The sequence below is a fragment of the Populus euphratica genome, unplaced genomic scaffold (genome assembly GCF_000495115.2).
Source record: "Populus euphratica unplaced genomic scaffold, PopEup_1.0 scaffold2.1, whole genome shotgun sequence".
Taxonomy (NCBI): Eukaryota; Viridiplantae; Streptophyta; class Magnoliopsida; order Malpighiales; family Salicaceae; genus Populus; species Populus euphratica.
This window is the reverse complement of record NW_011499846.1, coordinates 3,037,659-3,090,436: the sequence shown is the minus strand read 5'-3', so window position 1 is coordinate 3,090,436 and position 52,778 is coordinate 3,037,659. Positions and strand designations below refer to the sequence as shown.

The following is a 52,778-nucleotide window of genomic DNA, read 5'->3' as shown; positions in this document are numbered from 1 at the left end:
TGTAATTTTTTAAAATATTATTCTAGTTCTTATATTTTTATTTGTAAATAGGTCCTTTTATTTTAATTATTTACAACTCAGTATTTATAATGAAATTTTTTTTGCAATTAAATATCTATAATATAACTCTTCACCATGTGACTATTCATCGCATGTTTTTCTTTTTATGATGTTTGTAGTGTAACAAGTCAATGTAATTGTAATAATCCATTGCATTATAATTTTGAAAATTATACAACCAATCATAGAAATGCAATGAGCCGTTGCATCACATAATCCATCACACTCAATCAAACATGTCTTTATTAGGTTTTAATTATTTTAAAATTATGTCCTTATAGTTAAAATATTTCCCCCCTCTCTAAAACAATAAGAAACCTTTTTATTTATATTTTATTTAATTATTCATAACTATTATAATTATGAATCAATTGGCTGAATTATCAAGAGATAATATAATTTTTACAGTGCATTAAATGAATTTAGTTCACAGTTTGTAATGATCTGTTACCTACTGAATAATATTTATCATTCTTCATAAACAAAGTGTGCTTTCGAGCCGTAAATGTACAATAAATAACAGTATTTAGAAATCGTTGTTCCAGCCGGTTTAAAATATACAATAAATAAATGTATGTGCTAATCAAACCATATAAACTCTATAAAATTTAGTTATATTTGGCGTGTCATTACGAGATCTCTTGTATATGTAATCTAATCTTTGAACTTAATCCAAACTAGTCAAGATAATATTTATAATAAAAGTTAATTTTTAAAATTATTAAAATTATTTATTATTAAAAATTATTTTTGACATAAAAAAATTTAAAAATATATAAAAAATTAATTTTAAATAAAAAAATCAAATCTTAAAAAAATATATATATATGAACCGTGCTCCAAATATCCTCTAAAAAATAGAATCGTTAGATTTTAAATAAATATCATGCCAAATGCCAACACTTTGTTGTGTATTACTCGTCGTTGTGTATTTTTAACATTGAACCTTATTGAGTTTTCCAGATGATAATTTGATTGAAATGCATTATATTTTCATGTGTGTTTGGTAATATTGTATATGATATTTTTTTAATGAATTTTTTTTAATAATAATATATTAAAATCATAAAAAAATTAATTTATTAATTTTAAAGTAAAAAATAATTTAAAAAGCATTTGAAAAAAATTCAACTGCATTACTAACCACACCGTTCAATAAAATGTATTAAAATATATTTTTATATATTTCTTATTGAAATTATAAAATATAAATATTTTTTCAAACACATTATTAGCAAACACGTCATACGACACCACCCATCATGTCCAGGAGCTTCTCTCTCCCGATCCAACCAGGAAAGGATAAACTTATTTTTGAACATCATCTATCCTGTTTATTTGGAAAATCACAAACCTTCTGGGAAGGTTTGATCGTACTTCTTTATCCATCCACAACGTTGGACTGTTCTGTTCATCTTTATCCATCCATACTTTTTCCGCAACGTTTACTGTTGGTGATTTATTGCTGATGATGTTTAAAAATTTATTATTGTTTATTTTTTAAAATATTTTTAATTTAAAAATATATAAAAATAATATATTTTTATTTTTTAAAATTTTTGTATTATTAATATATTAAAATAATCTAAAAATATAAATAAATTTAAATTTAAAAAAATTAAACAGATTATTTTTAAATAAAAAAATATAAAAAAATTTAATTTAAAAAAATTAGACAGATTATTTTTAAATAATTTATGTATTGATATCAAAAATAATTTTTTATAAAAATTTATTTTTTATTTAAAATTAATAAAAATTTATTAAATAATTATCGCATATGTTGTCTAGTCTTGTGCAATTCAAATAACAATTAATAAAAACTTATTTTTTTATTTTAAAATATTTTAAAATAATTTATGTATTGATATAAAAATAAATTTTAAAAAAATAAAAATATTTTTAAAATAATTTTTAATAAAAAATACTTAAAAAAATAATTTCTAGAACATGCCAGAGCGTCACATAGATATTTATCACGCACTTTCCGCGTAAGACAGATTTTACATGCTCTCTCAATGATTATGGTACGAGAAACAATTCATGTCCTCAAAGTGTGTCAGTCTTCTGAACGAAGCCCTATTCCTTCATCTCCATCTATCCAATATCATTAACCCACGTCATCAAAGAGGCCCCACTAGCAAAATCATGACCCCATGAATGAGGAAAATCCACAACCCGTAAATATCCAACAAATCTCAACAAAATTAATGTTCTATTTAAAGAACCAAAGACCGACATGAAGGAAAGGCAAAATTCCCTCCAATTACAAAGAGAAAAGAAAAGATTTTTAACCCGAAAAAAGAAATGTCAATATCACAAGAGGAAGAAACAACAAATCCTAACCCTAATATCAATTCCAAGACACTACCAATACCAATACCAACACTGACATCCTTAAACAGAAAAACCAGAACCTCTAGCTTACCAGAACTGTTGTTCAAAGAGCGAGCACTAAAGCATGGGACTTCGATAATGAAATATCGGTCAAATAGCCCGTTTGCATCACCTCGACCTGTAGCATCGCCTCAATCTGTCCCACAAAGAACTTTAGGCTTCCATTCTCATGAACCGACGGGACTCGATTACACCTCCCTTCTCAATGATGAGATTCTCCTTCAAGTCTTCAGTAAAGTCCCAGTTTCACAACATGTTTCCAGCTCTCGTGTTTGCAAAAGATGGTTGTTCATTCACGGACGTTTGGTGCAATCAATAAAGGTAATAGATTTTCGTTTCGTTAATTCGGGTCGGGTTTTTACCCGGTTTCCAAATTTGGAAAATATTGATATTGCCCATGCTTGTATTAAAATGCCTAGGAATTCTGGGATTCTGATTACTAGGAATAATTCATCTGTTTATATTGGTACTAAGTTGTTGTCTGATGTGTTTATTGAAGAAAGTGATTTATTATCGTCGGATTTGATTGATAATGGGCTCGAATTGATTAGTAAATGGTATCCCAATTTGAGGAGAATTTCTGTATTTGGCAGCAGTGAAAATGGATTGTTGTGTGTTTCGAGTAAGTGCAAAATGTTGCAAGAATTGGAGTTGCATTGTTGTGGGGATATGTCTTTGAAGGGGATATCCGGGCGTAGGAATTTGCAAGTTTTGAAATTGATTGGGTGCGTTGATGGATTTTTTAATTCGATGGTGAGTGATATTGGGTTGACGATATTAGCTCAAGGGTGTAGGAGGTTAGTGAAGCTTGAACTATGTGGGTGTGAAGGGAGCTACGATGGGATTAAGGCGATAGGGCAGTGTTGTCAAATGCTTGAAGAATTGACTATTAGAGATCATAGAATGGATGGTGGCTGGCTGGCTGCATTATGTTTTTGTGAAAATTTGAAGACTTTGAGGTTGCAGTCATGTAAGAGTATTGATTCAAGTCCTGGTCTGCCTGAGCATTTGGGGTCTTGTCCTACACTTGAAGAGTTGCACTTGCAGCAATGTCAGATGAGGGATAAGCAAGCGGTGAAGGCTTTGTTTTTAATTTGCAAGACTGTTAGGGAAATTGTTTTGCAGAACTGTTGGGGATTGGAGGATGAAGTATTTGCAACTGCAACTGTTTGTAGGTATGAGTTTTGTCACTTGGTTTTTGCTATTGTCTCCTTGTTTGTTGATGCATTTTAAATTATAATCTTGATATTGATAAGAGCAAGAGGATGCAGGAAATTCAACCTCCAAAAGGTGAACTTAAACTGCGCAATTTCAACGTGTATGCTATACAAGATTTCCACATATAGCTTTATTTATTTCATTATGTAAAATAACGATTATCCTTTCCATTCTCTTTACTTGGTACCTTTCTTCATTTGGAAGCTTAAAGTCTATTTGAACATGCTAGAAAAAGGACTTTGACATGGATGGCAACTGATGGAATTTTGTGGTGGTTATCCTTTAGCTCGCCAAATTTAGCATTACAATGAGCAAGCATGTTGCTAGCATAATAATTATTCAAAGAATTTCAAGGAAACAATCTGAAATTTGGCATATTACTTAATGTAGCACTTTCCATCAGTCTTTTGATGGGCCTTTTTGTTTCCTTTCTTGATAGGAGGGCAAGGCTTTTGTCTTTGGAAGGATGCTCATTGCTGACGACAGGTTGTTTGGAGTCAGTTATTCTGAATTGGAAGGAACTTGAAAGACTAACAGTAATTTCCTGTAACAATGTAAAAGACAGTGAAATAACTCCTGATCTGGCAACTCTGTTTTCTGTTCTGAAAGAATTGAAATGGCGACCAGATTCCAAATCTCTCCTGTCAGCAGGTCTTGCAGGGACTGGAGTGGGAAATAAAGGTGGCAGATTTTTCAAGGGATTGAAAATCTGACTGGAACATTTGATGGCTAGTATATGGTTTCAATTTGAACATTTGATGATTTCTTGGCAGCTACAAACTAAGTTGACGATAAAGTGTACTCTGTAGATTATAGTAATTTTCATATCTAATTTAGACGATTTAGCACAGCGGTATCAGAGGAGGACCTGTCAGTGTATTTCTCAAAGAGCCCGCTAAAGCGGAGCTTATGAGAAGCATTCCAATACCCTAGAACCCCCTTTGATTTGTGGGGGTGAAATCCATGTCAAATTGAATTTCTTTTGTCAGTTTATGACTGGAGAAGTTTTCTCCAACGTTCAAATAGGCCAGATATTCTAACAGAGCTAGTTAGTTGCTAGGAATGAGAACAAAGTGCAAGATTGATGGGCCTGCTAATACAACAATTTTTTTTGCTGCTTTTATTTTTGTGGATCTCTATGCATGATTCATGAAGTTTTTAATCATTATACAGATTATTGGCGATGCTGCAGCTTCAATATAGGTCCAAGGAGCTTTTTATCATATCTTGTTATCGAAAACATTTTGGAAGGTAATATTTACTGTTTTAATACTAAATTGTCACTCAATACAGGATCCTTGCAGCCTGTGTTTTTTTTTTTTTGGGTCTCTTTGTTTTCTTTATCTTGCAGAAATGACCAACATCATTAAGCAATGACAAGAAGTATCTATTGGATGTCTTCCCTCTCAGAAAAACTTTTAGAAGTTACGGTTCTGCAGTGACAGGACCAGGGGTACAAATTGTTTGCTGCTTGTCTACAGATTTCATGTTGCTTATTTGTCAATCGGATCAAGGTATCAGTCTTAACCTAGTACTTGATTATTGTCTAATGCATGCTAGATATGAAGGACAACGATGGAGTGAAAACTAATGTACAGGCTGATGTTGTAGCGGGCTATTGGCAGCTAGATATGAGAAAAAGAAGGTCCAATAACTTATCGTCATAGCGTATGAACTCGAATGACGGACCATAGAAGAAACTGATTAAGCAGAGGGCAGAATTCGATTGTGAGAATTCCTTATGTATATTGCTGGTGATACCTTGATTTCAGAAGACTAGATAAATACAGTTTCAAAGACAACTCTTGATTGATATACACAGAAAGGTGCTTGGAGAGGACTGCCAAAGAAAATTGTAGCAAGACGGGTGAAGTGAAAGGTGCAAGATCTACTTACCAAAAAAAAGAAAGGTGCAAGATATTGTTTCACTGTAGAAGATATTAAATCAGAGAAAACTGTTGTAAGATGAATAATACTAGATCATTGTTTTATAGTAACAGGCAAAAGCCTGCTGTGCAATATGCAGTGGCTATAGACCATAGTTGAGAACCCTAATAATGGCTCGATGAATTGACTGTGGGGAGCGGCAAATATGGAGACACAAGCTGGAATTTTCAGACCAGTACAGGTTTTTTTTTTTTTGTGGGATGGGATTATAACTTTGGCAAGGATACATCATGTTCACAGGCTAGGATTTCTTCTCAAATAAAATACTGTTATTAACTCAAATTATTTAATCATCTACTAACTAACATCTTAATGAGTTGATTTCAGATCGAGTGGTTGAATTGGCCTAAAACGATAATGTCGTCGCGCTCTACAAATATGAAAATAATTAAATTCGGTGTTATTAACGGCTGTTAATGATGGTTAGTCTTTTGTGTTTTGGGCCTACTGGACGAAAGAAAAAAAAAGAGAGGCCCAATTTCGAAGAAGTTGACCAAACTAATTGGGCAAACCTCGGATTAGTCTGCAACTACTTAGTAATTCTCAAATTAGTCTCAAACTATCGATTTTCTCAATTTGGTTCTAAAGTATCATAAGCTTCTCAATTGTGTCCTCCTGTTCATATCCTTAATATTACCGTCTATTTATTATTATATCCTAGATGGAAACGACGTGTTTTGAGAAAATGTCAACATTTTCCGTTCAAAAAGGGGAAGATTCTAAAAAAGGAACCCAATTGAGAAACATATGATAGATTGGGGATCATATTAAGAATTCATTTATGATTAGGGGACTAATGCGAGGTTCTCCCAAACTTATTTCCGAGGCATCCAAGTAGTAAACGAACGACGATTTTGACATCTAAATTGTCTGAAATCTGATGTGGCTAAACACGATTGGGTACCCATGCGTGGAAGTGCATGTGTTTAAACACGTAACCCCGTGTATAAAATCCTAGATTTTTACACCCTAGAAACCGCAAAAAGTAAAGAGAAGAGAAGAAAAGAAGTTGTCCAAATTCCAGTTAAAGTCCCCCCACCGATCTCTCTCTTCTTCGAATCAATTAAGGTTTCGATTTGCATCTAATTTCTTGAATATCGTTTGTAGATCTGTGCTTGTCTTTGCATCGAATTGTTGAGATTTGTTTGCTACTTTTGTTTTGGATTAATTTTTTATTTGAGTGAAAAACAATTAGGTTTTTTATCCTAATTATTTGTATCTTGTAGATCTTAGGGTTCTGCCTCATGAATGGATGTATTTTTTTTTCTCTCTTGATAATCGAGATCTCAATTTTGCAAAAATACTTTATGTATTATATTTCATAAGTAATTTGTTAATGTCAGTATTGATATCTGGATAAATGCATGTATTCGTGGTTTGTATGATGATATGGGGAAGAAAATACTGAAAATTGGTTTTTGCAAGGGCTAATTTGTTGAGTAGTAAAAATGGAACAAAAAATTGATTGATAGCGTTGAATTTTAGATGGATTTGTTTGAGGTTTTCTGGGTTTTCATGAATTTTGATAGTAGCCATGCTTTGTGTGCTTCTTTTGTTAACGCCTTTGATGTATAGTAGTTTTGTTAATTAGTGATATATTAGTTCTTGATGTCGCTGATTTGTGTGTTTAAAGTAATACTGATTTGGGCTGAAAAGTGAGATAATTAACCGGGTTGTCATTTAAGAGGCTGAAATAGTTGTTTGTTTGGTGGGTTTCTTACAGAAATGGCGGTAGGTGGAACTGCTCCCCCTAGAGGAAGTGCAGCAGCAGCTGCAAGCATGCGAAGGAGGAGGACAACAAGTGGTGGAGCTTCAGGAGGAGCAGCTGGGACTATGCTTCAGTTTTATACTGATGATGCTCCTGGACTCAAGATCTCTCCAAATGTCGTGCTTGTTATGAGCATTGGTTTCATTGCTTTTGTTGCCATTCTCCATGTTGTCGGAAAGCTTTACCTTGTTCGTAGGGATGCTTAGTCTGTATACGAAACTCAGTTTGGTATCTTGAATTTTGGATATTGAATCAATAGACTAATGGCTTAAGCAATGGATGTCTGTTTTGAATCAGCAGGCTAATCGTTGTTGCAATTATCACATTCTTTGTTTACTACACGAACCAAAGTTTTTTATTTTCTTATTTATGGCGGTTTAATGACGATTATGATTTATCATCTTTTGACATAATTTCACAGCACATGATTGTTCTAATGCCCACAAGTCATCGGCGATTTCACTTTTTTGTTAAAGTTATTTTGTTTATGTAATTCAGTTACAGAAAATAAATTAAACAAGCCATGCTAAGTTAAGCGTCTTGAAAGAAAAACCCTCTATGCTGGTGGTGACTGAGCCAGATTAACTATACTTCTTTTGTGAGGAAGCAAGAAGAAACTCTGATGAGGCTATAATGGTCTGAGGCCTCTGGAAACTCTCTGAGGTTTTATGATCTTTTACTGTTTTAGGAATTTTCTAGCCGAATTCACATGATGATAGAATCATTCTAACCTGAATGACTGAATATTGGAGTTGGTTCTTGTGATGCAGTTCTGGACAATGATGTAGATTCACTTTATCGAGACCTTGCAGCATCGTATTTGACCAGGAATAATCTTATACTCCGACGAAATAGTATGTCACAGAGCTGAAAAAGCAAAGGCGCACCGAGTATAGCTTCAAACTAGATTGGTGGTGTCACGGGCGGGTCAATTTTTTTTAATATAAAAAAAGAATGTTTATGTGATGGTAGTTTATTTAAAAAGAAATAAGATTAATTTTCTTAATATATTAAAAACAATTGTTCAAGTGATGATAGCTTTTTTAAAAGAAGTAAAAAACCATAAGACTCGGGTCATTTGAATATAATTAACTAGAAAAAAATAAGATGTTAATAATGTACCTGAAAAGAGAAGAAAAAAAAGTTTGTAGGTGACTTCTTGTCATTCCTCTGCAATACCACTCGAAGAGTTTGCTCCATCACTAGAAAAGTTTGTTGGAATGGTTCAAATGCTACTAGAAATTATTATATGACGATGCTGAAAAAAGCCATACAAGTGTGTTAAAGCAATGATCTTGAAAGCAAAGTAAATAAATTATTATAAAAAAAACATTTCATGACTATATTTAATCAATTAATGACATTTAATTTAACAAGGAACAATAAATTAAAAAAAACTCCAAGATAATCCACTTAAACAAAAAAAGAAATGATAAAACAAAGAATCTAGAAAGCATATAAATAAATAACTGAACTCATTCCTCATTTAAATAAATATTTAATGATGAAATTGAAAGAACATAAGTTAAAAAAAAAAAGAATAGAAAACTAAAGCAAACTCGAGTGAATTTTCTAAAGTTGAGTTAATCTCCTCAAGCTTACAACCCAGTGAAATCCAGGCTCAATAAAAGCTAAATTCCAAACTAATTTAATGTTGAAGAATAAAATCTAAAAAATCTAAAAAAAATTACAATAAAAAAAATAAAGATAAAATATGATAGAAAAAACGTAAAGGATGATGAAATTTTAAAAAAAATCAATTCTAGAAATTATCTCAAATTAGACAAATATAAATTAAATGAATGAAGATCAAATCTCAAGAAAACAAATTGAATACAGATGAAAATAAATCTTCATTTTATAGATTATTTAAAATAAAATAAATGATAATCAAAAAAACATAGATTAAACCCTAAAAAAAACAAATTGAAAGGTGACGTGAAAATCAAGAGGAAGAGATGAAAAAAACAAAAAGAATTGTCAGTACCACACCAGAGATATGTTTGTGTCACATGCTATTCAGGGATTGAGCAGATGTCTAGAAAAATCAAATGCTGTATTGGAATCTCATTTTCACTATTAAAGTCAATTAGATGTGCTATCTAAAGATAACATAGTGGCTGAGGCATGTATTGCACATATTAGTTATATTTTTTATATATCAAATTGTCAAATTATTCATAACTCCAATTGATAGCAATAAAAAAAAGTCAATTACAAAACTACCCTCATCCACAAGACTTGTAAATTTTAATTATAAGGGTAATTAGGTCTTTTCATTGTGCATTTAATAGTAAAATGATGATAAAGCCCCAAATAGCCATTGATTTGTTTATCAATTAATTCAAGGGAAAATATGTCATTTTAATTTACATTAAAAGGTGAAATTATAAAAACATCCTTTCATTTAAACTTTATAATTTTTCACTTTTAAAGTTATTGTTGTAATTTTACTATTCAAAAAAAAAATCTTGAGTTATCCATGATCAATTGTAAATGCCTAAATTGTCCCTATACAAAGTTCATTTCACGCTTAGGCATTAGCATATGAGGTTTTTTCTTTTTTTTTTCAAGGGCAAAACGATGAAAACACTATTCTAACCCACAATACAAGTCTTTTGTATTTCTAATACAGTTTAATAACAATTTTGAAAAAAATAAAATATATTGAAAAAGTATTTGAAAAATAGCACAATTTAAACACAATTGCTATTAGCTATAGCAATTGTTTTAAAAATCATTTTCCAATCAAATTAATTGATAGCAAGAAAAGTTAATTTAAATTTTTATAAAGATCTAATAGTCAAAAAATAAAATTCAAGATTTAATGGTCAAGAAATAAGAGGTCATCGGGAACACACTAGAGCTCTATTTTCGACACATTTGATATTGTTAAAAAGGTCTCGCCGAAAAAATTCTAACAATACTATGAAAGATTATCAAACATGGCTGTAATTTGTTAGGGTTTTGTTCAGGGTTAATTAAGACCTTGTTTAGTGGTCTCTCAATGTATAATTAAAGTCGTCTCATTGAGATCTTTTTAACGGAATCAAATGTGTCTAAAATGAATCCCCAGTATACCCCCAATAACCCATTTTTTTCTTTTCATTTTTCTTTCACACTGCCATATCACCTTATCTTCTTAGCCATTGAAATTTGAATCTTATATTTTAGTTATTAAATTTTCACAAACTTTTGAGTTAACTTTTGATAAGATTAGTTATTTTACAAAAGAGAACATCAATATACAATTAATATTTTTAATAGTGGTTGTATATAGAATTGATATTAAAATAATGCTATTCTCAATAGTAACTATGTATAAAATTAATATTGAAAAATGTGATTATATTCAAACTATGTTATTTTCCAAATATTTTTTTAATTTATGTTATTCTCTCAAACTTTTTACCAAACCATGTAATTTTTCAAAAAAAATCATCAAAATGCATTGTATTTAAGGTTACAACGTTTGGAGAAGAGTTTTATGCCATACACAATATTTAGTATGTTTGAGAAAACTGTGGAAAGTATGTTTAGATGAAAAATAAGAATTAAATTGATTATTTTTTTAATTTTTACAACACATTCCTTTATGGTTTTTAGTGATTGACTGGATAGATTGTGATAGCCAACTTTATTTGATATCATGATAATAATTATTTTGTAAAATATTCTATTTTAAAATATATTAAAATTATATATATTTTTATGTTTTAAAATTTATTTTTAATATCACATTTTAAAAATATAAAAATAAAAAATAAAAAAAATTATAAAATTATTTTTTAACCGAAAAACAGACAGGCTAACACTTTTAGCCAATGCTGATTGTTAAAACTAAGATTTCAGGGGATGTTTGCACAATCCAAGATTCCCTGTTCTCTGTAACCGACGGTGATTTCCCTGATTTCATTTTGTAATCGTACAAGTATGTAATCGGGATAACTTCCCTGTAAGTTTTTCTTTGATCAATGAAAATTTCAATAAAAAAAGATGTCAAAGACGAGTCCTTGTCTCTCCTGTACTGTATTTGAATTCCAGTAGCAGCAGCGTCAACCCACTTGATATCCATCCACTGCCAATGACACCTCTAGCCTTGAACTGTCTTCAGGTTTTCTCTTTCGAGGAATCAGATCATATATAATGAAGGAAATTCAGTCATGTATTGAAATGACAGGTCATGCCGTTTCTCACCGCATTTCAATCTTCTCCCATGCTTTAGGAATCTATATGTCCGGTAAACAAAATAAATAAAATTTAAACTGTTTATGCTTTCCCTCCCTCCCTCCCTTCCTGTCTCTGTTGTTCAATCAAGAAACGCATAAGAACTCCAAGAAGACAAAAGATAATGAGAACAACAGCATGCAAAAACATCTCTCAATACAACACCACTGCCCATAGAGCAAAACCCACCATCAATCCTTTGTCCATCGCCACGAACAGGGCTTCTCGGTACTCTTTTTCCTCTGAAACAGCACTTGGAAACCCGTGGCCTATAGGGGCAGCTGCACTTCATGACAGTACTATTTCTGTTGATCGCCCGGTATGGAGCCTCAGTCCTCTATCAGCAGCTTTGCCAGAATCCCCACCACCCATTTGCAGTGACTGCTCTAGCCCCCCTCGTAGTTCTGCCACAATATTCTATTCTTTGGCTCCTACCGTGCTCTCCACTTCAAGATTCCAGGTTTTCCTTCAAGAAACTGGTTTCTTGTTTCATGAAAAGCATAGACTCTTGCTTTCTTGAATATTTATTCAAAGGATTATCTGTTACCTTGATTTGAAATGATATCCTTGCTTGTGTTCTACAAAGTTTTGATCATCTTCTTTCTAACGCATGTCGTCTTTGATTTAGAGAAGGTTCTTTTTGCCCTAATCAACTGTATTCTTTCCTTGATGACTTTACTAATTCATAGAGAGAAGTCTTGTTGTTCTAGCTTAAATTATTTTGTTTAAACTGTCAGAGTGCCAGGTCCAACTTTAGTAAACCACCCGTATCAAGCAATATCGAAATAGAGGAATGTGTTCAGAGTGGCAAGAACTTGAATGGCTTCCATCGTCACACAGGTCCCTCTTTCTGCATGCGACTTTTTGTGTGTCTATGCAAATGCTGTGTTCTAGTTTTCATTTCTATGTTTCACTAGACGATGGAATCGCAACGCAAAATTGCCCCTCAAAATACCGCTCGAGGCAATCTGCGGTGGCAGATGCAGAAGTTCATAGTAGGACATCATCTTCTTTTCTTGATGACGACAACGAGAAGAAGCATGGGCATTCCGACCCAAAATGCAACTACAGCATAAACAGCTCTGATGCTGACAGCGTGGATTGTGGAAACCACAAACTGATGACTCGACCAAAACCTTACAGTGATTTCTTAGATGAGATCAAGGCCCCGGAGCTTGAAGCTCAGATGGGTGCATGGAAGAAGGCTAAACATAGGGAACTGATGAACAAGTGAGAAGCAGCTTGCCAGTACTTCATGTTCATCAATCTAAGAAACTCTTTTGTACACTAATTTTCTATCTTCCGGTGCATTCTTTTGCAGGTTGAGAAGAAACGAAGCTGTTATTCGTGATTGGGAGTATAAACAGACACACAAGGCATTGAAGGACATGAGGAAAGTAGAGGTATATGCAATGTCCTTACACCAAGATACTTACTCATGCCCTAAATGGTCCATGGTGTCTGGTTCATAGAATCTCAGAGAGTAATGGATGAGTAATAATTACTAATGAAATTGGTTTTTATAAAACAAAAAAATAAACTCCTGCTCCTTCACTGCACACAAAATCTGCAATGACGAGTCACAAGACTGTCATAATCCACAGTGCTTGACATTGCAACTAATGCTGATACTCTGATTAGCACTATATCATATTTTACAGAGGCATCTGCTTTTCTTATGGGCGCACAGAACAAACTGGAAAGGAAGCGGGCTGAGGCACTAGAGAGAGCACAGAAGAGAATAAACAAAGCAAGAAAGGAAGCAAATAAGGCGTCGGGCAAGGTAATTGAATCAGCAATGAAGAAAGGAACAAAAATTGCAAAAGAATCTGACATCCGAGGCACCCAAAACCCAATTTGGCGGAGGCTTATGAACTTGTGTCCCTGATATTAGAAATCACTTTGTTTCCTGTAGCCTCTCCTTTTTATGAAACTGGTCTGTTCTATTCTCGTGTCCACCACCAGATATGAATACAAGCTTCCTTGCACTCAACAACACGACATCTTTTGGGTATAAAACACAAAATTATTGATTAAGCGACCATCAGGATTCACTTTTGATTGGAGGCATAAATCGGGATTCCTGTCCATTTTCCTGTATACCGTCGTCTAGACAGGGGGTCTGACGACAGACAGCATCACCTTTCAGAATCCAGGAGATAGATGACATGGTTGCGAACGTCAAAAATCAACATTCAAGAAAATATCATCTATTACAAAAGAGTTCCTAGCACATCCAGGGTAAGATAGATCAATTTTGGCAAAGGCCAATATTGACGACTTGCTATTATGCCATCCATTTGTACAGTATATTACACGTCAACATGATGTGAGAGAGATCTCTGACCGCAGTGCCTTGGAGCATTAGCAAAGGGAATTGATCCATGATGAAATAGTACATGTACAAAAGGGGAATTTTCAGACCTCTAAACATGTTTACAAAATGATTTTAGTCGCAGACTAATTTGTAATTTGAATAGTTCAAGGAGGCATAATGCATAATCAGTACACTTCAATGTGCGCTCTCAGAAACCCAACTGGAGGCCATACTGTCATCCATGGGCTTTAAGCCTCCGCATGATCTTGCAACCGATTCAAAAAGTTTCTCTATCTCCGGTGCGCACCTTATGAATGATCGATTCCAAAAGTTGTACCTAGGATTCTGCAAAATACACGCATCAATCTCCAGAAGAAACTTGCAGTCAATTCAGATCACAGAAGGCAATATTCTCAAGTGTGGTTCACCTTGATGAGCTCGATGAAAGTAATCAGAAGGCCCCATGGATGTGGTCGATTAACAATTAGGCGTTCCAAAAGCACTCTTGTAATCTGCTCTTGGATAATTTCCTGCCAACGGAAAAAACAGAAGTATCAAATACAAGCATTTCACGCCCACCGAAATAACTAAATAAACCACTTAATTCTTCATATACTGAAAAGCCTATTTCACATGTCTGAAATCTGGAAAAGAGGTCTTTTAAGTGCTGTTGTCATACATGTTACCAAAGACATTATCAATAAGCACTCTGCACTCTTAAATACACACACACACACACACACACACACAAAAGGAGTCGTAATAAAACCAAAGCAAGTCCCACAGCCGAGTTTGCTAAGCGGTTCCGAGTGAGAGGATTGAGTGGAAACCCCAGTCCTAATTCAATTGCTATTCTTGTGAATAGCCATCACCTGTCTTGCTATCGCCCCACACTAAAAGTATCCAGTCAGTCTTGTCTTATATACATATTTTATTTCATTTCGCAATGAAACTCCGTGTGGGCGTCAAAAACAACAATTCATCTTCTTTGGCATTGAAGATCTAGAATGGACACTGATTCATATTTAAGTGCCATTTATCAAGTTATCCAGCAAGATTCAGAGTGATTTACAGGTGTATGTGACAGGACAAAATAGAAGGCACATTGACCATCAAACAAAACCATGTTTTACCTGGTTTGATTCAGCAAACAAGTAAAGCAAGACAAAAGAGAAGTAATGTGTATGGTTGTTCGGATAGCGTAGTTGATTGGCAACGGCATTTAGAAAGAGGTATCGGCCTTCAGTGTCTAGGTCCAGTATTAGCGTCTGGTAAATATCTAAAGCAGCATCCACCAAAAATACAGCTAAAGGAACAGTATTCCCCGCCGATTGTCCATGAGGTGTTCTTGCCTGAAGCTGCTGGATGGCCTGTATAATAATTCCAAATTAAAAAAAAAAATTCATTAAATTGTTTCCTGACCCTTTATTATACCATCCCATCTAACAAAACAATCAAGCACAACTTCTGAATCTAAACGGAACTAATATGTCAACAAGGGACATCAAGAGGAAAAAGATCTAAAGACAAAATACAACACCATACCATATGCATAGATAACAGCAGATTGTCTGTGAGACAACAAGAAGAAAATACAAGAAAATGGCCGACAGAACAGAGGATTACCTGCATTCCAGCATAAAGCACAAGGGAGTTGATCAACGGTACATTATAGCGGGGTCCAGCAGACACAGCTTCACTTGTTATAAGGAGCAATCTCTGCTTCAATTCAGTCAGGAATGAAGAACCCTGTTGCCTCGTCTGCAAAGAGCTCCAAATTAAATAGCTGAGAAGATAATACTAACAAGGGTGACATCAAAACAATATACTGCAGACCAGGATGTGAATACTTAGAATGGTATGTAGTGTGAAGAATAGAACAGAAATGCCTGGTTACAAGTGATTACAGCGAGTGAAAATAGTAACAGATGTAAATGAAGATGCATCAAAGGTATTATGTAATTCATGAACCAAGACTCAAAGCACAGAAACAAGAGAAATTATAAAATACCTTGAGATACTCATCTACATCAGCTTTCATCTGCTTTGCTTTAAGAGCTGCATCAACCTCAGAAAAAATGCGAGGAGGTTCCATAATTTCTGGTAGCAAATCAATCTGAAAAAAAAAATTAAACAGAGAACCAAACCTTCTGGCATCAATTTTCACAACCATTAAACTCAAGATCGGATCTGTTAGATGAGTAATTGATTATTGACAGAATATAATTAATAGACCTTTAAGTTTGGAGTAGATGGATCTGGCAGCCTCATATTGAGAGGGAAAGCACTGAGAATAATATTACGCATTTGTATGCAGCTTGGAGGAATCACATCACAGAAAGTGAAATGGTAATCACAAAGGAACTCTGGGAAATCATGCAGCAGCACCAAAAGCACCCTAAGCGTACCTTTATAAAGCAAGTGAACCTACAAAGAACTAGATCAGACACATCATTTTAAGCTTATAATGAGCTGCAAACAAGTAAATAGAAGTGGCATACTGGCACTGCTAGCTCTGCGTTCCTCAAATATGGCTCCAGGAACTGGAACAAATCCACCAGCAACCGCTGGACATAAGGCCAGCCCTTCTGCGCGTTTCCTGTGAGCAATCTTGGCATGAAACTCCTATGACTCACTAATGAGAGCCACACATAGCTGCAGAAGCATTTTAATCAGATAAGCGATGCACAAAGAGCAGGGGGGAAATAACTTTCTGAAAATAAATTTCCAATTCTGAAACACTAATGTCCTAGGCATAGCAACTACAAGTAGGATGGTTAAAAAACTAGATCTCTTTGCTCACAAGTTTCAAGAATGTTTAGGGATTGGAGTTTAAAATTTCTAATATTGATGGTAGTTAATCATGCATATCAACTTGAAGTTACAAGAAATTCAGAAAGCAATTTCTGTGCTCTGTATTTTTAGTTGGTTATTGTCATTCTTGAAAACATTGTTCTACAACTCATGGTTTTGTTAAATGGAATTTTTTCCTAGGATCAATTTTGCGCTCTATTCGCCCCCTTCATCTTCCTTTTTGTTTCTGTCTAGGAGGAGGAGGAAGGGAAGGGATAGTCTTGTACGATTAAAAATTGGAAGGATCATTGGCTATGGCCAAACACTGATGGTCTAGATGCAAACAAAGAAATTTACTATTCATGGAACAAACCTAAGGTTCAGAAACAGAACAGTTTTGCACAAAAACCTTCCCAGTATGTTGAAGGTGTAACTGAAAGTTCAGAAAGACACTTGCAAGTTAGCGCAATTTTATCCTAGTATCATGATTTTAGCCAGAGTATCCAATCCATATATTTCTGCTTCAGATAAGCCAGAAACTTGAATATATGTTCAGGATATTAACGCATTGTCGAAGAGCTTATCATTAGCATTAGCTGCACAATTCATAATACTGACCTGAAACCAGGAACTTTAAGAGGCTGCAGATTATGGAACACACCAGCAAAGGCTGTCAAGATCTGTAGCACATGCAATCAACATCACTGAGCAAATACTGTTTGAACAGACAAAATGATGTCTAAATGAATCCAAATAAGCAATACCTGGAAGTTTACACCATCAATAACAGGCTCTGGGGAAAGGAGGTCTTGAAGCCAGCTTATAAACAATCTGAAATATGGTCTTGCATTAAAAGAATTTTTCCTCTCCTCTGAATCCTTTTGTATGAGTTTCATAGTGACACTCAAAATCTGTTGAAATACCATAAACATCATATAAAACGTACGAGGCTAAGAAGAAACAAGAGCAACAGTAATGATTTTTCCCAAAAAGAAAATTCTTACGGTCTATATGTAACTCAAAAATACAAGCCCCTATGGATAAGATTTACCTTTGACAAAAGAAAAAGTTTACTTGATCCCTGCTCCACCTGACAGAAAGAAATATAAATTGAAAGATGTTACAGCATCATAAACTGAATACAAGATCAAGGGGAAAACTGTGAAAATGCTTTTAATCAGCAGAAAAGTTTACCTTTAGGATTGACAGGACCAATTTTGCATAAATATCAATAGCAAGGAATGAGAGACTCTGCACTTGCTGAGGTGATTGCAGTGCACTGGAATTGATCACCTCAGAGGACAAGCAGTGCGCAACAGAAAGCTCCTGAAATATTTTGTAGAAATTATAAATGAGCATATTCAACATTATTCCTGCAATATATGTTCAAAGGAAAGAGAAAGTACCGTGAGTACACGGAAAAAGCGATCTGTCATTTCATCCCCCTTCAATAATCCATTTTGATGCAGCTGTAAGATGTAATGGGTAGAAGCTGCATCATTTGCACCAGGAAGTTCACATATCCGGTACCATTCCGCAAAAAACATGGAAACCTACATTACATAAGAACAATATAAGCAATTGAAAAATATCAGAAAAGTAATAGAAATTTTCTTATACACCCTCCCCAACTATTAACATAAACAGAAGATGACAAAACAAGGAAGATAGAAGTCATCAATATGTGAGAAATGGGTTGCATAAGAAAGGGAGAGAGACACAAATGTAATCTTTAAATTCCTCTACTCTCAGGAAGATCACATGGTCCCTTCAATTTCAATGATCTTCCAAGAAATCCTTAAGAGAAGTTTGCAACTTTGACCAATCTCAGAAAACAAGTGGCCTTGCACTGAACTCTATTAGAGACCAGCATGTGAAGTTTCTCACAATTACAGACAAAACATGCATATGCCAGTTGGAGAAAAATCTAAGAGTCCACAACTTCTCATAAAACTACTTAAGCTCAGGATACCTGCTCACGAAAACCTTCTGGTTCCACAGATTCGATGTTGCCATAGTCTTCCCTGTTAGCTATCAGCTGACTGATAGGCTGTTTCAACAAAAATATTAAGTTTTAGAATCAGACCAAGCAAACAAGGGAGTGAGTTATAAACCATTGCATCTTCACTGACCTTCTTGTCTCTGGACTGTCTTGCCTTGTCCTCCTTTCCAAGAGTTAAACTAGTTAGAGAAGCCGCATTGGCACCAGGATTCCTGACAATCTCAATCAGCTGTTGTAATGACTCGGCAGATCCAGATTTTGCAGCAAGCTGCAAATCAGAATCAATAAGAAAAGTCAAACAAAACAGTATGTAATGAACTCTAACATAAAGATGAAAAAATATGACCTTGGCCAGTGCATCAACAAGATTGTGGAGTTCAGAGATGACATCGGATTCTTCAACAACCAAAGCTTGGACAAGAGAAATGGCAAAGTCCGTTGCAGCTTCTGTACAATTTATGGAATTAGTAAACAAATCAAGTGCAAGAATGCCTACTCTAAACAAGAAGAATTCCTTGGACGTACTATTCCTTCCCCCATCAATAAGTTTTGCCATATGAACATTGTACTCTGCAAGATTGAGCAATTCACTGCTTATCAGGCCAAGAGTAATATCTTTATTGAACTTTCGCTCCTCATCTGAATAAATCACCTGTAAGAAAAGGTTGAAAACTGATTAAGTAACATGCACAAATGCAAATAGAAGAACAATTAAACAGTATCAAGACAATAAAATCTTGATATTATCTGAAATAACCAAGAAAGAATACAGGTTACTGCATCAGGACATTGAGCTCATTCTGCTACCCAAGTTCATGACTATCATACAGCAGAGTCAGAAAATGTTATGCATAACCTAAAATTATGAAATATTCACAAAGGCATACCCAACTAGTGAGTTCTTTAACCACAAGCTTGCACACATCACGAATAGCAGCCAGAATTGCAAGGCAAGCATTAACATGAAAACTGTTCGATGCATTCTCATATAGACCCTTGAAAACCTGTATGATAATTAGAAAAACTCAATTTGTGAAAAACAAAGAAAAAACTATGAGCAATTGTTCATTCAATGGGTATTAAGCAGCAGACTAACTGAAATCAATAGATAAAAAGCAACAAAGATGGCCTGACAATAAACCATCACATAACTAGTCATCAAAGGAAGTGCACCTTTTGTGCCACAGCCAATGCAGCCTCATCTCGACTGACACATCTGAGTATGATTTCAGGAACCTCTGTAACTACCCCCTGAACACCAAAAGGACAGTTATACATTAGATAACAAAACCTCACAGGAAAATTCACATAATACAATATCACCAACAGTGGAAAAATATACAAACTTAGGTGAAGCTCAAGGACGTGTAATTTGCTGGCAATACATACCAACAGGAGGGGAAAAAACAGTACCTGGATTTCAGCTTCTCTAGAATCACTAGCCACTAAAGTCTCCAACTGAAACCATTTAAGACAGGATTTCAGCAGAAGAATATAACCACTTTTAATGCAACTAAAAATACGAGAAGAAACATATTTGCAACACTCACATCACCGACGCTACTGGTTACAATTACATTCCCTGTCCATTAACCTAATTGGAAGGACAAGCATATATATATCCTCCCAAACGCAAGTCCAAAAGAAAGGACAAGCGCATCTAACATAAAAATGAGCATGCATGCTATGCATTCAATTATCACCTTGCTCAGACATAAGAATTAATAGAATGGATGTCGCAAATGAGACAAGCAAAAGGATTCAAAGCAACCTTCAGCGCAATAATCTGGTACTTGTCCAATGCATCCCTAGTGTTCAGGGAAGCATCTGCAACACTGCTCCCAGCACGCTCAGAAGCAGCTGAAGATGGCTCAGAAGAAACTCCCGATTCCTTCAAACAAAAAGAGAGCCAAAAATTCAAAAAAAAAAATGACCCCAAGCACATAAAAACAGAAGCAGCAGAAATTCTTCCAACCTTTACATCTGAGGATTCCACCGGGTGAAGTTCAGAGGAAGCAGCAGTAGCAGAGAATGGAGCACTGATTGAATTGTTTTCAGCACTTTGTGGGATAACACCATCAGCTGCTGCACTATGAATTGAAGAAGCACTGAAGCAGAACACACAGAAATTCAAAACTTCAGCAATTCAAAATTTTGAAAATAAAAAATATCAAGCACCAATCAATAGCAATAGAGCACCTAAGAAGTGCAGCTGAATTAGATTCAATAGCTTCAGAAGCCACATCTGATGAAACTGAACCATATGCACTAGCAAGACCAGAAGCACCAGAAGAAGCAGAACCCGCAGGAATGACATGTGAGCTATGGCTAGACTGGTTTTGCCATGGAAGACGAACGAAATCCTGAATACAAGAAGGTGCCCGGGGTGGGGGGGGTTGTTAAGGAGATAGATAACTTTTTTAAGTGCTTTCTTTCTCAGAACCAAATGTACCACATGGAGAAGATCAACAGGTATATACCTCATAAACTCGCTGTTGAGAAACAGACAAGTGACCAGGCTTGGGGCGAAGGGCCTCAGGTACAACACCCATAGAACTTTGGGTGTACATGTTTGTGTCAAAAAATGTTTGACCAACACCATCTCTATGCTTCCTTCTTACTAGTTGTTGAGCTATTTCAGTGTCAATGGTTTGTATGGCCTGCATGAAATACTGTTCCGTTAAAAACCAGTGACAAGAGGACAGAATTAATCTACCACATTTCTGATCAAATAGTGGAAGCCATTTAGTAGTGCTATTTTCATATTATTTCTTAAAAATAAGTCTAATCAAATAATGATTCCTTGCATACCAAGTTTGGTTATTTCTAAAAAAAATAAAGTAGATTACTAGAATGAAAAGTAACCTTCAAGTCAGGGACCAAGAACAGAGAACACTACCCGACAAGAAGCAACACCAAAGCAAAACCGTTACAAAACAGAACTTAAATTCTGCAAACTCCTGAAAGTGTTGTTGAATCAAAGTTCCACATGGAAGCCAATAAGACTACTGAATACCACAGTTGCCTCAAATGTGACTAATTTTTAAGATTCTGGAATTTCATTCCATCAAACAAACTGTTTAGTGCTCCTAAGAAATCAAGCACCTATACATATCCTACTCTCCTGGAGTAACTTCATATACAGCCATGCTATGTTGCTCAGACTCACCACTTTGCCCGGTAATACCTGCGTCAACACGGCACGAGTGACCTTGGACACTGACAACTAAATTATCAATTGGCATAGACTCAATAAAACGCTTGAGGCATTGAGCATAAGCATGAGTAAGGGAGAGGGGCAAGATACTCAATAACAAATAGGGCCAGTGGTAAAGAGAGTAAATAAAATAGCAGCATTTAAACCAACTATTTGGATGACAAAGCCCAGCTGTTTTGTGATTTAAAATGGCCCAGGAATCGAGTTTAGTATCATAAAGAAGGAAGCACAACACTTTTAGATCAACCTGACTAAAACAGCCCAAGTGTTAGAAAAGCCCAATTCAAAACGAGTTTTTTCCCCACAAGTACAAAATCCAATATTTTAAAGATAGATCTATATATGAATACTTATCGTAAACATATTCCCTTACTCATGTTTAAATCACCATATCCTAAAATTTAAAATTTGACAGTTCTGACACTTGGATCACGGTCCGACACCAGACACACATACCCAAGTCCAAGCAACATAGCCAAGGATACATGTCAGACTGTTCATCAAACACAAAACAAAAGGTGTTACCAAGGAACAATCTAACAAACCCTTGTCTGCTCTAAGTTACTTCTGAGATCTGATATGAGCACCGGAAATAGGAGAGAGCCAGAGCAGACATGAGATATAATTTACACACATTGCACATCACTCAAGACTACAAGCACCCCCAAAATTAGGAAGAGGATAGTGCAATAGGTATATATCAAAGCTAAAAATGGAACCTTATCTGTGGCAGCCTGTTCAATCACTGCACACCCAAGATCAAGGTTATCATTGGTAACAAGTTGCACAGCGTGCTCCAGAATTTCACTTGTTAAAGAGAAACTCTGAACTGAATTCCTTAGCTGACTTGATATTGAACTCCGTAATGGCTCCTGGCAAACAGACAGAACACCAGTTTACTAAACTGAGAAAAATGAAAAGTTCAGTAAATCAGATAAATGATTTCAAGTTCCAAACAAATGAAAAAGAAAGAAGCTAAAAAGTTCTGTGACAGAAAAAACCTTGCATGTTACATGAGCTAAGCTTCCAGCCAAACTGGCAACCATTAAGTGTGCTGCATTATATATTCTTGTTTCATCGGATTCCATGGCATAATCCTATAATTGAGTGCAATATGACGGGAAGGTATCAGAAATGTCTGGGAAATAAGACTGGTAAAAGTTTTTGTAAGGTGTGGAGATATTTGATTTAAAAAAACAATACTATGATTAGATACAATATATGTATGATATAGCAAGCAAAGACAATAAGGCATTAACTAAAAGAAGAAGTGCCTATAGAGCTTGCTGCCAAGGTAGATGCGGCAAGCCCCAATACAAGGGACCAAATGCTTTGTTTATTTCAGCATCCAGACCTTCAGAACAAGCTCTTTTGTTGTCTGTGTTGCAATAGAAACACTTCGTTGAACAATACCAGAAACGATATCTTTGATAGCTCTATCCATTACAGCAGGAACCAGTCTGTCAATTGTTAATGGGATATAGATCATCAGAGAAACACAAACCAATGTAACTACAAGGCATCATAAGAGTAATGTAGAAAGAGTTTGAACCTTTGAAAATGCACATGTAAGCCCCAAGAATTTAGTTTCTGATTGATAATAACATGAGTTCCGATATTGGGTATTGCTGTGGGAAGCTGCCAACAATAGAGAACTTGCAAGTTAGAGAACAAAGAAGTCAGTCTATTGTTCAACCATGAGCATGTGATATTAAACCGTACCTGACTAGCAGAATATGTTGACTGGGATGGAGTCGCTTGGAATAGACCTTGAGCAGAAGGGAGCTGATCAGACAAGCCTAATGCAGCTAGTTTGTCATCCTCCATCAACGCATGAACAGGAGAGGTATACTGAAGACACCAAGCAGATTAACTTCAGATATATATATATATATATATCAACAACAGATAGACAAAAAATAGAAAACAAAATGCACACAAACCTGAGATAACAAATGAGTATGACCACCAGAATTAGGTGGGCTTGCAACCTCAAGCGGTAGCTCAACATGATTTAGTGGAGATATAATTCCAGATTTAACTTCAGGAACCAGCTGTGATTGGGATGCTCCAACATCTTTGTTGGAAAAATCAGGATTCCCTTCAATTTCCCTTTTCCGATCCTTCAGGAGAGAAGTTGGTGCAATGTCCTTCATATCTACGCCAAGGTTCTTGAACAAGACCTGAAGTGCCACAAGAAAATTATTGATAATCAACCAAATACAGCCTATGTTAGTAAGGCTTTTATAGCAGAAAAAAGTCCACACGCTTGTGCAAGTCAGTGCTCATGGTATCCCTTTACCTCTATGTCAAATTTGAGGTTCATTTTCAAGTTTGGCATTGAGTAGATCTCAGCCAGCAATCCAAGAATGCCCATAGTCCAAGGATTAGGAGGTTGGTATGCTAGACTGCTTTGACATGGCTCCAGAACCTACAGCAAGTAAAATATATATATATATATATAAGAATTACTTGACAATTAAATTCAGAGACATCTAATTGTCAACATGTGTACCTTGGATGTAAATGGTATAACTGCAATCATCAATCCCTTCTCGTATGCCTGCCCAATTACAAGATTAACTCAAGTGAACTTATGATTCTCAAATGACTAAAAACGATAATGAAAAAGAAAGATCTAATGAGACTTGATAACATCGGAGCACACATTGTCTCCATGTATAAGAATCACCTCTATGATCAAAGATTTAGGATCTATTTCACGCGCCCTCAGAACTTGGTTCCTTCCAATAGTTAATTTTCCAAGCCAGCTTCCCAAATTTTTTAGCAAGGAACGTTCTTCAGAACTAGATTTTATGAGCTCTGATCCCAAAAGAACCTGAAACAGAACAAAAGGTAATACTGATCTATTCTACTTTAAAACTGAAAAAGACTTATCCATGCCACATGATTTTCTGAAAAGGATGTTGCTCAACAATGTCCAATGGACAAAGTAGATACATGTGATGACACAAACCTTGCAGTTCTCATATGAGGCTTGGACAATCTCCTTACTTAAAGCTTTTGAATAAACTTTATCAAGGAACTTCAAGTACAAGTCGTGAAAATTGGGCTCAATGCTTGCTCTGCACAAAGACATTAAGGAAGACCAACAAGGAAGGGCAACAGCACAAAGAATTAATATATTACATAGACACAAACATAAATATGCTTAGAAACATTTAGACACAGTAAAGAATCAGGAAAAGTCATTTAAAAAGGCTTCTCACCTTTTCATGACCATGTACTGGGCAAACCACGGATAGTGCTGCTCCTTCAGTATTTCAGTGAATTCTTTTGCTTTAGCTTCAACATTTGCAACTGAAATATTATTAATTATGAAAGATATTTTGTCCTGAATCTCTGATCCTGGAGCCTGGAAACAGAAAGTGAAACCAGATAACTACAGCACACAAGAAGAATCCATCCAAAGAGCCTCACTACTTTTTATCTTTGAATAATATATTATTAGAAAGAGAAGTTACAAATTAAAGGCTAAGCAATCCTTCATATCAGGAACAGATAAGAAAACAAAACAATATCAGTAGAAAATAATAAGAAAAGGAACTTTGCAATGTTAAAGGCTATCACTGGAAAAGTTCCAGGAAGCAGAACCCCTTTAGAAGGTTGAACTTAGATAATATCCCATAACAGCTTCTTTAAGAGCAATTCATTGAAAAGTCTCTATTTTCACCTGTAGAAATATCCCAGATTTAAGAAGTATTTTCTTTTTTAAAGCCCACTAATGCACGGGATAAAATATCCTATACCCGCTAGAGAACACCCACCTATTTATCCAAGGTAAAGAGCTACCTATGCAATAACCTTATAATCCAACCATACAGGAAGGCCACCCAAACTATACATAAAGATGACATTTATCATTACACAACATACAGTGCACCTCATATTTCACAATTGCTAGACCACCAATAACCATGGCCCGTTGAAACATGAGATTTCAGGGACTCTCATCTGCTAACAATTAAATAGATTGGTCAAAGCACGAACACTTTTGAATAACAAATAGCTCCATACAAAGTTTGATGCTTAAATGGCCAAGAATTTTTTTCCTTCCCAGATAAGTTATCAGCATAAATAACATATGAGGATAGTAGTTGCTTGTAAAATAACATCTCTTGATAGCAAAAATTAATAAGGATAAACCAGGCAGTAGCTGATGAGTCGAGTTTTATAATCATAGAGGCTTCTATACATCTCTATAGAAACAAAATAAAGCTACCATAGACCCCACGTATCTATGTAAAAAATGCTACAACTTGCGGGATTTTAAAATAAAACATTGTACCTCTATTTGTGTTTCTCTTCTCTCAGCAGCAGCTACAAGTGTTTCGATGTTCAATGCAGAGCCAAACCCTGTATTAAATAATGAGTCGTATGTAATGCTGATAAAGGCATTTTTAAAACAATTCTAGGCATGGCAGCTTAAAGTAAACAAGAAAAAATTAGGATCATTAATGAGCTTACTGGTAGAGGTCACTGCACGGGGTGGACGGACAAAACCAGGTGAAGAAGACAACAAAGATGAAGCAACTGTATTCTGCAATCACAACTTCCGAAAAAGTGAAGAACTACGGGAATGAAATTCAAGTATTGACATCAGACAAATCAGTTGTGAAAGCTACCTTCTGAATGCTAGAAGCATCACTTGAAGCAGCTGAAGATTGCCCACCGGAAGATAGAAATGGTTTAGTTTCATTAAATGGAGCTGCAGATGCTTTCAGACGGTCATCAAGAGAACTTTCATGTCTCTGTTGACTGTGGAGTGTAGATGAAAGTTGCTGCCCAAGCTGGGGAATGTTTGACTGCAATAATGGCACAAGGTTAGAAAAACAAAGGTTGTTGAGGCTACTGCTTAGTTTAACCAACTAGTTTGGCCCCTAATCAAAGTTACAATGTCATAGGACCAAACTATGATATAACAATGTCATATAGCTCCCAGTCCACAAATATTTGCAATAAAAGCAGTGATCTGTTGAAAGATCAGTGCCGCAGTGTTCGAGAGCTGGAGGTGCAATGGTCCAGTGAGAAGCAGATGCAGAGATGATGGTGCCAAGTGTGTCCATAACATGCAAATTAGAAGTTTTTACCTGATCATCGCAAACCAGCTCAAGATGTCCTCAATCACCTTAATTTTATTTCTTTAAGAGGATAGTTGAAATACAGGATATTAGTTGGAGCACTAAACATCCTGGACGAATGTTATGAAATATCTGGTGCAACTAGTACATTCACATTAGACAATAGAAAATGCAGGGATTGATCATAGCTGCAATCAATGGTTGAAAATAAAATGGAAAGGAGAATCACATGTGCAATGATTTATTTATTTCACATAAAGCAATGAGCATGTGTTTGTGCCCAAACTCTAGCTCCCTGACACTATTGCACTGACTTGCCACCAAATTGCTTCTTCTATTGCAAATATGTTTGTGTATTGAAAATAAAAGGTTTATGCCAGAATTTAATAGACTCCACCACATTCAACAAAGTAAGTTTGATGTGAATTTTTTTTCTGAATATCTCATATTGAACCCTTGCCAAACATTCATCATTCATGTATCTGGTTTCCATCACTTTCAACAAAGTTTGATGTCAAATATCTTCTTGACATCTCAGATGGTAGCCTTGTCAAACATTCATGGATCTAGTTAAAAAATATGGATGCACAAGACAGGAGGAGAGGGCACAAAATGTACCATAAAAAAACAATTTCTTACCTCCCCATTTGCTGAGGCAGCCTGTAACAAACTATGGTGATGAGCAGAAGAAGCATTGTTAGTTCCATCTGATTCCAAATGCCCTGACGAAATCCTGGCAAGTGCTCGTTCAATGAAAGCAACAAGCTCAGCATGAGTGCCACGCAGATGAGATATTTGTAAGATGTGATTGCAATACTGTGGCCATTCAATCAAACGATCCACAAACTGCTCCAAAGACTTGGTACCAAACACAAACATCTGCAAAGAGCAGTCATTGGAAACATTATATACACACATATATACATATACAGTTTGAAGGTCGCTTAGGGATGGTACAGACTTTGGAATCTGGAGGTTTGCGAAGTGCATCTAAAACACCACGCAAAGCAATCCCAAGAGTGAGATGAGTAACAAGCTGGTGCTTGATAACAGAACCTGGTATACAATTCACAAACACAACCACATAAATCTGCTGAAGACATTCCAAATTACACTTGTTCAATAATCACATAAAGCTCAAGATTACTTGACTAGTTAATCATGCAGATTTTCACAGCTTTATGCCTCGTGCTACAAAATGCAAATACAAGTAGCAATCACAGGCAAACAGATCAAATTCCTTCAATCAAGTAGTAAGCTAACAAATAACAAACAATGTCCTAGCATTAATGCTGCAATTCAAATTTATATCAGTTTAAACTATGTAGGACCCATTACAATAATTAAAAAAAAATGATTGACAGAAAAATAATAAAATCAGCATTGCAGTTTTGAATTACCTATATCAGAAACCAAATACCATAACATTTTTCTACATAGGCCCCTAGTCTGAACAAGGGAATACATGCAAAAAATCCAAGCTCATGAAATGACAAAAGGAGTAGGTTTGATATTATAGCAAACAATGATGTAAACGATAGCACAGTTAAAATTGTACAGGCAGCGTGCACACTCAAGCTCTAAAGCATAATTGTTAAGACCAGAGCCAATCGATGTAACTTGATATCAAGCATTGGACTAGAAGGCTAGAAAAATAAGCCATGCTATTTTAAACTCTGTAATAAATCTCACCGAAAAGAAGAGCAGCACTTTTTAGTTGCCTTTCTGGATACTTAGGGAAGAATCTATATTCTTCAAATAGATTGCCAATCATGCACTCGAAAATCAATTGTTCCCTGTCAGTGATTTCAACAAGAGATTAGTCTTACTACTGAAATCCAAACTCTCTGATGGCTCCACCAACAAAGTAAAATATTAAACACCCAAACTCTTCAATGAATATCACATAAAATAATCTAAAACTAAGATGGTACTGGTCTGAAAAGCATCATTGGCTTTCACATCCGCGCAAGGTTGGGACCCTTGCCCATACCTGTCAGTCAAAAAACACTAATAAAATAACTACAATCATTCCAATTGCTTGGAGGAGATACAGACAATGTAAAATATACAATTCAGGATATACGAATAAAATATAGAGCATCAATAAAAAGTATTCAACTCTTCCCCGAAAATTATTCCAGGTAGAATAATTCAAAGCTAACTTCCAACACTGAAAAGGGCTCTGTTATTATAATTATCATCAGAGAAACCCTAGGATGTAGTTCAGTAATTTAGACTACTAATGAACAAGGCATAGTAAGATACCAAAAAAAGTAAGCACTTTTAAAGATTAACATTATACCTTTTCACTGAAGATTCCTTGAATCTAGCAAGCATTTGAACCATTGCATCAATTGTCAGCTGACCAGAAAACATTTGATGGAAATAAGAGTTTGCCTCTGCCTCAACATCATCTGAAAACCCATCAGGGGTAGATGAATCTGCTGAGCTACCATTTTGCAGCCTTGGATTAGAGTCCATTACTGTCACATGCAATCTTTCCATTTCCTCAGACAGTTGGGTAGAGACAATTAAGCTGGTGTGAGCTTGAAGGACCTGCAAAATATGCAGAGAATTAGGAAATCACTGAGCAATTTTATGGAGAAGATCAGAATAAATGAATTGTAGAAGTTGTAACCTTCAGGAAGGATGAACTAGTTTCTGAATAATGATTCACAACATTGCTTTGATGATGAAAAGGTTTCGCAGAAAAATCCTGTGATCCACCAAGCTGAATCTCCTTCAGAAACCTGAGACATTCCTGCAGATTTGAAAATAAACACCACCATGTCATGTCTCACCATGTCCATAACTAAGCTGTAGTTTTACTATGTCATAGTAACAAAAATCCCAAGATAAGATTTGACACAGCCACTGAGTATTGGCACCTTAATGAAGAGTTTGGAAGGGCAGCTGAACATTACCTCGAAGAATGAATCCTTGTATGTAATTAAATTATTACCCAGCCACTTTTCAAGGTCTATAAGCTCTTTTCTTGAAGCAAGGGCTGCCAATCGGATACCAGAAGGAAAGGGAATCATGTCCAATACTGATGGCAAAATCTGCACGAAGGAACCAGAAATTTGAGCTCAAAATGAAATACACCAAAACAAGCAACAAAGAAACATAACTAATAGATGAATCCAAAGATGATCAGATCAGGACGAACACTGCAAGGTTATGGTAAAGGTTCCAACAAAATGGCAGCTTTAAAATTTTGGAGGAGATGATGGAACATATGCGTTATTATTAAAGAAAAACACTGCACAAGAGATGATTAGAACAAAAATCAAGTCACAAATTCTCTCTGTTTACCTTTAGCTCTTGACATACATCCAATATCTTGGTCATGATGTTTGATTCAACATTGCCTGCCTCTACAAATCCCCGCAAAACAAGATTAGGGTTCAGATGCCAAAGGTAAAGCATCATACCACCACAAGCAGGGCTTTTGAGTATGAGGGGGAAAACCCTGAAAGACACTTCGTATTGGAGAAGGCTGTAGGCAGTCTGCAATAAGAGAGGTAAAATTGATCAGCCAAATAAATATGTAGGATATAATTCCAAGAATCATGAATAAAACAAGAGAAGTACATTGATATGTGACATCCCAAGAAGCAACAATTCTGGACAGTGTTTAAGAGGATACTCGAGAATTGATCGAACAGAACTAGCATGACCTGTCTCAGCAAGTTGACAAAGCACATCCAAAAGGTCAAGACACAGCCATGCATGATTAGCATGCCCAACTTGGAATTTATGGCCATGCACAGCATCCATATAGTTCTGCAACAATAGCAGATAACTAGTCAGAATCAGAACAGGGGGTTGTCTCAGAATGGAAGTGAAAAACCGATAGAAAAGCACCATACCAGCTGCCTTCCAGAATGAGCAAAGGTGAACACTTCTGGTGGTGCAAGTACTGCATGTTTCAGAAAAGATAGTTGACCTTCAGTATTCTTCCAAAGAGACCCGCAGATTGCATGGAGAGGGAAAGGATTCTGCAAAGATCAAAGATACAAATTCGGAAAAAGCAAACAAAGATATTGAAACTTATCTAACATTGCATGTATTTCACATATTATGAAGATATACCTGGCATGCCTGTCTGTATGCAGACATCAGAAAGGAGAATGCCTCCTCATTAGGTATGTAAAATCCTTCATGATCCAGGTTTTCAATAACTTGAATCCAGTTAGTACCAGGAGCCTGTAAAAAGCATCCGTGTGCAATAAATCAAGGAATTTTTTACTTTAAATACTAGCAATTTTCACATTTAAAAAAAAAAAACTAGGATAATAAGAACAGAACTGGACTCACAAGTTGCTTGATTGTTTTTACAAGGATGTCAACGTCCCAGGAGCTTAACTGTTGAAGATCAGTTGTAATGTCACAACCAAGAGCCAAGCCAAACGTTGAAAATGTGCTCTGGTTGTCCTCAAGCCCGGTAAGGTTGCGGGCAATTGTTCCAAGTATCTTAGAGATTGTAACTTCTGACAGGGGCAGAAAAGGAGATAATATTTCTTTGCAGTGCAATGCATCAAATGTGCATCCATAGCCTAACTCTTTCACAATATCTCCCAAGCTCATCTCCTTTTCCATTTCAGCTAAAATAGCATCAAATTCACTCTCTGTACTTCCATGGAAGAGATCCATATTCCTGCAATACAAAAAAAAAAATGAGCACGCTGCATGTGTTACAGACCACAGAGCTTTACCCTCATTTAATTACCAAGCCAGGAAAGAGAGGAGATCACCTCCAAAAATTGGCCTCGCGCAGTTCATCAGAAATCAGTGGAGTTAAAACAAATGGGGTAACATCTTTTGGCTGCATTAACGACAACATCTGCATAAAGTTATCAACATGCTTGGATAGCCCCTCCGACCGCTGGAGGAACATAACAATATTCTGAACTTGATCCACTGAACTTATTGGAACAGGATTCGCACACAATTCCTCAATTTGAGCCATACAAAACTTCTTTGCTGGAAAAACAACACACCCATCAACAAATGCAGTCCAGGCTTACAAGCCAGTAAAGGGGCAGAAAAGGAGGAATAAACAAACAACTCACCAAACATCCTGGTATCAGCGTTCTCCGCATCGGTGAGCGCCAGACCAATGCCAATTTTCTCAGCCACGGATAGCTTCAGCGAATTAGACAACTTCTCTAAGAAATTTTCAGTGATCTCCAAACTTCTTAAAGACTGACAAAACACAGTACTGGAATTAGGTTTGTCCAAAACAAACTTGAAAACCGAAACAAGTACGGCTTCCAACTGCATGTTTTTCAAGTCAGTCTTCAAATATTCCAAACATGTTTGGAGCGTCAGAACACTTCCTTCAAATCCATACTCCATGAACTGCAATACATCAACAACACCCAAACAACGCGTCAACCTTTGATTCACCAACAAACAATAAATTAAAAAAAAAACCCTCAATTTTAACCCAATAATAACTAAATTAAAATTGCAAAACCTAAAATAATTGTTTTATTTTAATACAAATATAATCCGGTCAAGCAAAGAGAGGAATGTTTAGGTTTTTTTGAAAAAAATAAAAGATGAGAGAGATAGATAATAAACGATCGATTGCAGAATTAGGGGCAATGAAGTAAAGTAAAAAGAGTACCTGGCAGAGGTCGCGAAACACGGAGTCGACGTTGGCTTCGTTCAAGGTGTGAAGAAGGAACCGAATCTGACTCGGTATTGTTGAAGATAGCTCGATCATGGCGAGTGACTCGGTGAGTGAAAGATAAATTAGGGTTTTATTTGGTTTTCTTGGTTTTACAGTAAGAGAGAAAGCAAGATGTCGGTGATTTTGAAGATTTACACTGAGAAATGGTGAGGGAAAGGGGATTTTTCGTCGTGTCGAGCGGAATATTTTAGAGTAAGAGACAAGTGTTGTGTTTGTCTGGGTTACGCGCTGGTCACCGTTCGGTGTAGGTAGGGATGAATATGTCGAGTTGTTTACATGCCACGTCGCAAATGAATATGATTAGGGTTTCGCTCTTTCTTTTATAGTAGGGGCTACGTTGATATCATTTTTGTTTTGGAAAAATATAAAAAATCGAATTGGTGAGTTTTTCAAAACTTTAAAAAATGGGTTTTGAAAAATTGTGTGAGCTTGGTGTTTACTTTTTATGTTAAGAAAATCTAAAAGCAGTTTTTTTGTCTGAAGATGAAAAATAACAAAATATATATATATATAAGGTATAAGTTTTTTTATTATAGGATTATAAATTATTTATTGGGAATTGCTATAATAAAATTATCATATTTTTTTATGAAAAAAATAAATGTTTTGGAGGCAATGGTATTTTGAATTTTTTCAGTAATTTTTGTGACCATGCTCTTTTGCCGCAAATAATTATTTCTTTTTTCTTATATTCTTTTAACTCTTATTGAAGGAAACCACACGTCTATCCTCTTAGCTTTTCAATTTCAATCATTTTGTTTTTTTGTTGTTAGTTTGCATCTTCAATCTTTTAGGAAAGTTATTTGTGTTTTTAATTTAGTTTTTAAATCCTAATTTATTATATATTATTTTTTTAATTTAATTATTTAACTTTTTATTTATATTTTTTTAATTTTTTTATTGAAATTTTATTACTTTTTAATTCTGTTATTGATCGAAGTTTATGTTGTTTTACTTTTTAAAATATAACTTTTGTTCTTTTGAATTTTTTTTTGTTTAATTTTTATTAGTTTTTAATTTTATCATTCGATCAAAGTTAATGTTGTTTTATTTTTTTTAATTTAACCATTCAATTTAATTTTATTTTGATTTTTACACTTGTTCTTTTAATTATAATTTTCTATGTAGCTAGTTTTTTTCAAGGTTGAATCCTTCAATATTTGATTTATTAGAGATTGGACTTCATAATTTATCCACTTGTGGTGTTTTCAATCTAATAACACGGGTTATGAGTTTGAAAATTTAATGTTATTTAGCATTTTTTTATTATTTTCTTTTATAATTTTATCATTCTACATTATTTTAAAAAAAAACTTGTTTCGTGGTTATCTTTGATTTCTTTCCTGTTAGTTTATTCTAATCTCATGACTAAGACCACAGATTTTATAAGCTATTTTTTAATATAGGTTTTTTAAAAAAATTCTTTTGATTGTATTTATATTTTTAATTTTACATAGATGAGATTAATTTTATTAAAAATTATTTAATTCAAAATAATATTTATTATATGTTTGGCATTGCATAATAGTTTTTTCCTTTTATTTTTTCCAGTCAGTTCCATGCATGTTTTAATTTTTATTATATTTTATTGATTTTGATAAATAAATTCAGTAATCACAAACATATAATAATCTGATTTTATGGAATTAAATATCTTGATCTGCATTTATTTTTTAATTTTTTTAATTTATCTTGTAGTTATTTTTAATGGCTTTTTTTGTTTATCTACATAGATAATTATCAATTTTATTTGATTATATGTTTGCATAAATGTTTTGATTTACACTTAAAATTTTCCATGTAAAAAAAAATATTAAAATAGCATGCATATCTAGTTTTTTACAAAGGAAAATTTTATTAGCCATGATGAAGCACAGGTTAAGTAGATAATATAAATTATATTTGACAACTTTAATTGTTTTCTCTTTTCACTTCTCAAATCATAAATGATAATGAATTTGTAACAAATTTTATATATAGTTGTTTTTTAGTGAAATGCCTAACATTATTATTAATAATGTTCTCAGGTAAATTAAATTTATTTGGAAATAAATTGTTTTTATTTATTAGAATATTACAAGCATTTGGGTTAATTTTTTTATCACGCATTGTTTAAAATTACACAAAATAAATGCATTCAAATCTATAAATCTCAACAACTAGAAATAAATAAAACTTATGTATATGAAACCAGGAGACGCATGAAATAAAACATGGAAAATTTAGCCCTTTTATAATCCGATCATTTTTTTATTACACCTTTGTTTTTATTTTTTGAAAAAAATTACAAATTACATAACACTTTACATCTTTATTGATGCATGATATAAAGAATCTAAAAAAAAAATTAAAATTTTTTAAAGATTGCCATTGTGTTCCAAGTAATGAATAAATAGCCTTGTAGTGCTAAAATTATAAAATTGCCATGATTTTTTTTAAAAAAAAATAGCTTGGTTTTCTCTTATCGTCGAAATCTAAGCCACCCATGCCCAATAAACCAAAATAACAACACAATCTTAATGGGTTTCCATCTTGGTGTCTTTTGCCTTCCAAAATTTGCAAGTAAAAACCACAAATTCAAAGACTTGCTTGCAAATACAATGATTATTGGTGAGAAGTTCGTGGGTTTGGTGATTTCAATATGTATTAATGTCGTGTTCTTTGTGATCTTGACTGGCTAAAGGTGATGTAAAGGCAATTAGTGGTTTAATCGCATGTAAGATTGTTGTTAATGATCCCTTTATCCTCGATATTTCCATGATTCAAACTCATCAAATGAGTGAATCCATGTTGTTACAGCCATCATAAGAAATTTCATATCCAAAACAATTGATTGTTCTTCGTATGTTAAAATAAACAAGTGGGTTTTTCAATTCTTTGTAGTTACACAAAGTTTTTCATCCTCGACTGTTTGTTATTAGGCTTGATTTGTTTATGAGGATGGGTATGTGGTGCAATATGCATGAGGTATAATCGTCGATTCTTTGTAGTTACACAAAGTTTTCCATCCCAACTTTTGTTATCAGGCTTGATTTATTTATGAGAGATGGGTATGTGGTGTAATATATATGTGGTGTAATCGCTCGTTTGGAAACGACTGTTTCTTTTAGTAACTCATTTAAATAATATGGATCATATTATTTCTCATGGCAAGTTAACTCTAACAATTTACTTAGTTTTCTCAAATTAATGAATTTCAACATGATAATAAAAAGCATTTATGTTACATAATGTCAAATGTTGTCATGATCATTTTTTTAAAGAAAATGGGAACAAAAAATTTATGATACAATCAATATAATAAAAAGTAATGTCAAAGTAATGTATTTACCTTTATAAATACAAACCTGACATATGCTTTTATAATTCCTCTTTAAAATAATATATGGTGTAGTCATTAATGCAGACAAAGAACTAACATGCATTTATATATATTAAGGAAAAAAATTTATATAGTAATAGATATATTGCATAAAATCTAACAAAATACACATATTAAAACAATGCTCCAATACCATTGTAGATTTAAAGAAAACTTACTTGTGATGTGGGAATTCATTTTCTTATCCTTGTATTAATTGCTTCAAGTGCTACTTTAATTACCGTAACCAAAGAGGTATTTCACTATATGAATATCTTTGCAAATCTTATCAAGTTAATGCAGAGAGTTTAAGACGGGAGAAAAGAAAGAAAAAACTATATTCTTTTAATAATGAATAAAACTACTTTTCATATTGGTTATGTCTCTATATATATAAGTAGAGGAAGTGATTATTTCTTTTAGTAACTCCTTTAAATACCTGGACCATGTCCATCTCTCATTAATAAGTTAAACCTACTTATAAATGTGGGACTTTTAGCTCTATATACATATTGGTTTGAAGAGGTATACCTTTTAAACTTTGTAAATATATTGGTCTGAAAAGATGTGTTTTTAAACTCTACAAACATATTGGTTTGAAGAGGCGTGTCTCTAAACTTTATAAACACACTGGTCTGAAAATGTGTTATTTTATTTATAAATATCATCTTGATGTTGACTAAAAAAATATTATTCTCTCCCTAATCTTTCTCTATAAACTCCATGTTTATGTTTATTACAAACAAAATAGAACATCTTAATAAACTTATAGAAGTTATTATCTATGATTTAAGGCTTTATTGTATCATGAATGTATATTGCTTTAACCCTACAACAAATATAGTGGGGGTAATTAATACCTTAAAAATAATTATCTTTATGCTTCAAAGCCTATTTGTTATCCACTTAATTATTATATTTACGTGCTTTTGGAATATTTTTTGTTATAGTGAATAGTCAACAACAAATTGATCATTTATTAGGTTATACCATTAATCTTGTTCATAAAATTAAGAGCACATTGATATATGTATTATTAAATGAGTAGACTAGCTATCAATGGTGTTTTCTAGTTCTACATGGAACATCAAATGTTAATTGTTTTCAATTCTCTGTATGAGCAATGGATGTCGATCTTACATCATTGGAATATAGGCTGAAATTCTTAGATTTCAACACTCTTGTTGATGTAATGTTGCTTAAGAAAGAACATCAATATACCAAAAAGGATATACGATACATTATAATAAATGTAGATTGTTTGGATGTTGCTATTAAATTCCTTTCATGGTTCGAGCATAAATGAACTTTGACGAAGTAAATGGTGTAACTAAAGACCCCACTTAAGCACTTATAATATAAAATAATTTTAAATTTTATCACTCTTAATTTTTTATTTCACTATTATATTATTTTTAAGATAATTAGTTGTTTATTTTGAACTATATATTTTATGTAATATAAGTTTTAATTATATTATATGCATATGTATATGAATATATATGCAATTTGATCAATGAGAGTTGTTAGTTGGAATTAATAACTATAGTTAAGAACTCATTTAAATTTTCAATAATTATTAGAACATACAAATGGAAATTGGTTAGATGTTTAACATTCTTTTCGTTTCTATTGCATGTGTTGGATTATTATTTGTTTAATTTAGAATGAAGTAGAAATAAATATCATTTAAATTGTATTGGATACTGATATTTATGATTCATATCAATAACTCTTAATATGGTTGTATCTAAGAATATTATTGTTGATTTGAACCATGGAGACAAACTAAATAAAAAGAATTACGATGTTTGGCATCATAAGATTGATTATCTCCTGGAATAGGAAGAAAGACTGGATGCAATCATACAATTAATGGTTAAACTCGAGCAAGAAAACACTGTTGCTCATCACATGTTTGATATATAAGTATATCAAACCTATAGACACAAATATCGTGTAACTTACATTATGATGTTGAGCAGCATGAGTAATGATAAAATGTTGCATATTGAAAGGCATTGTTCAACCCAAATAGTTTGGGACACAATAAAGATTCATTATGAGGGAACCTCTATTAGTAGACTTTATTAGTTAACCTTTAAATTTGATGGTTGCAAAAAACATTAAAATCGGACGATGAGGTAGCATCTTATAGTCATGTCTAATACGATAAGTGAATCAAAGGGTGTTGGATATGAGATGATTAATGAACAATAAGTCCAAGCTTTAATCCGATCTTCACCAAGCAATTGGAAACATATGTGTGATAACTTTACCTACAGTGACAACATCAAGATATTTGATGGTGCTACTCTTTGTGTTAAGCTCGAAGAAAATTGATTTCTCGCTAAAAAACCTGTAAATGAGGTTTTCACACGTGAGATTAAGATACGGGGAGCATATAACTCTACATATAAAAAGGACAAGGGTAAGGGTAAGGATCCCAAATATGTCAAAAGAGGAATAAAAGCAAATAGCATTTGATATAAGTGCAGGTGTAGGAAATAAATTGATAAAAAAGCTAGGATATGAATTGTTTTAATTGTGGTAAACATGGTCACTTTGCTCGTGATTATATCAAACCAAAGATTTAGGAGCAACCGACCATACATCAAGGGATCAGATAACCTTTGTGAAATTTTATCGAATTTTAAAGAGAAGTAGATATATACATCGAGAATTATGCTTCTGTTATAATGTTTGGGATTGGTACCTGCAAACTGGATTTGTGGGGCGATCACATATTTTATCTTCATAATGTACTCTGCACTTCAAAAGTTTGATGAAATCTTGTCTATTCTTTCCTTACTACAATTAGGCTTTTATATTATATTTGTTGTTTATGGTATTGTGTAAAAATATATCTGGATAATATTTTTTATGGTTATGATTTTGTGTTAAATGGTTTTATGATGTTAAACAACGTTAATGTATCTATTAAGGATAATGCTTTTATTTATATTGTTTAAAGTTCCAACATTACTAATAATAGTGATAGCATAACTTGGCATGCTATATTAAAACACATTGGACAAGACTAGTTACATAAAGTGGTAAAAGTTGGTCTTTTAGGATCACTTACCAAACAAGAATTGTCATTTATAACTATTGTCTTGCAAAAAAAGTAACTACATTACCATCTAGTAAAGCTAAAAAAATTAGCAGTCCATTACAACTTGTTCATTCAGACATTTGTGGCCTGATAAATGTTAGGGCAAGATATAATACAAATTATTTCATTATATTTATAGATGATTTCATATAGTTTGGTTATGTTTATTTGATCTTCTACAAATCTGAAGTATTAGATTGCTTCATTCGATAGAAATAAATAATAAGACCCTATTTGACATGGTTAGGTCAATGATAACGTATGCTAACTTACTAATTTTTTATTGGGGAGATGCATTGCTGACTGATGCCTACATACTTGATCATGTCTTCTAAATCTGTCTTGTCCATCCTATACAAACCATGGAAAAATGACAAACCTAATATAGGTTATTTGCATCAATAGAGGTGTGCAACTTATATCCATAATAATTCTCATGAATATTGAAAACTTGGTCCTAGGGGAAATATATTATGAACATTTTAAAAGATATGTATTTAATAGTGAAAAAAGCTAATGGAATTGTGATGGAGATTGAATAATGTGATGTTGTATTCTTAGAAAAAAGATTTTTCAATGATGGGTGGGGTTAGCAAAGATTTTCAATAACATGAAATGTAAAATCTAAACTATAGCATAATAAGTCATTCAATTAGGACTTAAAGGAAACTTTTAATCCTCAAGAAAATAAAGTAAGATCATAAGCATTCTCAACCTCGTAGAAGCATTTGTGAACCAATTCCTCATTATCAATTTGAGATTTAAAAGGAAGTGTTCATGATTGCTTCATACGATAATGAAGAGCCTAAAACATTTAGTCATGCTCTATTTAGTCACAAAGCAATAAAATAGATTAAATCATTAAAGCTATCGAAGAAGAAATAAAGTTGATGAAAACTTATCAAGCTTGGGACTTAATTAATTTACCATCAAGATGAACATCTATTAGAAATAAATGGGTTCTTAAAATTAAACATAAGACGGATAGTTCAATAGGACGCTTTAAAACTCAATTGATAAGGAAAATTTACATTCAAAAAGAAGAAATTGATTATTAAGATACATTCTCATCGGCTGTGAGGATTACTTCAGTTCGTCTCATTTTAGTTATAGTCACATATATGGACCTAAAGTTATACCAAATGAATGTTAGAACTATATTTCTCAATAGAAAACTAAATGAAGAGATCTTCATCGATCATCCTTTAGGATTTGAGACTAAAGGACACGAGTGCGGAATTTTCAAGCTTAAAAGATTCATATACAGTCTTAAGCAAGTTTTAAATTATTGAACGTCAAGTTTCATCGAGCTATCATAAATGATAGTTTTACGATGATGAAAGAAGGCCATTGCATGTATTTAAAACATTTTAATAATAATTTTATAACATTTTTCTTGTATATTGACGACATCTCAGTAGCTGAAAATAGTAAATAAATGATTGATATTACTAAAAGATGGTTATTATTAAATTTTGAAATAAAAGACATGGGAAAGGTCAGTTATGTTCTTAGTGTGACAATCATAAAAGATCACGCTAAAAGACCTTTTGATTTAACTCTAAAGACACAAATAAAAAAAAAAATACTAGAGCGCTATCACATATAAGATAACAAATAATTGGCACCCTTTTTCATAAAAGCTTAAGAATGAGCCATGATATGTGTCCCAAAACTCTAAAAAAAATGAGAAAATGTTTAAAGTACCTTATGTTAGTGTCATCGGTAGTTTGATATGTGTAATGATGTGCACACATCTCGACACATATTGTGTCGTTGGATTGGTTAATCAATATCCATCAAACTCTGATCAGAAACACTGAATAACAGTCAAAATGAACATACAAAAGCTTATAGTGATTGAATAATAAATAAATATCAACTTATTCATTATTTATTTTATGAAATATATTATGAGTATTGTATAATATAATTTATTAAAGTATGTCGATATATTTAAATTGACTCACTCACACAAGCAATTACCTTTAGCACATATAATGTGAGTAAATATTAAACTATTTGAGTTTTAATGCTTAATAAGTGATTTGGGCGTAGTGTGAACAATTTTAACTTAAAGTGGTTATTAAAAAGTCACTTTGGTTGGGACCAAAAATAGATTTTTAAATAAAAGAATTGATATGAATGAATTCTCATCATTCACGTGTCTATTATGATTGAAGCCTAGTATGAAATTATTCATCTGCCACCAATAACAATAAGCAAATGAGAATTTCTGATTTGAAATCTATATTTTTTAACGACAGGACTAAGACTCGTATGATGTGTTTCTTATAACAATGAGAGCAATGGAATGCACTTTTTATTTTTATAAAATAAAATGATAAACTCTCTTATAACATGCATTTTATACTACATGTGTTAACTACCATTACATGAATGAAGAATGGATCCCTCCTTCTTTATTATATGAGTCATAGAGATCATATCTAAAAATTTTAAATCTTACCTTTTCATCACTTTTGATTGTATCAAAAGGTGACATATAAATTATTGCTATTTTAAGAGTATATTGATGTAACCATATTATTCGATAGTTTCACCCATATTTACCTAATGTTTTGTCCATGTTTTATATGTAAAATGCCTTGATATTCTTTGTTTTATGTTTTGAAGGCACTTTTGGATGAAAAATGCAAAAAGGAGTAAATTGGAGATAATTGACAAATTTGACATTCAGTTGATGTTTTGTGTAGAGCGTGAGTTCCAGAAATCAAAATGAAGTTATTCTAGTGGCACTAAAAAGCTAACATCCATACCTTTTTGGAAATGTAATGCAAGAAAAATAAAAAGAGGAAGATCATGGAAATCACATCCTTCAAAGTCAAATCTCGCATTCTGCCACTATTGACCTTTGTCTATTCAAAATTCAATATCTGGAGATATAGAAGTCCAATTTATACAAACTCAATTTTGTTGGATTCCTGACTCAAAGGTCTGTAAACTTTCCAAATTTCATCCAAAAAAGATGTCAGATGAGGGAGATATGATTTTTCAAAGATGACAATTGAATTTTGTCAGCAATCAAGTTTCGTGAAGAAATGAGTCCAAATTACATTTCAAAGCTTCTAAACCGTCATCCAAGTTTTTATATCAGCAATTTAGCTCCTCTAAGTCAGAGTTTGAAGATTTCATGCAAGGCTATTTCTCTTTTTTAGGGAAAATAGTTATAGAAGTACTTAAATGTCAATTGTCAACTTAAAGGAGGACTACTTTGTAAATTAGGAACTAGGGTTTCTTAGCATATAAAAAGAAAGAGAGAGAGGAGAGAAGGGGGGCAGCAGCCAGAAGTTAAGAAACACAAATTGTCTTCTCTACAAACCCAAAAAATCATGCTCTCTTCATTCTTTAAGAGTAGTTGTTCAATGGTTATGCAAAGCTAAGCTCTTTTCTTGGTTGCAAGGACACAACAAACCTTCGGATTTCAAGAACCATGAGATTTATTCTTCCTTTTATTTTCAGTTTATATTATGAATAAGTATGGTTGTTTTCCTATACATATTTTCTATGATTGTTGTTGATAATTGCTAGAGCGGAACTCTAAGTTATTATTGTGAACAATTTATTGCTAAGTTTGATATCAAAACCGGAGTTGTGATGTATGAACTTGTGAAGCAACTAAGCTTGATAATTGTGGCGGAACTACATTATTAAACTTTGAGAGAACACTCAAATATCTAGTTCTTAGGGCTGCCATTGAACTAAATCATTAATGCGGACATTGTGATTATTTGTTGGTTAGGGTTAATTATACGGCGGATCCGTTAATTAACCAACATTAAGAAAAGATAAAAATTCAGAATATAAATTGTAGTTTTGTTTCAAGGATCGGTTCTAATTTCCATTGGTGGATGTGTGCTTGCAACCAAGGTTTGTTTTCTTGATAAATTTCGATTTCAATTGATTTTGTTTGCTAGTTTAATTTCTTCCATAGTTTAGATCATCACAAATCAAAACCCCCCAATTGCATAACGTATAACATAAAAATCTGAACTAAATCTTCCTTGTGGGATCGACCCCTTACTTGCTCTATACTATCTTGTGTGTTGTGTTTTAAACTAGGGTAATTAATTTGTACGACCACGACATCGCAACATATATCCTATGATCATAGAATGATTTAATTTAAAAAATACTATTAGGAGAACAAGTTAATTCATACCTAATTGATGTAAGTGCACAAAAAAAAAAATAGTTCTACACCTAGTACTTGTATTCACTGGACAAGATCATATCACTTGAATAAATTTGCTATGATTTAGAATACTTGTAATTATAGTGATAAATTGAATATGAAATTCTAGAGTGATTGATTTATATTAAGCCATGTGTAACTAAAATTGTTTGGGATATATTAATACAGTTTAATAAATAATTATGAGGTTAATGTCTTCTATATAACCCGTATTAGATTTATATATTGGAGCTCCTTTCATTGTGTGCTTCAGGTTATACAGTTTGTTCGTCGGGTATGAAATTCTTGTGTATGTGAAATATAATGTGTTAGATAGATTCGGTCTTTTATGGACGAATGTGAGATGTTGTTATTGAGTTAGACTTGGTCCATCCATGCAGGATGAGCCTAGTCTGAGTATTTAAAGGAGTTACTAAAAGAAGTAACCACTTTCTTTGCTTGTATATATACGGACATAAGCCATATGAAAAGTAGTTTTATTCGTTATCAAAAGGATATAGTTCTCCTTTTATCTTCTCCCATATTTGACTCTCAGTATTAATTTATTAAGATTTATAAAGATGTTTGTACTATGAAATATCTATCTAGTTATAGTAATCAAAGTAGCAATGAAGCAATCCAGAGACAGAAAAGCGAATTCTCACATCACGAGTAAGTTTTCTTTTAAATCTACATTAATGATAATACCTCATTTTCTTCCTCATCCATTAGGCTATACTCTCTCATTTCTTCTTCATCTAGATTCTCCTCTATTTTTTTTACTGGTCTTCAATTTATGAAATGAGTCTTTCAGTTTTTCATGAAATGGGTTTTTTAATTCTAAACAATATTTTCATACGTTTGAGGAAAATCTTACAAGCCACTAGGCATGCCCTTTATTTTTTCTCCACTTGTATATGCAAAATAAATTTTAATTCTCAGCGGTATATTTAATAGTTATAGATAAAGAAAATCAAATTGATCGAGGGAAAATGAGATCGTGGATTTGAGAGAGGAATATAACATATGAGGTTAGATGAATTGCGATGTCACATTAAATACTAAGTGGCATTACATGCTTAGGTAGATTCATTTTTTTTGTTTAAATTTAAGAATTTTTTGTTTAAATTTAAGAATTGTGTTGATGCATGATGAAAACTATAATTTATAAAGAAACAAGGGTAAAGTGAAAAAACAATTCCTCAAATTAATTAAAAAAATTAAAAGAGGTGATGCTTTTAACATGTAATATCATTATAATGGTGTCTTTTATTTTTTGCCTTTCCCTTTTAGTTTTTTTAATTACTATTTTATTATTTAAATTTCAATTTATTAGATAATGATTTTTATGAGTTGTTGAAATTTATTTTATATGTGGTTATCATAATCTCATGATCTATTTTGTAGGTTTAGTACTTTAACCCGGTTGACTCGTTTTTTTCCTATTTTTTTAATTTTATATTTAAACATTAGGTTGATTAAAAATTAAATTTTATGATTTTTTTTGTTTGCTTTGTATTAGGTCATCTTTGTTTTGTGACTTGGATTGCATTGCGAGTTAACATGGGTTGAATTTGATTATTTGATTATGTATTTTTTTAGTTTTATTTTTTTTTTAATTTTATTTATTAATAATTGGTTGGTTGAGAATTGTGTTTTATAATTTGTTTCAACCTGCTTTATAAGATTATCATAGTCTCATGATTCAAGTTGCGAATTTGATAAGGTAACCTGAGTTGTTTCCAGTTGTTTTTTTTATTTGCTTTTTATAATGTTATCACAATCTCATGGATCATGAACTTAACAAGTTAATCCGGGTTGTTTTTGTGTCATTTTCTTTATTTTTTTTAATTTTATCTCTCAACATTATGTTAATTAAGAATTAAATATTATAATCTATTTCAATTTATTTTTTACGATGTTATTATAGTTTTATGACTTAAGTTATGGACTTGACAAATTGATTCAAGTTATTTCTTGTTATTTTTTATTTTTTTTTCAATTTTATTTATGGTTATTTTTTATTTTTTTTTTCAATTTTATTTATAGATACTAAGTTGAATATGAATTGAATTTTATAATTTGTTTTGTATATACTCTATAAGAGGTTATCATTATTTCATGTTTTGGATCGTGAGTTTAACAAGTTAATCAAGTTGATTAAATATATTATTATATTAATATTAAAAAAAAGATAACATATTAGTTTTTTTATCCAATTATATTTTTATTGATTGTTTAATTTATATTTAAATTATAAAATTAATTAAATCACATTAAATTAATTATTATATATTTTTATTTTTATTTTTATTTAAAATATATTAAAAATGTTTGAATATTTTTTTACACATAATTTTTTTTTCTCTTGATCCACCGTGTAATACGGGTGAATCTATGAAAAAATCTGAATTTTAGTCAAAGCCCGTCTGGTCCGTGCAGATGAGCGAAAAATGGTCGTTCACGGGCTCACGAACTAATTTATGGCCCAAAATATCATCTAGACCCGAATAAAAACGAAGGCGGGTCATCCAGGCCCAAACCACCACTAACGCAAGCGAGTCGATAAAATAAACCACGAACATCGTGTTTGATCGAAGCCAACCATCGCTCCAAAAATGGCGACGGACGTAGAATCACCATCACCGCAGGAGAAGCCTAGCACGAAGCGGCCACCACCACCACCAGCAGAAACTTATTTGACTTCGATAATAAAATCGAAGCCAGTAGAAGAAACCGCGCCATGGATCGATAACGCAATGCAACAAGCTCTTATTTACCAAAAAACATCCAAGACTCCCTTGACACTGCCATCGAAGCTTCAAAATCTCGCTTTTCTGAAATCACCTCGACTTCTCAAGCTCATTTCAGCCAAACGATTGTAAGGTCGTTGTTTCATTCATAAAATTTGCACTCATAAATGTACATTATATATAAAAATTTATACGCATTTTTTTACTTGATTGTGAATTAATTGTATGATTCTTTGCAACATGTTAAGTCAGAGATTGGTGTTTATGAGGGTAAATTATTTGGCAAGGTTAAAGGTCTAAAAGAATTCACCGTCCACGTTGTAATTGGAGTTCAGGATTTTTATTTATTTTTTCAGGTTTTAAAGTTTGGTGAATTTTTTTTTTTGGTAGAGGAGATTAATGTTGCAGCTTCGCATCCGTTGATTACGAGCGCTGTTGCTGTTGGATTGGGACTTGTGGCTCATAAAAGTATGATCCTCAAATTATTTGCTCAATGAGTCAGAGCTTACCTTTTTTTGTTATTTTATGAGATATCTGCCATATAATGCAATGAGTTGTTAATTTGTTGTGTAAGGAGCTGGAACAAAGCTGACTAAGATTGAATGTGAAATGTACTGAAACTTTGAAGTTAGATAATGTTTCTGATTTGTAATTCAGTGTCAAAGAATGATTAGGTTCAAGAATATATAAGAAGCAGTCTGTTTTTTCCTCTAATTGTCCCCGAAACTTGTTGGTTCTTTCGCTCTGATGGTTATTGCTACAATTCATGCCATGCAGGACCAAGACAAATTTTGTACTACAAGACCTTGCGTCTTCTTACGAGTGAAGAGGTGAGCACAAGACTCCCCGCCTTTTGTTTTCTTTTTTCTGTCCCTGTAAGTAGGCATGTAACAAAAAAGGCAACCAATGAGGCTCTAAATAGCCTTATTAACTTCCATCGTGCTCCTTCAACAACAACTTCTTTGTTTAGTAAACTGTTGTAATGGGGTTTCTCTGCACCCCTTCACTGGCAGATGGCAAACCTGCTAACTCGAGGACTTACACTCCAAAGGTTGCTAAGATGGTCATGAGTCATCTGGATCTCAGTTCCTCCATTGTGAACTTTAACTCTTGAACATGTACATGCACACTTGTATAGGATATGTGTCAGTAGGATATGTAAGGCTCCATGCAAAGGATACTAGGTTTGAGTAGACATCTCCCTGCAAATGTAACTAAAACTACCAATGTTTGCATTGTGTGAACCATTAATGCTATGCTACAAAATGGAGTTCACTGCATCTTACACAATGTTTCTCAAATTCCCTTATTGATGATGGGACATGTAGTTTGGGTGACTTTATCACTCCAGTCAATATTTCTTTACTGATTACTATTATGATATACTTTTGATTCAATAATTCAACTTGCTGTCCGTTATGTTTACAACTCTACAAGTGCAGAAGCACCATCCTAATGTGTAAGCAGTTGTGGTGAGTTCAGTAAACATGTCTGTACTGAACAGAACTTTACTTGCAACCCTATTTCTTGCTGCAGGCCTTGCTTTCCCAAGCTGATGCTAAAGTAAAGGAATTGCAACAGTCGATTAGCCTCCTGAAGGCTGAAAGTGAGAATTCGAAGGTAATCTTTCCCTCACCTCTCAATTTTTCATGATATGTTATCAATTTTGTGTTCAAAGTGCATTTTTTTTTCCTTTTAATCTTTCTGGTTCCATCGTGACTGCACTCTAAAAGCAGATAGCTGTTTCCTGTGAGATTTTTCCTTAGTTCAAAAATATCTCCCTCTCAACATTCTTTTCATTTTAATTTTTAAGAACAACCAATGGATGGTGACATTAACTATGCACTCGGACATTTATTTAGTGGCTATTCATGGAAGTGAGGGCTCCACTTATGAACTATAATTACATTTAATGTAGAAAATGGAATTTACATTCCATCGCATCATGAATTTGGGATGCATTGTATGCCTCAGTGAAAATTTGACAGGAGCCAAATATACTGATTTTTATCTGTTGCAACCTCCCAACTTCAATAAGAAAAGACAACGAAGAACACATTTTGACAGAAAAACAAACAGCTGAAGAAGTTTTATATACGAACAGAGCTCTGTCATTAATCTGTATGGAAGATGTCATTATACCAATACATTTGCATACATTAAGATAATGCATTAGTATTTGGAATCATGTCAAAATATCAGCAGGAATGGAGAGATGCTCCATCTCAACAGCGTTCCTGCAATATAAACAGATTTGAGGGAAATTCTTTGCCCTACGAGGTGGGATGGAGGACAAGATTGCTCCTGATAGGGCTTGGTGTTGGTAATGGGCTCTGACGGGATACAGTACATAGGGGAAAATTAATGTGGTCTCTCTTTGGGGGTGCTAGTTGACAATTGAACTTTTAAGAATTAATTAGTTATTAGATTTATGTTGGTGAGGAATTCCAGTCTTTGCCCTGTACCTGCTGGGGACATTGTACAGGATGAGGATGGAAAAAGAGTTGAGAATAGGGGTGGGGACAGATAATGCATTGCTCATCTCAATCTGTCTGCTGCTATTCTTAGTTATCCTCTTCAACTAGTATCCTGTGACATACAGTTACTGATTTTCAGAGGAGGGCATCGTTAGCTGAAGAAGAATTGATTAGGGGAAGGACGAAGCTCAGGTTTGTGATTTCAGAGAAAGGGTTTCTGATGTTCACTTTTGAAAAGCATGGAAGGGAAATTTTCCATCTGGCTGATCTATCCTGTGGAAACTTTGTTCTTTACAGGCAAGCAGGGAAGCAGATCCAAGGTGTAATTTGCTCAGCCTACAAGATTGAAAGACAAGCTATGGGTATGTAAATGCCACAGCCCCCTTAGTGTTGTCATTAAGCAAACATGTTGGATGGATAAAACATTTTTTAATTCAAATATGCTTTGTTGCATCAGGTTTGAGGGACATTCTTGGGGAGTTGCCTAGAGCAGATGCATCTAGATTTCAGTCACAAGTAAGTATTTCAGATAATAACCATAGACATGCTTTCCACATGTATATATATATTCTATCAAGATTTGAAAAGGGTATACAAAACTCATGCTTGGTGTTCTGTTGTCGCTGCTATGGGAAAAGGAGCCTTTCATATAGGTCCTACCTCCAGAAACGGTCTCCCTCTTGTTGCTGTTGGCTCGCATGCATAATAGGGGACGGGGTTGTGTGTTTGTAATTTATCATGGTTTGTATCTTAATTTGATTGAAAAAGTAAACAATCTTGCTGAACTCATATTCTTATACTCTGCAGTGAAGTTAAAATGCAAGAAAAATCTGTTAGGTATGCATTTGCACATAAATATGTTATAACATCATGGGATAAGTGACGATGCGTTTATGTGCAAATGCATTACCCTAACTTTCCCGTCTACACAGATTTTTCTGACATATTACTCCATTGCAGTACCGCTAAAAGGCAAGATTTTAGAATTCCAGGTAAAACCTATTTGGGCCTTAAGGATAGATCTAATTTAAATAATACCCTGATAGAATAAATGCCATCCTGAAAACAAACTACTAAATGTAAACGTTGGTTTTGGTTTTGACTCCAGCAGTTGTTAAATCATACCCTATACATTTATGGAATGACTAATTAGTAATTATCCTTCATTTTAACTAACTTTTTTTTTTTTTTAAATACGAACTTGCAATCTTTAACTACAGTTAAGATTTTATTCATATCAATTCTAAATGTATAGGCCCAACATAAATTTAGTAATATGCGTAGTTTAGTAAATGATATTTAATGTCATGTTTTATTTAGTAAGGTTACTTGTGAAATTATTATACTAGATTTTAAATTTTTTGTAATTTACAAGTACATAAATAGTTTAAAGCTCATAAAAAATATATAATTTTGTATTATGATGGTATTTTTTTTATTAGTTCAACAACACTTTAGCTTCTCAAGCTGGTATAAATAAAACTGCAAGTTGATTTGGCTTACACTTTTCTTTTCTTTTCTTTTCTTTTCCTTTTTATTTATTTATTTTTAAACCTAAGCCATTAAATTTGTTTTTAATGGATGATCTGGCTTGCAGGTTTCCAGCTTAGCTTCTGAGGCAAAGCAAGAAAGGAATGCTTTGTCCAAGATGATCACAAAAATCAGTAACTATAGAATCTCAGTTTGAGAATGCTATATAACTATTTGCTTGCTGTCTATGTTTGCAATGTATTGGAGTTTTAACATCACAATTCACAATCACGTATCTTCCATGCAAGATATGGCATCACTTCTTGAGATTTTTGAGTTTTGATTCTGCTTTTTGTTAGAAGCGAAAGCACTGTCGATGGCACATCTTTCATCGGCCGGGAATTATTTCAGTATATACATTGAATGAATACAGACGTGCAATAATTCCATTGCGAATGGATATACTACAGGAGTTCAGAGTGGTCTGGCTTTCCCAAAATGTATTTTAGCGTTCGTACCTGAACATTCCGGTGGATGTTTCAACTTGCTTCTGGTCCAATAATATCAGGCGCGATGCTACGGCAGGCTTTCTTACCAGGCTTCAATATTTATGTTAGTGTATTTTCTAGTCTGAAAGCCCAGATCAGTTATAAAAGTTATATTTTTATGTGGGAGAAAAAGTGTATAAAACATCTCAGACATGGTAGGCACGCTTGTACTTTTGAATACAATGCGTGTGGAAGAAATCTGTCAGCAAGATGGTTAAAAAAGTTTTAATCAACCTGCCACTTTCATTTTTTTTATATTCTCATAAATAAATCATGTTTTTATAGATTAAATAATCATATTACGGCATGATTGATGCTTCAAGCATGTATTAATACAGAAAACAATCAATTTCATGTCTTTGTTTTGAGACATGTTCTTGTTCCTTGTAATTCATATTTCTGGTTGGAGAGCTTCTTAAGGTTGCCTATCCTAATGGGCATGGGAAATTTGGAATTTCTGTCTTCCAGAATCAAAATATCTGCATCACGCTATTACTGCTATTGAAAAACATCGACAGGCATAAATGAGATGCAGTTGTTAATTAACTCATGCAAGCATGTTTCCCTTCTACCCTCTGACAACCACCCTCTCTCAAAACAGGTTTCCTGCTCTAACGTAAGACACAAGTTGGTTTCCTACGGTTCATATACTAGCTGAGATCTTATAGACCGACTAAACTTTAGATAAGCTAATATACTTGAGAATAGTTGCGACACCTAAATGTAAAACTTAGTGCTTGATCCACTCGCCACATAATTACAAAGGCAAAACCTATAACTAAAGCAACCTGTAATGGCTTGATATCACTATATACTCTTGTTTTCGAGCAGTTCAAAACTACAAATGAAAAACACATTGATGGTTGCATGAACCATTGACATGAATTCAAAGCTATATAAATAATAATAATAATCTAATATAATATTAAAAATTTATCTTAATTTAAAAACTTAAACTTTAAAGTAAGATCTCAAGATATTATTTAAGATATTATTTATATTATTTTTTAATATAACTTCTTAATTGAAAGCTCTTTCAGTTTGAAATTTATATATAATTATATTATTTTAAACTTAATTTTTATTAAATAAATAAAAATAATGAGATTTGAATTTGTAACCGTCTAATTATCAATACTCTGATATTATATATAAAAAAATCTCAATTTAAAAATTTAAACTTTTAAGTAAAATTTAAATATATAATTTATATTATTCTTCAAAATATTCTTTAAAAAAAATATATTTTATTTCTCCTGCACATACTTGGATTTTTTAAGCAACTAAACTAAACACACATATATAGTCTTAATTTAAACTTTTCATATAATTATATTATTTTATATTTAATTTTTATTAAATAAATAAAAATAATGAGATTCGAATTCGTGACCGTCTAATCATCAATATTTTAATATTATATAAAAGAAATCTCAATTTAAGAATTTAAACTTTTAAGTAAAGTTTAAATATATAATTTATATTATTCTTCAAAATATTCTTTTAAAAAAATATATTTTATTTCTCCTGCACAGACCTAGAATTTTTAAGCAACTAAACTAAACACACATGTACAGCCTTGCAGGACTTTCATTTAGTGATGAGCATGTCCTTAACCCTTCTAGCTGATTTACTCTGTAGATGTTTCAATTGCTAAGTTCAGCTCTTTACACTTTCCAACTCATAGCAACTTAAAGAAAAAAAATAAAAAAATGAAAGAGTTTTTAACAAATCCATCAATTTCTATACCAACTTTCTTTATTGTGACTGTTAAGGTTCTTGTATTGGAATCGATCACTTGCAGAGCAAATCCATTTCCGTCCGAGTAGAGCTGCCATCATAAATAACAGTTGAAACTTTAAAACCAAAATTATGTTAGAAATAATCAGGTTCAAGATTCAATTACCAACAACTAACAACACTGGAGTATTTTCTTTCTCAATTCTTTTAACAATAGAAAGGAGCTTGATAAAATAACCAGCAGTTGCTGAGATCATGACACGTTAGCAAACTTCATAGCCTTGGTAACCGTGCTGTTGCTGCTGCCTCACCGTCATCTCTTTCTGTCTTCGGAGCTCCAAAACTTTACGGTGCGAGTTCGAATGCC

The 52,778-nt window shown here is 33.3% G+C and overlaps 6 protein-coding genes across 12 annotated transcripts in view; 4 read left to right on the top strand and 2 right to left on the bottom strand.

The window, feature by feature from the left end:
* The first annotated feature begins 2,277 nt into the window (after positions 1-2,277).
* LOC105131868 (F-box protein At5g51370-like) lies at positions 2,278-5,919 on the top strand. 5 transcript variants are annotated; one of them, XM_011035075.1, is made up of 5 exons: positions 2,278-3,632; positions 4,115-4,926; positions 5,086-5,189; positions 5,274-5,554; positions 5,586-5,919. In XM_011035075.1, the coding sequence occupies exons 1-2, from the start codon at positions 2,368-2,370 to the stop codon at positions 4,386-4,388; spliced, it is 1,539 nt and encodes a 512-aa protein (XP_011033377.1). In that variant the 5' UTR covers positions 2,278-2,367; the 3' UTR covers positions 4,389-4,926; positions 5,086-5,189; positions 5,274-5,554; positions 5,586-5,919. The 5 variants fall into 5 exon arrangements, 4 of the variants coding, with proteins under 4 accessions (XP_011033377.1, XP_011033368.1, XP_011033359.1 ...); XM_011035066.1 differs by having other exon boundaries at positions 5,027-5,189; XM_011035057.1 differs by having other exon boundaries at positions 4,115-5,189; positions 5,287-5,554; positions 5,586-5,915.
* Positions 5,920-6,561: 642 nt separating this feature from the next.
* LOC105131857 (protein transport protein Sec61 subunit beta-like) lies at positions 6,562-7,812 on the top strand. The gene is made up of 2 exons (XM_011035044.1): positions 6,562-6,690; positions 7,346-7,812. Exon 2 carries the CDS (start codon positions 7,348-7,350, stop codon positions 7,594-7,596), a length of 249 nt encoding a protein of 82 aa, XP_011033346.1. The 5' UTR covers positions 6,562-6,690; positions 7,346-7,347; the 3' UTR covers positions 7,597-7,812.
* A 3,460-nt stretch (positions 7,813-11,272) lies between these two features.
* On the top strand, positions 11,273-13,613 carry LOC105131845 (uncharacterized). 2 transcript variants are annotated; one of them, XM_011035033.1, is made up of 6 exons: positions 11,273-12,077; positions 12,355-12,457; positions 12,535-12,847; positions 12,939-13,020; positions 13,308-13,382; positions 13,415-13,613. In XM_011035033.1, exons 1-6 carry the CDS (start codon positions 11,742-11,744, stop codon positions 13,448-13,450), a joined length of 945 nt encoding a protein of 314 aa, XP_011033335.1. In that variant the 5' UTR covers positions 11,273-11,741; the 3' UTR covers positions 13,451-13,613. The 2 variants fall into 2 exon arrangements, with proteins under 2 accessions (XP_011033335.1, XP_011033326.1); XM_011035024.1 differs by having other exon boundaries at positions 13,308-13,613.
* A 173-nt stretch (positions 13,614-13,786) lies between these two features.
* LOC105131830 (CCR4-NOT transcription complex subunit 1-like) lies at positions 13,787-32,967 on the bottom strand. Of its 2 annotated transcripts, none has more exons than XM_011035005.1 (51): positions 32,687-32,967; positions 32,127-32,415; positions 31,809-32,037; positions 31,372-31,711; positions 31,147-31,260; positions 30,924-31,052; positions 30,646-30,837; positions 30,367-30,561; positions 29,976-30,113; positions 29,690-29,812; positions 29,354-29,607; positions 28,741-28,844; positions 28,010-28,104; positions 27,688-27,927; positions 26,593-26,772; positions 26,435-26,507; positions 26,256-26,323; positions 25,177-25,322; positions 24,924-25,032; positions 24,639-24,785; positions 24,462-24,509; positions 24,249-24,377; positions 23,890-24,129; positions 23,669-23,797; positions 23,499-23,584; positions 23,301-23,406; positions 22,948-23,043; positions 22,666-22,818; positions 21,210-21,389; positions 20,929-21,092; positions 20,705-20,837; positions 20,501-20,620; positions 20,143-20,187; positions 19,903-19,980; positions 19,617-19,733; positions 19,255-19,381; positions 19,076-19,176; positions 18,860-18,997; positions 18,700-18,777; positions 18,134-18,280; positions 17,922-18,053; positions 17,779-17,817; positions 17,492-17,638; positions 17,346-17,407; positions 16,436-16,589; positions 16,170-16,361; positions 15,946-16,050; positions 15,561-15,695; positions 15,068-15,304; positions 14,363-14,464; positions 13,787-14,279 (listed from the first exon to the last, which is right to left on the bottom strand). In XM_011035005.1, the coding sequence occupies exons 1-51, from the start codon at positions 32,783-32,785 to the stop codon at positions 14,130-14,132; spliced, it is 7,134 nt and encodes a 2,377-aa protein (XP_011033307.1). In that variant the 5' UTR covers positions 32,786-32,967; the 3' UTR covers positions 13,787-14,129. The 2 variants fall into 2 exon arrangements, with proteins under 2 accessions (XP_011033307.1, XP_011033315.1); XM_011035013.1 differs by having other exon boundaries at positions 32,127-32,452; positions 32,687-32,761.
* A 13,211-nt stretch (positions 32,968-46,178) lies between these two features.
* LOC105131821 (uncharacterized) lies at positions 46,179-50,925 on the top strand (the record flags this gene model as incomplete). The annotated part of the gene is made up of 9 exons (XM_011034994.1): positions 46,179-46,304; positions 46,425-46,470; positions 46,567-46,644; positions 46,954-47,006; positions 47,713-47,796; positions 48,793-48,845; positions 48,951-49,015; positions 49,111-49,169; positions 50,251-50,925. Coding segments are annotated over 9 exons (654 nt in total), but the record flags the coding sequence as incomplete, so codon positions are not given.
* A 1,486-nt stretch (positions 50,926-52,411) lies between these two features.
* LOC105131813 (GATA transcription factor 2-like) overlaps positions 52,412-52,778 on the bottom strand; it is a 1,593-nt gene continuing 1,226 nt past the window's right edge. Inside the window, exons 3-4 of the mRNA XM_011034981.1 lie at positions 52,654-52,778; positions 52,412-52,511 (exon numbers count right to left, since the gene is read on the bottom strand). Coding sequence (XP_011033283.1) covers positions 52,675-52,778 — 104 coding nt within the window. The 3' untranslated portion in view covers positions 52,412-52,511; positions 52,654-52,674. The remainder of the gene's footprint in view (positions 52,512-52,653) is intronic.

Coding starts and splice junctions, on each gene's coding strand:
- LOC105131868 (XM_011035075.1), top strand. CDS start 2,368: ATGTCAATATCACAAGAGGAAGAAACAACAAATCCTAACCCTAATATC. Junction 3,633..4,114: donor GCAACTGCAACTGTTTGTAG/GTATGAGTTTTG, acceptor CTTTCTTGATAG/GAGGGCAAGGCTTTTGTCTT.
- LOC105131845 (XM_011035024.1), top strand. CDS start 11,742: ATGAGAACAACAGCATGCAAAAACATCTCTCAATACAACACCACTGCC. Junction 12,078..12,354: donor TCTCCACTTCAAGATTCCAG/GTTTTCCTTCAA, acceptor TTAAACTGTCAG/AGTGCCAGGTCCAACTTTAG. Junction 12,458..12,534: donor TGGCTTCCATCGTCACACAG/GTCCCTCTTTCT, acceptor ATGTTTCACTAG/ACGATGGAATCGCAACGCAA.
- LOC105131857 (XM_011035044.1), top strand. CDS start 7,348: ATGGCGGTAGGTGGAACTGCTCCCCCTAGAGGAAGTGCAGCAGCAGCT.
- LOC105131830 (XM_011035005.1), bottom strand. CDS start 32,785: ATGATCGAGCTATCTTCAACAATACCGAGTCAGATTCGGTTCCTTCTT. Junction 32,038..32,126: donor CGCTGATACCAGGATGTTTG/GTGAGTTGTTTG, acceptor TTGTTTTTCCAG/CAAAGAAGTTTTGTATGGCT. Junction 17,818..17,921: donor TGGTCCTGTCAATCCTAAAG/GTAAACTTTTCT, acceptor TCTTTCTGTCAG/GTGGAGCAGGGATCAAGTAA.